The sequence below is a fragment of the Phyllobates terribilis genome, unplaced genomic scaffold, assembly GCF_046119375.1.
Source record: "Phyllobates terribilis strain yellow unplaced genomic scaffold, ASM4611937v1 Scaffold_139__1_contigs__length_4784569, whole genome shotgun sequence".
In the NCBI taxonomy this organism is placed as follows: Eukaryota; Metazoa; Chordata; class Amphibia; order Anura; family Dendrobatidae; genus Phyllobates; species Phyllobates terribilis.
Window position 1 is genome coordinate 2,885,651 of NW_027362899.1, and position 72,089 is coordinate 2,957,739.

Consider the following 72,089-nt stretch of genomic DNA (forward strand, 5'->3'; position numbering starts at 1 on the left):
CATAGCAGCAAAGCACCTCAATTCAACCCTGGTATACCAGTGAAAAGGGAAGACAGCCAGTGATGACTGGGAAGAAATAAGGAGATAAAATACAGAGAAACAGGCACCTGCAAAATGCAAGACTTGACACATGTTGTACAGTTAAAATGGTGTCTGTTTTTGTTAAAAGCACAGTGGGGAAGAAGAAGGACATCCCATCTTGTAGGAGTATATGATAAAAGAGCGCCAAACAGGGCCAAACCTCCTGCAGTGGAACAAGCTGGGGAAGGCTGGCCTCAGAGAAAAGACACTACAACCACCAGCATGTTGGACCAATGGCCAGTGAGGTACTGTCCCAGAGGAGGAGGAGTAAGAGTGAGCTGGAGCTCTTCTGGCCAGAAGAACTCCATTCTGGTCAGGAGTGAAAAGGAGAGGAGAGTGCGAGTCATAGTGCCTGCCAGTATGTCGGAGCTAGGAAGGTGTGCTATGTCCCAGCAGTCTGCAGCAAGAAGAGAAGCAGGGGAGGACGCAGCCCTTCATCACCTCACCCACAACCGCGAGGTACCGGGCAATACCCAGCCAGGCCAGGGCACGGCCGCACTGCCTCATCAGAATCCGGAGGCAGCCCGAAGGCAGGAGTTGGGACCCCGAGGTCTGCCGTCGGACCCTGTGCCCATCCCACCACCAACTGTGGACCGTGAGCCGATGTCCGGAGCCCCGGCTGTCATCCCGCCGCAGGCCACCGCGTAATCCTGCCCAGCACCTGACCCACCTGAAGGACCGCTGCTCGTTCCAGAACGATTCCGACCAGTACCGGACTCACCGGAGGACCTGCTGCCCACAGGTACCCTGACCGTGACCCGGCCCACCGCACTGGAAGCCACCACTGGGGCCGTGACGTCCGCCCCGACCTCCGCTCTCGAGAGAGGGACGGGACTTCTGGTCGGGACCAGCGTGCACAGCGGGACCGGAAGGAAGATGGCGGCGCTCTGTGTTGCTGCCGGTGAGTCACTAGCCCCCGCTCTCCAACTGATACCAGTAGTGATGATCCGCTCGGACCGCCACTCACACAGCGCAAGGGTGAGGGAACCCCCGGCCTCATTCCATACCCATATGATGGTCACCACCAAGCAGGGACCGGTCGTAAAGCCGCCAGCGGAGGAAGAGGAGTTGGATTACTCTCTGTTATCATTACCTGGAGAGCAGTGGATGACCAAACTGCCACCTCCACGGGGTCTATTCTTACCCCCTAGGGCCTACTGTGTGAATCCCAAGTATGGGGGAGTGAGGGGATGGATCCGGGAAATACATGATATAGCCTGGATAGCCAGAGGAGGTGAAAGGATGGGGGCCTGGAGGAAACAGGAGTCATATGCGTTCCCCTTGCCTATCAACACCAGGAAACCAGTACCTACCCTACCACCTACTCCACCGGGGGCACCTATCCCACCACCTGCCGATGTTGTTGCTCAGCCTGGCCAGGCTGAAAGGTCTGTTCCTGTGCCCATCATCTCCAAAGAAGAACAGGAAGAATATGTGGCACCCCAGGGGTCTGGTTTCCACAGTAATAGCAATATTACGTCTGAGAGCAGGTGGGAGGTCTCCTGGTCAGGAATCCTAAGCATGCCACACCTCCTGCCCAGTCCTGGGAGGGGAAGAACTTCCCCTATATAAACTGGGGCTGAGGCAGGGTTAGCGAGGAGAGAAAGAGAAGAAGAGGAGTCCCAGACAGAGACACAGTCTGGTCTGGAGTGAGGCAGCTATAGGGAAAGAGAGATCAGGAGCTCTGTGGGAGCCGTGCTAAAAGAGGTCAGGGGCTGGAAGCTGTAGAGCTCGCCCTGATTGAAGAGTTCTCACCGGACCCGGAGTCCGAGGCTGTGGGGACTAATCCTTACCCAGCAGCAGAAACCGACTGGCAGGGGATTTCAGGTCCTCTGGCCAAGAAACCCGAAGGCACGGTCACACGCAAGGGACCAGCACCGCCGTCGTGAAGCGGAAGTTACCAGAAGGCCCCGAGTCACCGGCCATACGGGTGAGCACCACACGGTACACTCAGGGACGTGGGCTACTTTTACCCGCCTCTAGCAAGGTAGCCAGAAGAGTACAATTAGTTGGGGAGGCCTACAACTCCGCCTGGCCAGGGGAGATCCCATCTGCTCACGGACTGACCAGGCCCCGATCGCTAGCCAGTACTCCGGGAGGGTCTATCTTTGCCACCAGTAAAGACCCTGAATTACACCGCACCGTCTCTGAGTGTTTCATCATCCACGTCCGCTGCCCTGAGGCCATACCCCTCCCGTTGGGGGTTATACCATCCACGCTGCAGCGGCGGTTTCGTAACCGCATTCAATGGGTGGCGTAGTCGAACAATATCACATCTGCCACTAAAAACATCGCCACTTAGTTTGACACCCTGGGCACGGACCGGGTCACCGCCACGAGGACTACTATCCCCAACAGATCCGGCTCCGGGTATTCCCCTAACATGGCCCAGGGGGCGCGTCAACTTTTGGCGTAGTCGGCAGGATCTCGTGCCCGCAACCACCGGGTACTGCGTGCCTGAAAAAGACTGTTAAACTTACCTGTGGTGAAGATTCCCGCCATCCGACGCCATCTTCTGCCTTCTTCCCGCCATCCGTGGAGTTTTCCCGCCATTGGACGCCATCTTGAGGACGCCGCGCGGGAAGAAGAGGGGCGTGGACTCCGAAAGCGCGCGAGAACTGAAGCCCCGCCTCACGTCCGGACATTGCGTAAGGTCCTGGAAGGAGCCGAGCAGACGCCGACGTCACAGGAGCGCGACGGAAGGTCCTCAACCCTGACGATCCACTGCGGAGCCGCGGCCTACGGAAGAGGATCATCGCAAGGTAGGCCACGGTCCACTAGGGGGGAGGAGGATGTCGGATACGGAGGAGAGCTTCACCGCCACAGCCGCCGCCAGCGCCACCGCTGCTGCGGTCATGCCTTTCACCATGCCCTATATCCCGGGGGCAGCCTGGCTACCCCAGTACTCAGGGGAGTCACATACCCTAACTGACTTCAGAGAAAAGCTGGATAGCCTCTTCCAGGTGTACCCCCTCACAGAGGAGCAAAAAGTGAGCATCCTGGTGGCTCAATTAACAGGGGCAGCCCAAAGGGAGGTAAAGTCCTGGCCACTCGGGAGGAGGAGGACTGTCGCAGAGATACTAGCCCGGCTGAAGGACACCTTTGATACCCGTACCTCAGCCGAGATCAAGCTTAGATTCTACGGGTGCAAGCAGCGAGCACATGAGAATATAAGGGACTATGCACTAAACCTACAAGAAGCCCTGAGAGCCATTAAGCAGGCCGACCCTGACGGCCTGGGAAACGAAGACAAGTTGTTGACTGAACAATTTATATAGGGTCTACATTGCAATGCCCACCGAACCCAGTTGCGGGCAATGGCCTTACAGGACCCTCATCTGGACTTTGCACAGTTCAAGGACAGAGCCATCCGGGTGCTCCGAGAACCGGCACCAGGTGGCGCTGTGACCCACAGACGCCCTACTACCACTTACCACCAGGAGACGGCGCCCTTGTCGGCAGGGCCTGTGGGAGCTGATGCGCAGGCTTTAAACAATGACCCGGCTACAGACCTGCACCATCAGGTCCAAGAGCTAACTAAAAGCGTTGCTGCGCTAACCCGAACTGTGCAGTCTTTACAGGTTTCTACTCCAGGGAAGATCCAGCTGGCATCCGGACCGGAGGACATCCCGTGGCGCCGACCAAGGAGGACCCCACCGGCCAGAGGAAGACCCAGCGACCGATACAACGAGGACGGACAACCCATCTGCCGCCACTGCAATCAACCCGGACATATGGCAAGGTACTGTCCTTAAAACTGGCACAACCTGGGGTAGAGGGCCAACCCCTAGGAATAAGATCACCAGGCCCATCGAACTGGCGTGACAAATATGTGGGAGGACGCCCAGTCTTGCCTGTGGTACTGGATGGCATTCCTATGAGTGCCCGACTGGACACCGGGTCACAGGTCACCACCATCCCGTACGTGCTCTTCAAGCAGTACTGGAATGACTCGGATATAACCCGCTACCTTGACGACGACTTGAGTATCATCGCCAGCAATGGTCAGCCCGTGCCACAGATCGGATTTAAAGAGGTGACCATTAAAATCGGTAAAGTCGAACTGGCAGCACAGGGACTGTTCATTGTGGACATTGACAAGCGCGAGAGTCACCCAAAGATAACTCTAGGAACTAATGTGATTGAAAATTGTCTTGCAGAGGTGATTCTCATTTTACAGCAGGTTGCCAAGAACGCCAGCTCCGGTCAGCAGCGAGTGCTCCAAAAAGAGATCCGGGCACTGATGCGACGGCAACAGGTGGAACTCTCCGGTGGTGAGATTGGTAGCGTGAGAATGTGTGACCCTTTCCCTATTGCCATGCCCCCGAAAAGTGAAATGATGATTTGGTGCCGGGCAGCTATTGGTCTGAGAGGTAGAGATTACCAGGCAATGGTAGAACCAGTCTACTCAGATAGTAGGCCCACCATTTTGACGGCACGGGGGGTGGTTGATGTACGCCATGGGAGGGTGCCCGTTCGCATAATAAATATCGGGAAGAGGGAAGTGTACCTGCCCCGGTATGCTACGCTAGCCAAATTGTATACCATCAACCAAAATTCTGTACAGTCCGTGGAACCCTTGCCTCCATCTCATCCAGAGGAAGGTAACGGCTCTAAACAACAAATGGAGGACTGGTGTCAGCAATTGCATTTGGGTACTGACTCCACACCCGCTCACCAAAAGCAGGGAGTCTACCGGGTGATCCAGGAATACGAGAGAGTGTTCAGTAAACACCCGCTAGATTTCGGGCGAGTGGAACATCACATCCCCACGGGAGACCATCCTCCCATAAAGGAGAGGTATCGTCCCGTACCCCCTGCACACTACCAACACGCCAAGGGGATGCTTAGAGACATGAAGGAGGCTGGAGTAATCAGGGATAGCTGTAGCCCCTGGGCAGCTCCACTAGTCTTGGTTAAAAAGAAGGACAACACCATGAGAATGTGTGTAGATTACCGGAAAATCAACCGTATCACACACAAAAATGCGTACCCCTTACCAAGGATAGAGGAGTCTTTGGCTGCTTTAAAATCTGCTAACTTCTTCTCCACTTTGGATCTCACTAGCGGGTACTGGCAGGTTCCTGTAGCAGAGGCGGACCGGGAGAAGACCGCATTCACCACCCCGATGGGACTTAGCGAGTTTACCTGCATGCCGTTTGGACTCTGCAACGCACCAGGAACCTTCCAACGATTGATGGAATGCTGTCTGGGACACCGGAACTTTGAGACGGTCCTGCTGTACCTGGACGATGTTATAGTTTATTCCAAAACCTACGAGGACCACCTGAAACACCTGGCGGAAGTGTTTGAAGCCCTGGCAAACTACGGTCTGAAGGTGAAACCGTCGAAGTGTCACCTGCTAAAACCAAAAGTGCAGTACCTGGGACACGTGGTGAGTGCTGACGGAGTGGCTCCCGACCCTGATAAGATCACCGCGATTAAGGAATGGCCAAGACCCTCCAGCGTAAAGGAAGTGCGGCAGTTCCTCGGGTTGGTAGGCTACTACCGAAGGTTCATTCCCGGTTTCACCAAAAAGGCAGCTCCTATGCAGGACCTCCTGATAGGCCAGTCCAGGAAGGCCAAGAACCAGAAGCCGCCCTTCAGATGGGAGAAGCTGGAAGAAGAGTCCTTCCGCCAGCTGAAGATGGCCCTCACGGGGGATGAAATCCTGGCGTACCCTGATTACAGCCAGCCCTTTATCCTCTACACCGACGCAAATAACATCGGGCTAGGAGCCGTACTGTCCCAGATCCAGCAGGGGAAAGAACGGGTAATTGCTTACGCCAGCCGAAAACTACGACCCACCGAAAGAAACCCTGAGAATTACAGCTCATTCAAGCTAGAGTTCCTGGCAGTGGTGTGGGCAGTCACCGAACGCTTTAGGCACTACCTCGCCTCTTCCCGGTTCACCGTGTACACGGATAACAACCCGTTGACACATCTGGACACTGCAAGACTCGGTGCCCTGGAGCAGAGATGGATGGCCCCTCTGTCCAACTATGAATTTACGATCAAATACCGGGCAGGACGCTCCAATACCAACGCGGATGCCTTGTCCAGAATGCCAAACCTACCGGACGTAGGGGAAGATCCAGAGGAACTGGAAGAAGTTGAACTCCCCGCGTTCCACCGTCATGGGACTATCCAGTATTCCCACCGTGTAAGGGGTAAGCAATCCGCTACGTTTAACCCCTTACCTCATTACAACTGGGCGGAAGCGCAGGACAGTGACCCCGCTGTCCGACTGGTGAAGGAGATGCTGACTCAGCCAGATGCCCGCCTTGACCCAGACGCTCCGGAGGAAACCAAGCAACTGTGGGTTGAGAAGAGTCGACTGTTCCTTTACAGGGGGAAGTTGTGCCGCAGAATGGTTAACTCCCGGACGCATGAACTGATCTGGCAAGTGGTGGTGCCGAGAAGAGACGCGGCTATGGTACTGGAGGCATACCATGATGGAGCTGGGCACTTCGGATGGAAGAAGCTGGAGTTCCTGCTGCGTGGGCGGTTCCACTGGGTAGGCATGAGAGGAACCATCGAGAGGTGGTGCAGAGACTGTGGCCCATGCAACCTCAGAAGGAAGGACCGTGCCAGCCAGAAGACTCCCCTGCAGTCCATCGTCACCAGGCAGCCGTTGGAACTGGTAGCCTTGGACCATGTAAAACTGACCCCCAGCAGAAGTGGCTACGTCTATGCGTTAACCATTGTGGATCACTACTCCCGGTTCTTGGTTGTAGTCCCCGTCAAGGACTTAACGGCTCAAACAGCAGCTAGAGCCTTCCAGCAGCACTTCTGCCGTCCACACGGATACCCAGAGCAGGTGCTGACGGACCAAGGACCTGCCTTTGAAGCGGAAGTCTTCCAGGAGTTCTGCACACTGTATGGCTGCCGGAAGATAAGAACAACACCCTATCATCCGCAAACCAATGGACTCTGCGAGAAGATGAACCAGGTGGTGATAGACCTTCTGAAAACATTGCCCCTGGAAGAACGCAGTCTGTGGCCTGAGAAACTGCCTGATCTGGTGGACCTATACAACCACATCCCTGTAGGTTCTACCAACTGTACCCCGGCTTACCTAATGAGAGCACGACCTGGTAAGCTGCCTGTTGATCTGGATATGGGAGTCCTGACACCCGAGGACACTTCACCAGAAGCAGACTGGGACACAGAGAGGCAGCAGCAGTACCGGAAAGTACAGGAGAGCGTTGAGCGAAGTCTCCATCAAGCAAGAGAAAGACAGGAGAAGACTTACAACCAGTATGCTCCCACTGTTCCCCTGGTACCTGGAGAGCAGGTCTTGAAGAGGAAAAGACGGCTCCACAAGTTGGACGACCAGTGGGAGAAGGACCCGTACACCGTACTGCCCTCAAGCCATGAAAACCCGAAAGTCTGCACAATCAGTAAGGATGGAGGAGAAACCACAGCCATTGTCTCCCGAGATCACCTGAAGAAGTGTCCCGAGAAGCTACGAAACCCTGAAGAAGATCAAGAAAACCCTCGACCCGCAGAGGAAAGGGAAGAGATGGTCAGTACTGTACTCGGAGACTTCCCTCGGTCTTGGACACAAGTAAATGGCGCTGTTGTGGTACCCGTCCTCACCTTCCTCCAGCCAGCATCCCAAGTGCCTACGGAAAAACGGGTAGAGCTGGAAGAGCAGCCGGTCCAGGAGGCAGAAGACCCCACACAAGTAGACCAGAAGAATAGACCCTCTGCTTATAGTGAGCCTGCCGTGCCCCTAGTGAGCCAAAGAGTCCGTAGACAGCTGCCCAGCTTACCTTCAACAGCTCCTACACCCTGTAGCTTAGGACCAGTCAGTCAGCTCCGTAGGTCTACTAGGGCCACTAAAGGCCAGTTGCCCGTACGTTGGAGGATCTAAAGTGTTTAGACTGTTTTATTTGTATGTACCTGTTTATAGTTGTTTGTAAATAATTATGTATTTCTAGTTATTTTATAGGTGTCTTTTATGGATTATCCGGAATCCTTTGTATATATGTTTGGAGCGTAACCCAGGAAAGGACTAAGACTGTTAAAGACTCGGGGTAGGACAGACCCCTACCTGGTTACGGCTCCCTGTTCTTTGGTGAAATGGACACCCTTGTTTTCTTCAAAAACTGCACCCGGTTGCGGACACGCCGTGACCATCCTAATGTGGTTTTCTTTATTGTACTGTTTCTGTTTATAACTTGTTATGTTTAAAAAAAAAAAAAAAATATGTTAGTCCCGGAGTACTAAATTTTACTAGGGGGGAATGTGGCACCCCAGGGGTCTGGTTTCCACAGTAATAGCAATATTACGTCTGAGAGCAGGTGGGAGGTCTCCTGGTCAGGAATCCTAAGCATGCCACACCTCCTGCCCAGTCCTGGGAGGGGAAGAACTTCCCCTATATAAACTGGGGCTGAGGCAGGGTTAGCGAGGAGAGAAAGAGAAGAAGAGGAGTCCCAGACAGAGACACAGTCTGGTCTGGAGTGAGGCAGCTATAGGGAAAGAGAGATCAGGAGCTCTGTGGGAGCCGTGCTAAAAGAGGTCAGGGGCTGGAAGCTGTAGAGCTCGCCCTGATTGAAGAGTTCTCACCGGACCCGGAGTCCGAGGCTGTGGGGACTAATCCTTACCCAGCAGCAGAAACCGACCGGCAGGGGATTTCAGGTCCTCTGGCCAAGAAACCCGAAGGCACGGTCACACGCAAGGGACCAGCACCGCCGTCGTGAAGCGGAAGTTACCAGAAGGCCCCGAGTCACCGGCCATACGGGTGAGCACCACACGGTACACTCAGGGACGTGGGCTACTTTTACCCGCCTCTAGCAAGGTAGCCAGAAGAGTACAATTAGTTGGGGAGGCCTACAACTCCGCCTGGCCAGGGGAGATCCCATCTGCTCACGGACTGACCAGGCCCCGAACGCTAGCCAGTACTCCGGGAGGGTCTATCTTTGCCACCAGTAAAGACCCTGAATTACACCGCACCGCCTCTGAGTGTTTCATCATCTACGTCCGCTGCCCTGAGGCCATACCCCTCCCGTTGGGGGTTATACCATCCACGCTGCAGCGGTGGTTTCGTAACCGCATTCAACGGGTGGCGTAGTCGAACAATATCACATCTGCCACTAAAAACATCGCCACTTAGTTTGACACCCTGGGCACGGACCGGGTCACCGCCACGAGGACTACTATCCCCAACAGATCCGGCTCCGGGTATTCCCCTAACATGGCCCAGGGGGCGCGTCAAATACAACTTCCAACAACGCCTGGCTGCATGGAAAGAAAAGATCATCCAGGAGAAGAGACGGATGGAGGAGTGTGCCCAGGAGTGGAGAAAGTACCCGGGAAGGGACTGCCTGGAGGATAGGATGATCAGAGGTACGGTCATAAATTTTTATCAGCTAAAGGGATTTGGCTTCGCCTGGACATATTTGTTAACAGGAGGTCGGTGGAGAGGGATTATGCCCTAGGACGGACCCGGAGTCTCTGGCCAGGAGACAAGGTCAGATTCTTAAAGATGTGGGGACCTCGGGGCTGGTACGCCATTTCAGTCTCCCGCATAGTTGAAATGGAGTAGTACCACCCCGAGGATTGGGCAGATGCAGAAGAACCAAGAGCTTCGTGTCAAATGAGAGGATTCTTCCCCATCTCTACTGGGCCCCGCTTCAGGAATCGTCCCAACTGGGAGAGCAAACCTGTCCCACAGGCCACAACCAAGGAGGGGGCCACTTCTGCTGGGGTGGCAAGAGAGGAACCCCTCCCAGCATCAGTTCAACTCCCCACTATCAATGCCGCGCAGTGTCCATTTACTGTGGACTGGTGCCAACCAAAGAATAAAAAGGACTAGAACAGTGTTGCTCTCTCTCAAAAAGAAAAAAAATCACCGAGTTGTGTTGGTTGCACGCCGTGTTCCAGTGATAGTTCCTCATCTCTGCCTAGGTAATGTGATGTGTTCTTTCCTTGAAGGCTGGTAAAGCCACCAGAGACTGTGACCACAGTAGAAGGACCGCTACTGCTTCCCTGTTAAGGCCGGATAGGCCTATGGTATATTAAAAACTACGGTAGTAGCTGGACAAGTTGATATTTATTTTTGGATTTGCCTTATTTTTTTTATTTGCACCTGTTGTGTCCTTTTCTGCTGGATATGCGGGCACCTCAAGCGAGTTGGGGAGTCTTCACTCTCAACTTATGGACTGTGCCGTATCCTGTCCAGGAACTGTTTTCCAAATTTCACTTTATGGACTGTGCCTTAGATGTTTACAAGAAACGGACATTGTTTCTGCCCCCGTTTTAAAGGACTGTCTCCCTTGCCTGTTCCAGGGTCCTTACCTAGAAGGACCGAGGACCCCGTGCCTTAAGAAACAAAGGACTGTGTTCTTAAAGTGGCACACTCTCTCAAGAAAATGGGTTGTGTTGAATATATGTGTTCTATTTCATGCCAAATATTTTACAAAGACTATGCTATATTTAACATTTTTGCACTTGAATTTGAAAAATGTTTAGTGGTAGTTAGGGAGAGCCGGTTGAAGACGAGCAAAAAGCTCCAGCTGAAGAATAGTTGTTGGTTAAAATTGTGGTTAAATCTGTGTATTTCTTGCAGGAGACCGATTGACAAGAGATGTAGATAGGGTAAGTGTGCTGTATGTGTAAATTGCTTAAAGGGGTCCATAGTGCCTAACTACCAACTCACCTTTAAGTAAAGAGGCAGTATTGGGGGAACACTATCTGAGGATAGTTAGGGGAGAACTACCACAACTCCAAGAGGCTGGTTAAGGTAACCAGGTAGAAGGCAAACGTCGAGGACGACATTCAAAAAGGAGGGAAGAGTGTGACAGGTAGATATTACATAAGGTGTTGATAAGCGTACCTGTCAGCAGAATTGTGCTTAGTAAACTACATACACTGTCAGGTGGGTGCCAATGATACCTTTGATTATGAAATCCGTCCAGTGGTTCTTTTATAATCTTTAGTTTCAGTTCTGCCATAATGATATGCATGTGCTCTGGTGCTCTACTTCTGTATTCATGTATTCCTATCTCTGGCCTCTGACAAGTCTCTGTGCTTTCAATGACCTGCCTACTATTTTAAATACTGGCTGCGTAATTTCTCTGCCCATGTGAAATCTACATATCCCAAAATGTCCGCCCAACACCCACGCATGCGCTGTAGCAACTTTCGGTTGCCAAGAGATACTACTGCGCACGCACAAGCACCATTTTGCTTTTGGAAAAAGAGCGTGGGTGCAGAAATATGGCGCCGCATGTGCGCAGTAGCATCTCTCGGCAACCGAAAGATGCTACTGCGCGGGCATCGGGCGGCCATTTTGGGATATGTAAATTTCACATGGGCAGGGAAATTACACAGTCAGTATTTAAAATAGTAGGCAGGGCACTGAAAGCACAGTGACCTGTCAGAGGCCAGAGATAGGAATACATGAATACATAATGAGAGCACCAGAGCACATGCATATCATTATGGCAGAACTGAAAATAAAGATTATAAAAGAACCGCTGGACGGATTTCATCATGAAAGGTATCATTTTACTCAGTGTAACGGTGTCCACCTGTCAGTCTATGTAATTTACTAAGCACAATCCTGCTGGCAGGTGCGCTTTAAGCATCCAGCAACTAGGGGGGTTAACAGGGTGCAGCTAAGGGGAGTGGTCAGGACTGCCCCAGTGAGACTGGGTAGTGTCAGTTCTGAGCTGGAGAGCGAGCTTAAAGAAGTTGTCCACTACTTTCACATTGATGCCCTATCCAAAAGATAGGTCATCAATGTATGATCGGCCGTGATGCCGTACCCGGCACCCCTGCTGATCAGCTGTCATCGGTGCCGCCGCCGGCCAGAAGTGCTTACCTGCGGTGCTTGGCCGTCCATCTGTAGTGGCCGCCGCGGGATACTGCACATCCACCTCCCATTGAATTGAATAGAAGGCAGATGTGCAGTAACAAGCACTGGCCACTGTAACTTGATGGCCAGGTAAGCACTTCCTGCCGGCGGCTGCCGCCACCAATAACAGCCAATCGGCAGGGGTGTCGGGTGCAGGACCCCAGACGATCATACATTGATGCCCTATTCTACAGATAAGGCATCAATATGAAAGTAGTGGACAAACCCTTTAAAAGATACAGACCTCTTCACCAGGCTGATGAGGGTTCTGGGACTCTCCCACTGTGACTGCCTTTTAATTGCTAGTGGTATCTACAAGAGAAAGTAGTGGAGAAAGGAGTTAACTGTTGTTTAGCAGAAGCAAGGATTGAACACCACATCTGAGGACTGGACTCATCCTTGCGTTCTAACCATCCCTCGTACCTCACTGCACTAGAGGCTAAAGCCTATGACACAGTGGACCGGGGACTGCTGGTGGGATCATTACTGTTATGGGGCATAGAAGTGTGATGCTAAAGAGACTTGATCTGTGATGTACTGTGCTAGTAAGAAAGACTGTTTGTTAATGTGCCTTTAAGATGAAACTGTTTGTTACTGGAGCCTGTTGCTCAAGTAAATTGCACTGGCCATGTGTGGCACCCCAGGGGTCCGGTTGCCACAGTGGCATTGCCTCCCTCACAAGAGGTGATGCCATGCCTGGAAGTAAGTAGGGGTCCCCTAATCAGGTTTTGCTAAGCACGCAACACGTTCCTGGCTCCAGACCAGCAAGGGGAGCTCCTCCCCTTGGCAACTGGGATCTGGAGGCGGGGTTAGTGAGACTTAGTGTGAGGAGTTGAAGTCAGGACATCGAAGAGAGAGGAGCTGGGGACTGGAGCTGCGCGGCAGCTCACCCCAGAAGGACCGGCACAGAAGAACCGGACACCACAGTCCGAGGCTGTGGGGCACTGAAGGCCCAGCAGCAGAAACCGGAGGGCAGGAGATTGCAGGTCTCCTGGCCCCATCAGACGCCCGGAGGCTCAGCAGCACTACAGGGCCCAGCACCGCCATGTGGGAGCGACGCACCATCAAGGCCCGAGCTGCCTGCCATACGGGTGAGCACAGAACCGTTGCACTCAGGGACGAGGGCCACCGCACAGCTACAAGCAGCAGGGCCATAGAGTTTAGTGGAAAGGGAAGGCCTCCAACTTCACCTGGCAAGGAGGATTCTTTACTTGCTTCCAGGCTGCCCGGACTTCCACTTCTAGCCAGTACCCTAGTCCAGGCTTGTCTACTCACCATCAGTAAAGATAAGAGGAAACCGTCATTAAGTTGTGGACTGATTATTGCTGTGCCATCAACCCCTGCACTACAATGCCCAGCACCACCTATAACATCCTCACTGCCCTGGAGCTAAGCTCTATCCGTGGAGAGCCACACAATCCCTGCTGCACTAACATCAGCTCCAGAGGACCTGCTCCGCAGCGGCGGCTCCCTGTAGCCGCATACCACAGGTGGCGTCACAAACTTTATACAAACACTATAAATCCCCTATAAATAAACCCCTTTTATTGACCACCCTGGGTCACGGACCGGGTCTCCGCCACTGTGACATCCCCCAGCATCTACCGGCCCGGCACCGGGTACCCCAAGGCCCAGTGGGCACGTCACATGTGGCTTCATTAAATGCAACTGTTCAACTGTTCATGAGGACTCGTGTACTGGCCTGTACCCCCAGCTCACTATCAATGTGCCAAAGGAATGTTGCAGGAGATGAAGGAGGCTGGGGTGATCAGAGATAGTTGTAGCCCCTGGGCAGCTCCATTAGTTCTCGTTAGAAAGAAGGATGGTACCATGAGGATGTGTGCTGATTACAGGCAAATTAACCGCATTACACATAATGATGCCTACCCATTACCCAGAATTGAGGAGTCATTAGCTGCACTAAGATCTGCTAATTATTTCTCCACTTTGGATCTCACCAGTGGGTACTGGCAGGTTCCTGTGGCAGAGGCGGACAAAGAAAAGACTGCGTTTACCACGCCAATGGGCCTCAGCGAGTTCAACTGCATGCTATTCGGGCTCTGCAACGCCCCAGGAACCTTCCAGCGGTTAATGGAGTTCTGCCTAGGACACAAGAACTTCGAAACTGTCCTGCTCTACCTGCACGACGTAATTGTCTACTCAAAGACATATGAAGACCACCTGGAGCACCTGGCCGAGGTGTTCGAAGCCCTATCTGGTTTTGGGCTGAAGGTAAAGCCGTCCAAATGCCACCTGTTGAAGCCCAAGGAGCAGTACCTAGGTCATGTGGTAAGCGCCGAAGGTGTAGCGCCAGACCCTGAAAAAGTCACCGTAATCAAGGACTGGCCAAGACCCTCCACTATCAAGGAAGTGCGACAGTTTATCGGGCTGGTAGGCTACTACAGAAGATTTAGCAAGGGTTTCACCAAGATAGCAGCACCCATGCAGGACCTCCTGGTAGGCCAGTCCAAGAAGGCCAAGAACCCGAAACCTCCGTTCAAATGGGATAAACCAGAAGACGAATCTTTCACCCGACTGAAGATGGCTCTGACCGGAGATGAAGTCCTGGCCTACCCCGACTATGGCCAACCCTTTATATTTCATACCGATGCCAGCAACGTGGGATTGGGAGCGGTGCTGTCCCAGGTACAGCAAGGCAGAGAGCGAGTGATTGCATACGCCAGCAGGAAGCTCTGGCCCACGGAAAGGAACCCCGACAACTACAGTTCCTTCAAGTTGGAGTTTCTCACCATAGTCTGGGCTGTAACAGAGCGCTTCAAACACTATCTCGCCTCCTCTAGATTTACAGTCTTCACAGATAACAACCCGCTGACGCACCTGGAGACTGCGAAGCTTGGTGCCCTAGAGCAACGATGGATGGCCCGACTGTCTAACTACGAGTTTACCATCAAGTATCGGGCGGGGCAAAAAAATGCAAATGCTGATGCGATGTCCAGGATGCCCAACTTGCCAGATGGGGGAGAAGACCCAGAAGAGCTGGAGGAGATAGAGATACCCGCTTTCTATCGTCATGGGGTGACCCAGTGCTCCCACTGTGTGAGGGGCAAGCGCCCCGCCAACAGAGAGGCCATGTTCAACCCATTGCCCCACCATGAATGGGCAGAGACGCAGGATAGCGACCCGCTGTCCGCCTAGTCACGGAGTTGCTGATGCAAGCTGACTCGCACCCTGATCCAGATGCTCCACAGGAGACCCAACAGTTGTGGAAGGAGAAGGGCAAACTGTTCATCTACGAAGGAAAGCTGTGTCGAAGAAGCATCAACTCCCAGACACATGAACTGGTCTGGCAGGTGGTAGTCCCGAGGCGGGATGCGTTAATGGTCGTAGAAGCGTACCACGATGGAGCAGGACACTTCGGGTGGAAGAAGTTGGAAGTCCTGCTACGTGAGAGATTCTACTGGGCTGGCATGAGGAAAGGAATTAAGAGATGGTGTCGAGAATGTGGTCCATGCAACCTGAGACGAAAAGACCGTGACAGCAAGAGGGCTCCCCTGCAGCCCATAATCAGCAAACAGCCACTTGAACTGGTAGCCTTGGACCACGTGAAGCTAGCCCCAAGCCGGTCAGGCTATGTCTACGCTTTCACCATAGTAGACCACTACTCCCGGTTCTTGGTAGTAGAGCCAGTGATAGACCAGACGGCTCAGACGGAAGTCAAAGCGTTCCAACAGCACTTTTGTCGCCCGCACGGTTACCCTGAACGGGTACTTACCGACCAAGGTCCAGCCTTTGAAGCAGAAGTGTTCCAGGAATTCTGTAACTTGTATGGCTGCAAGAAAATCAGAACGACGCCGTATCATCCCCAGACTAACGGGTTGTGTAAAAAGATGAACCAGGTGGTGATAGACCTGTTGAAGATGTTGCCCCTTGAAGAACGTAGCCTGTGGCCAGAGAAGTTGCCAGATTTGGTGGACCTATATAATCACATCCCGGTGAACTCCACCAACTGTACATCCGCTTACCTGATGAGAGCAAGACCTGGTAAGCTACCCATCGACTTAGACATGGGAGTCTTAACACCAGAGACGACATCACCAGATGCGGATTGGGATACCGAGTGGCAGCAGCAATATCGCAAGGTGCAAGAGTGTGTTGAGAGAAGTTTGTTCCAGGTGAGACAGAAGCAAGAGAAAACTTATAATCAGCACGCACCTGCCGTTCCCTTGTCACCTGGAGAACAGGTACTTAAGAGAAAGAGATGACTCCACAAATTAGATGACCAGTGGGAGGTAGAGCCATACACAGTCCTACCCTCCAATTACGATAACATCAAAGTGTGCCTCATCAGTAAGGATGGAGGGGAAACTTCAGCGGCAGTCTCAAGAGATCACTTGAAGATATGTCCTGAACAGTTGAAACACACAGAAGAAGATCAAGACAACACTCAGCCCACAGAAGGAGTGGAGGAAGTGGTCCAAACAGTACTCGGAGAACTTCCCCGGTCTTGGATGCAGGTGAACAGTGCAATTATAGTACTGGTCCTTACCTTTCTCCAAGCGGCCTCACCGGAAGCTGCAGAAGTTCCAGAACAGCTGGAAGACCAGTCGGTCCCAGAGACAGAAGTTTCATCATCAGCAGACCAGGAGAATCTACCCTCTGCTAGCAGTGAACCTGTCGTACCCAGGGTGAGCCAAAGAATTCGTAGGAGATTACCCAGCTTACCTGTGTTACCTCAAACTACCCGTAGGGTAGTTCACACAGAACCCACCACAACAGGGGCAGACACTAGGGACCAGGGTAGAGTAGTGACAACTAACGTACTACGTACATCGACCAGAAGTTCAAAAGGTCAGCTCCATGCCCGCTGCAGAAACTAAAGTGTAAGAGAATAAAAGTGTATGTTGTATATAGTTGTACCCGTTAAATAAAATGGAAAAGTATATTTGTTAAATTTATGGACAATTGGACCACAGGACTAGGTGTGGTCAGGACAATGTTGGATATAGTTACTAACAGGCCTAGAAAATAAACCGCAGGCGTGGCTGAATACCAGGCCCAACGAAAGAGTGCCCCGAAGCCATGCCCAGGGACGACACACAAAGTGGGTTGATGCAGTTCCCACCAGCCAAATTACAGTTACCAGGATTGTGGCGTAAAGACTAAGCGCCGTAGTGACTGCTTTCAAATTTTGTTGGGTTTTTGTAATTTTTGACTGTTGTAACCTTTTTAAATTGTTAATTGTTAATTTTAAAGGTATCCTCAGTCCAGGAGTAGTGAAGTTAACTAGGGGGGAATGTGGCACCCCAGGGGTCCGGTTGCCACAGTGGCATTGCCTCCCTCACAAGAGGTTATGCCATGCCTGGAAGTAAGCAGGGGTCCCCTAATCAGGTTTTGCTAAGCATGCAACACTTTCCTGGCTCAAGACCAGCAAGGGGAGTTCCTCCACTTGGCAACTGGGATCTGGAGGCGGGGTTAGTGAGACTTAGTGTGAGGAGTTGAAGTCAGGACGTCGAAGAGAGAGGAGCTGGGGACTGGAGCTGCACGGCAGCTCACCCCAGAAGGACCAGCACAGAAGAACCGGACACCACAGTCCGAGGCTGTGGGGCACTGAAGGCCCAGCAGCAGAAACCGGAGGGCAGGAGATTGTAGGTCTCCTGGCCCCATCAGACGGCCGGAGGCTCAGCAGCACTGCAGGGCCCAGCACCGCCACGTGGGAGCGACGCACCAGCAAGGCCCGAGCTGCCTGCCATACGGGTGAGCACAGAACCGTTGCACTCAGGGACGAGGGCCACCGCACAGCTACAAGTAGCAGGGCCAAAGAGTTTATTGGAAAGGGAAGGCCTCCAACTTCACCTGGCAAGGAGGATTCTTTACTTGCTTCCAGGCTGCCCGGACTTCCACTTTTAGCCAGTACCCTAGTCCCGGCTTGTCTACTCACCAGCAGTAAAGATAAGAGGAAACCGTCATTAATGTTGGAATAATACATATTAATCTGTATGTGTATTGCAACAACTACTGTGTGCTGTTTCATATGTTGTGCATATTGTGAGGTTGTTAACAAAGTTGTGTTTTAAAAAAAAAAAACTCACACAGACAGGATGCCCCCTCCTTCTCTTCCTGTATTGTTGATATATGTTTTGTTTCTCCTCATCTGCAGTAACACCAGACTCCATGCTGTGCCTATGCTGGATATGAATAAACCTACATTCTGTGTTCTAAACTCTGGATGTCACGCGGATTAATACTCTGCTAACAGGTTATGGGCCCAGATGTACCAGATGTACCAGAGTCCCCAGAGTTCCCAGAGTCACAGATCCCCAGAACACAGAGGAAAGAAAAGAAAGAAAGACAGCAAACTGAGAAGAAGCAAAGATGGCCACCAGCAGCAGCTCCATGAAATTTACAGTGCCAAGTCTCACTAACCAGAATTATCAATCCTGGAAATTCAAAGTGAAAATGCTGCTGATAAGAGAAGGTACGTGGAAATACACACAGGAGCCTATACCTGACCCAGTGCCACAGGAGTGGACAGAGATGGATCAGAAAGCACAAAGTACCATATCACTCAGTATAGATGATGACCAGATTGTGCATGTGTGTAAATGTAATACTGCAAAGGAAATGTGGGAGCAGTTGCAAAAGGTACATGAGAGGATAAATTTAAGCAATAAGCTCTATCTCATGAGAAAGCTGTACCAGTCTAAGTTACAGAAAAGCCATGATATGCAGGATTACATAAGAAGTGTTCTGGAAGTTGTAGAACGCCTGAGAGGCATTGGGGAAGATCTAAAGGACTTTCATGTGGCCGCATTACTGCTTAGTGGCCTTCCAGAGAGCTATGATACGCTTGTAACCGCACTAGATGCGCGTCCAGATGATGAGCTTACACTGGAGTATGTCAGGAGGAAGCTCATAGATGAATATAAGCAAAAGGCAGAAGGTATAAACAGTAGGATATGCAGCACAGAATCTGCTTTACAGACACAAAACCTAACTGATAACAGGAAGCACACAAAAGAAACACGTGAATGTTTTGTTTGCAAGAAATCAGTACATTTGAAAGCTGACTGCAGAGTCTGGAAAGCTAGAATGAATCAGCTGAAAAAGCAAAGCAGTCATCAAAGGGTTAAAAGTGCTGTATCTGGAGAAAATGATTCTGTGAATACTGAAACTGCATTTACTGTCAGTGCAAATACATCAAAGCATGCATGGTGTATAGACTCTGGAGCAACTAGTCACATGACTAATAACAGAGACTTCTTTTCTAAGCTTGACCAAAGTAAATCAGAGAAAGTGATTATGGCTAATGGTCAGTACATGACTTCAGAAGGCATAGGAGATGGTTATATTGATTGTCAAATCTCACCAACACAAAGCAGGAAGATCCCAGTAAAGGATGTGCTGTATGTGCCTAGTCTTGAAAGTAATCTACTATCTGTAAAGAAACTCACAAAACAAGGAAATGAAGTTACATTTAAGCATGATAACTGCATCATCTCAAAGGAAGGCCACTCACTAGCAGAGGGAAACATCACAGATGAACTTTATCAGCTGAAATGCAAAGAGTGTGTGTATACAGCGCAACAAGAAGAGCATAAAAACTGTATACATGTGTGGCATAGGCGTCTGGCACACAGAGACCCAGAAGCAATAAGAAAGTTAGTCCAAAAGCAACTAGCTGAGGATATTACAATTGATCTATGTAACCAGACAATGAAGTGTACTAGCTGCATCAAAGGGAAAATGTCTAGGAAAGCTTTTCCTAAGAGAATTAGTACAACAACAGCACAGCCACTAGATTTAATACACACAGATATCTGTGGTCCAATGAGCACTCTGACTCCAGGGAAGAAGAGATATTTTCTCACATTTATTGATGATCATTCAAGATATACAGTTGTCCACCTGCTTCACAGCAAGAAGGAAGTTCCAGAGAAACTTGAAATATACCTAGCTGAAGTATATAATAAATTTGGAAGAATGCCAAAGATTCTACATGCAGATAATGGGACTGAATATACAAGTAATGAGACACAGAGCATTTTCAAGAAAAATGGAATCCTATTTCAGACCACTGTACTGTACAACCCAGAGCAAAATGGTGTCGCGGAAAGAAGGAACCGAACACTATGTGAAAGTGGAAGAAGCATGTTATTTGATGCAAATCTGCCCATAGCATATTGGGGTGAAGCAATCATGACAGCTTGCTATCTTCAGAACAGACTACCAGGTAAAGCTACAGAGAAAACTCCATTTGAGCAATGGAATAGCAGAAAGCCAAAACTACATCACATAAGAATATTCGGAAGTAAAGCATTTGTACATGTTCCCAAAGAAAAGCGAACTAAGTGGGAATCTCACACTAAGGAAGGTATCCTGGTAGGCTACAGCGAAACCCAGAAAGGTTATAGGATTCTACACCCAGAAACAAACAAGGTCACAATAAGTAGAGATGTAGTGATTGATGAAAACTTTGTATCACCTAAGTTTTGTGACATCACGCCAGTAGTCCAGCTGAAGTCACAATTACAAGACAGCAACAAAGAGGATGTAGAGGTCTGGCTGGATTCTTCAACTAATGAAGGAACAACAGAAAAATCAGGTGAATCTGAAATCAGGAGATCGTCAAGATCAAACAAAGGTATACCAGCTAAACGTCTATCCTACATTGTCAAGACACTACCTGAATCAGAGCCGCAGTCATGGGATGAAATGCAAGCACTACCTGTCCATGAAAGAACAAAGTGGATCGATGCCGCTAATGAGGAAATCAAATCGCTTCATCAACTCCAAACTTGGAAACTCACCAAGCTACCACAGGGCAAAAAGGCAATCAAGTGCAAGTGGGTCTTCAAAACCAAATATGACTCTGAAGGTAAAGTCCACAGATTCAAAGCAAGGTTGGTCGCAAAAGGATATTCTCAAAAGTATGGCGAAGATTACGATGCTACATTTGCTCCAGTCGCTAAACAGACCACGTTCAGAGCTTTGTTAGCTGTAGCTGCTGTACAAAAGATGTATGTCAGACATTTGGATATAAAAACTGCCTTTTTAAATGGTGACATTGAGGAGGACTTATACATGACTCAACCTGAAGGTTATGTAAAAGGAGGTGAAGAGAATCTTGTTTGCAAACTACAAAAATCTCTCTATGGTCTTAAGCAATCAGCAAGAGCATGGAACACCAAGATGAATAAAGTCTTGTTGGAAGAAGGATTTAAAAGAGGTCAAGCAGATCCGTGCTTATACACAAAATATACAGATGGAAAGTGGATGTATATTCTCTTATATGTGGACGACGTGATTGTTGTTCATCAAGACGACGCAGAAATTGGAAAAATGACTGAAATTCTGAATCAGCACTTTGAAACAAAAGACCTTGGAAGTGTGACATATTATCTAGGAATCCAAATCCAGAGAGAGGAAGATGGAAGTTTTCTTCTAAACCAAAGTGCAAAAATTAATTTGATTCTGAATCAGTTTAAAATGTCAGAGGCCAAAGGTATATCAACCCCAATGGAACCATCCTACCTGAAGCTGGAAGGAGAAGATGACCTGTTGCCTAACAATGAGAAATATCGTCAGGCAGTGGGGGCACTTCTATACATATCAACTATGACTCGACCGGATATCACAACAACAGTTGGAATCCTTTGCAGATATGTGGAAAAACCGTGCCAAAGAGACTGGAATGCTGTTAAGAGACTTCTCCGATATTTGAAAGAAACGCAAGATGTAAATTTAAAACTATCTGCAGCAGGAGATCTAGAACTTACCGGCTATGTAGATGCGGATTGGGCTGGTGATTCGCGTGATCGTAAATCCACAAGTGGATACTTGTTTAAAGTTGGAGAAAGTTCAATCTCCTGGTCTAGTAGGAAACAAATGTCTGTTGCCTTGTCATCTACAGAAGCGGAGTATGTGTCCGCAGCCTATGCAAGCCAGGAGGTTGTTTGGCTAAGACAATTGATGGACGATCTTGGCAAACCGTCAACTCAGCCGACTGTAATTTATGAGGACAACCAAGGATGCATTAAACTTGCATGCAGTGAAAAGATCAGTGCTAGAACCAAGCACATTGACGTCAGACATCATCAGCTACGTGATTTGATAGATCGTGGCATAATTCAGTTTGTCTATTGTGAAACTGATAAGATGGTAGCTGACATTATGACAAAGCCATTGCCACGAGCTAGGTTCCAAGAATTGAGAACCACAATGGGACTAAGAGGATAAGTAGTTGTTGAGTGGGGGTGTTGGAATAATACATATTAATCTGTATGTGTATTGCAACAACTACTGTGTGCTGTTTCATATGTTGTGCATATTGTGAGGTTGTTAACAAAGTTGTGTTTTAAAAAAAAAACAACTCACACAGACAGGATGCCCCCTCCTTCTCTTCCTGTATTGTTGTTATATGTTTTGTTTCTCCTCATGCTGCAGTAACACCAGACTCCATGCTGTGCCTATGCTGGATATGAATAAGCCTACATTCTGTGTTCTAAACTCTGGATGTCACGCGGATTAATACTCTACTAACAATTAAGTTGTGGACTGATTATTGCTGCGCCATCAATCCCTGCACTACAACGCCCAGCACCACCTATAACATCCACACTGCCCTGGAGCTAGCTCTACCTGTGCAGAGCCACACCATCCCTGCTGCACTAACATCAGCTCCAGAGGACCTGCTCCGCAGCGGCGGCTTCCTGTAGCCGCATACCACAGGTGGCGTCACAAACTTTATACAAACACTATAAATCCCCTATAAATAAACCCCTTTTATTGACCGCCCTGGGTCACGGACCGAGTCACCACCACTGTGACATCCCCCAGCATCTACCGGCCCGGCACCGGGTACCCCAAGGCCCAGGGGGCGCGTCACATGCGGCTTCATTAAATGCAACTGTTTAACTGTTCATGAGGACTCGTGTCAAATGTGTCTGGTCAGCAAGTGAATCCAGTTACATGTCTGTGCCTGAGGGCAAGTACCCCTGTATGACTGAGAGAAGCTGCAGCACATGGTCTATGGTCGCCCTGAATAAACAGTTCCCCAAGGATTCCAAAGAATTCATGAAACCTGTCTCGCCCCTATCTAAACCTAGCGGTGTGCATGTAACAAAATCTTTCTATTTCTCTCTGAGGTCTCTCCAGAATGCAGGGCACAATAAACAGACAGGTTATAAAAGAAGTACAATATACTTATGTTGCACCTCTCCTGTCTCTGCCCAGTCCTCCGCTGGCTCGCTTACTCCCTTTCTCCCATCTGACTTCACTCTTCAGAACCTCCAGTGGTCACTGGGACTTAAATGACGTCCTGTTGAGCATCACCCAGTGATGTCATGATGTCTCTTGATGCCTAATGAGCATTGAATTCCAAAAATCTGGGTTCTGGAAAATCCAATTTTTTGTGAAATTTGAAGCAGAGACAAAAATAAGACAGCCCCCAAAAAGGGAATGGTATTATAGTATCTAGTTTTGCATTTTGCATGAGTTCTTGTAAATACTGCTATCATAAGGCGGTATCTGCAGCCCATTCAGGTTGCACAGGTTGTCCAGTGCCTGTGCCTAAAGGATAACAAAGAGGTTTGCCATGTCTTTTAGCACAGTCTCCAGAGCATGGAGGAGATTCCAGGACACTGTCTGTGGCACATTATTATTATTATTATTTGGCACTTTTCATGTGAAAAAGGGGGTATACATAGCAAACACAATTGCAAAAATCTTGAACAAAAACGCAATGGCAAACTGGTACTGGAGGAGAGAGGACCCTACCTGCGATGTCTCACAATCTTCAAGGGATGGGTGAGGATACAGTAGGTGAGGGTAGAGCTGGTCATGCAGCGGTGTGGTGGAGCAATGATTACTGCAGGTTGTAGGCTTTTCGGAAGAGGTGGGTTTTCAGGTTCCTTTAGAAGGTTTCCTCAGTAGGCAAGAGTCTGATGCTTTGGGGTAGAGAGTTCCAGAGTAGGAGGGATACACGGGAGAAATCTTGTATGCGATTGTGAGAAGAAAAGATAAGAGGGGAGTAGAGAAGGAGATCTTGTGAGGATCGTAGGTTGCGTGTAGGTGTGTACCGGGAGACTAGGTCACAGAAGTATGGAGGAGAAAGGTTGTGGATGGCTTTGTATGCCACGGTTAGGGTTTTGAACTGGAGTCTCTGGGCAATGAGGAGTCAGTGAAGCATTTGACAGAGAGGAGAGGCTGGGGAGTAGGCGGGAGGCAGGTGGATTAGTCGGGCAGCAGAGTTTAGGATAGATTGGAGGGGTACGGGAGTGTTAGCAGGGAGGCCACAGAGCAGGATTTTGTAGTAGTCGAGGCGGGAGATGATGAGGGCGTGCACTAGTGTTTTTGCAGATTCATGGTTGAGGAATATGCGGATCCGGGAGATGTTTTTGAGTTGGAGTCGGCAGGAAGAGGAAAGGGCTTTGATTTGTGGTTTGAAGGAGAGGTTAGAGTCCAGGGTTACCCTGAGGCAGCGAGCTTATGGGACTGGGGAAAGTGTACAGCCATTGATTTTGATGGGTATGACTCGCCCCCAGGGCCATGGGGTACTCGGCAGCCGGGCCTTATGGCTGCTTGCAGGGGGGATATCACGGTGGCTGGCCCGGTTCGTGACCCAGGGCGGTCAGTGCAAAAAGGGGATATAATTGTTAGGGACATTTTGTGACGCTGACTCGCCCCCGGGGGCCTGCAGCTGATCGCCAGGGTTATCACGGTGGCTGGCCCAGGGCGGTCAGTGCTCAAAGGGGTATCAATTATTAGTAGAAGTTCAGAGAGTTCGTGACGCCACCTGTGGTGTCTGGTGAAGGTCCTCTGAGACAGATGTCAAGGCAGCTAAAGATGGTACAGCTCCCCAGAGGCGGAGCGGGCCTCAGGGCAGTGTAAATAGATGAATGGTGCACTGGGCGTTGTAATGCGGTGATGGAAAATGGCGCCGGTGAAGAAACAGACAGAGGCTGTTCGATGCAGTCGTCCAAGGTTTTACTTACAGTTCTTAGGCAATTCACAAGTGCACTTTACAGGTGAAGGCCTCCCGCGTCGCGCTGCGTTCACCAGGCAGGGGTTCAGTCCTTCCTTAAGCAGCTTAGTGCCTGGCAGAACCCCATTTTCTCGTGTTCCTACTTTGACCATCTTTACACTTGGTCCTTCTCACCGCTGCCCTACGCTGCCCCCTCTCAATCCCGCTGGGGTATGCTGAAGTCCTTCCTGTACGTCGGATCCGGGACCAACCTGACCCCCTGGGGATTAGAATGAAGCAAACCGATCCCTCCTGACACCTGGCAGGAGCGGGGCGTACGGGTGCCGTCCTGCACGCGCCGTACCCCCTGGGATCCTTTTTGGAGAATGGAGCCTACTCCCTGCTCCACTCCGGGGCCTCTATCCTGAGCCCTAACTTGCGGAACAGAGTTCTGACTGAGCCTCTGCTCCCAGACAGTCTTCACTAACTGACCTCAACTCCAAATATGGCTTCCTATTATATACTTACTGTATAAGTGCTTCCTGTATCTGCTTCCTCCACCCACACCCACTACTGGTTCCCCCTACCTTTGGATTCCCCCCTACTCCAGCCAGGGTCGGGGCTCAGCAGAAACTACATTGCAACTTGCTCCTCCTGCTGGCCTGGAGTGGTGTAGTGTTGGATGTGGGTGTTTGGGGTTCCGTGCAGCACACCTATCTTACCCGAGAGAAGGAAGACACCACACCTCTGGGTGAGGTGCAGTATCTCTGTGGCGACCGAACCCTCAGGGGCGCCACAATGCCACCTGTGGTACCTGGTGAGGATCACCAGCACTGCAACAGTCCTCTGAGGCAGATGTTAGGGCAGCTAGAGATGGAACGGCTCCCCACAGGTGGAGCAGGCCTCAGGGCAGTGTAAACGATGCAGGTTGCGCTGGGCGTTGTGGTGCAGGGGGAACAATGGCGCAGTAGGAGTAACGGACAGAGACAGGGAATTTGCTTTGTTACCTTTACTCATGCAATTGTTAGGTATGGTCCAGGGTACTCCATAGGATAGGTGCACTTCAGGACTTCGTCCCAGTGAGCGGGTATAAGGCGGCCTCCTGATCCGTGTTTGCCTCTGTGTATGCTCCTGGCCAGCCTGCAACTGGGCCTAGATTATGTGTTACTTCACCTGTTGCTCAGAAGTAGGACCTCCGGTTGGTAACCACTTTCCCTGGACGTCGGGGCCTTCGTGGTTCCTGGTCCTGTGTGTGTCTAGCTTTCAAGTTTTGCCAGGGACTTGTAGTCCTCCTGGGATTCCGGTTGACCGTACTGGGTGTAAAGGGTCCCTGTAGGCACGGACCCGGAGTCCGGTATGTATAACGGGGAGAGCTTACTATGCTCCTCTGCCCCCTTGGTTCCACTCTCCTTTCCTCCTCGCCGTCGGCCATACTCGGGGACGTCACTACTCGGCAGCTGACGTGCTGCATCTTCACCGCTCTCTGAGCATCGGCACGCTCTCAGACTCTCTCTGTCTGACTGCTCTGTTCTGCTCTGAGCACTGACTAAACTCAGACTGACTCTGACTAACTAACTCTGACTAACCAACTGAGCTGCCTGGCTCCACCTTCCCTTTATATGTCCCTATCAGGGCTCCCTCTGCTGGTATGAGGTGGAAGGTGGAGGTGTGTGAATGTAGTGAGGGCCTCTTGTGGAGAAGTCCATCCATGCACCCATATGGGTCTGTGGCACCAAAGTCAGATGGGGGAGCTGAGTGAAATGGGGGAAGGATGATGAATTCTGTTTTATCCATGTTAAGTTTTAGAAATCTAGCAGAGAAGAAGGATGAGATAGCGAACAGACATTGTGGGGTTCTGGTTAGTAAGGAGGTGATACCAGGTCCAGAGAGGTACATCTGTGTGTCGTTAGCATAGAGATGATACTGAAAGCCGTGGGACTCTATGAGCTGTCCCAGGCCGAGGGTGTAGATGGAGAAGAGCAGGGGTCCTATGACTGAACCTTGGGGAACACTGACAGATAGGGTGCAAGATGAGGAGGTGGTGTGTGAGTGAGAAACACTGAAGGTTCTGTCTGTTAAGTATGACTAGATCGAAGATAGGGCCAAGTCTTTGATACCAAGAGATGAGAGAGTCTGTAGTAATAGGGAATGGTCCACTGTGTCAAGGGCAGATGACAGTTCCAGGAGGAGAAGGACAGAATAGTGTCGCTTGGATTTGGCGGTTAGTAGGTCGTTGGTGACTTTAGTCAGGGTAGTTTCAGTAGAATGGTGCGGTTGGAAGCCAGATTGTAAGCGGTCAAAGAGGGAGCAGGAGGAGAGGTGGGAGGACAGTTCAAAATGGACGTGCTGTTCCAGTAGTTTTGAGGCATAGGGGAGAAGTGATATGGGGCGATAGCTAGTCAGAGAGGATGGGTCAAGGGAGGGTTTTTTGAGGATGGGTGTGATGGAGGCATGTTTGAAACATGAGGGGAAGACACCAGTTGTTAGTGACAGGTTGAAGAGGTGGGTTAGAGTTGGGATGAAGACTGTAAGGTTAGGGATGAGGTGGAATGGGATAGGGTCAAGTTCACAGGTGGTGAGGTGTGACTTAGAGAGTAAGGAGGAAAGTTGATCTTCCGAACTGGCGGAGAAGCTGGTTTTGGAGGAGGAAGATTGAGTAGATATGAGGAGGGGCTGTGGGGACTTTAGGAAAAAGCTTTGTCTGATGGTATCAATCTTCTGCTTGAAGAATGAGCCAAAGTCCTCGGCTGAGATGAAAGTAGAGGGAGGAGGCGATGGGGGGCGGAGGAGAGAATTGAAAGTGTTGAATAGCTGTTTAGGGTTGTGTGACAGGGAAGTTATGAGAGATGAGAAGTAGGTTTGTTTTGCTGCAGTGAGTGTGGACTTGAAAGTAGTGAAGGACTGTTTGAATGCGATAGAGTGCTCGTTGGAGTGGGACTTTTCCCATTTCTGCTCAGCAACCCTGGAGGTCAGTCTCAGTTCTTTTCAGGCTGGTGTGCCAGGATTGCCTGTTGATTGTGCGAGCTTTGTTATATGTAAGGGGGGTGACCGAATTTAGAGCTGTAGCTGTTGTGGTGCTATATGAAGCAGCAGCAGCATCTGCATTGTGTAAGGAACTTATGTCTGTAAGAGGGAGAAGGGATTAAGAGAGTGAGTGTAGATCAAGGTGTTTGAGATTTCTGCAAGGGTATGCAAGTTTGTCAAGTGGGGATTGTGCACCGGGAGAGGAGAGGGAAGAGAATGTTAGTAGGTTGTGGTCAGATAGAGGGAGAGGTGAGTTGGAGAGGTTAGATAAGGAACAGAGGCGGATGAAGATGAGGTTCAGTGTGTGGCCATCTTTTTGGGTGGCTGCGGAAGACCATTGAGGAGGAAGGAGGAAGTGAGGGATAGAAGCTTAGAGACAGATGAGTGGGAAGTGTCAATGGGGATGTTGAAGTCACCCATGATGATAGTGGGGATGTCAGCGGAAAGGAAGTGAAGCAGCCAGGTGGTGAAGTGGTCGAAGAAATTGGTGGCTGGCCCTGGAAATGACAGCCAGTTGGAGGTTGGAGGGGGAGTAGATGTGTAAACAGTGCGCCTCGAAAGAGGGGAAAGTAACAGAGGGCGACAGTGGAATTGGGGAGAAGGAGCAGTTATCTGACAGGAGGATACCAATTCCTCCGCCATGCTTGCCGCTGGAGTGTGGGAAAGATGGGATCCACCATAGGAAAGTGCAGCTGGAGAACCTGTGTCAGAGGGGGTGAGCCAGGTTTCTGTGATGCCGAGGAAGGAGAGTTTGTTAGTAATGAAAAGATCATGGATGTAGGAAAGTTTGTAGCAGACAGAGCGAGCGTCCAGAGAGCTCCTGTTAGTGGGACTGGGGAAGCGGGGGCTGGGCGGATGGGTATAAGGTTAGAGAGGTTATGGAAATTTGTGGTAGGTTGTGGGTAGGAGGTAGAAGTGACTGTGGGGATGTGGTGAGGAAAGCCAGGATTTGGAGAGATATCGCCAGCAGTGAAGAGGAGAAGAGAAAATGTTAGTAGGTGGGAGCATGAGAGAGCATGAAGTGGCTGTCTGTGTTTGGAGACAGAGGATTGAATATTAAAGAAGAATTCTGAAGAGGAGGTGAATTGAAGGGGTAGGATGGGGGGAGAGATGAACAGTTCATTACGAGGTGTAGGTATTAGAGGGGTTAGTAGAAAGTAGAGGACTATAGGGGAGAGAGTGAAAACACATAGAAACATTGCTTATTGTGAATGTGTACTATCTTTCAGTGCATAGTTAAAGAGGGTATAAAGTGTGGTTACCTGACTCCTGCAATGACTAACTGCCAAATGTAATAACTGCCCACACTTGGCGCCGATGACATTCAGCGCAAGACACGTGCATGTGACGCGCCCCCTGGGTCGTGGGGTACCCGGTGCCGGGCCGGTAGATGCTGGGGGAATATCTCAGTGGCGGTGACCCGGTCCGTGACCCAGAGCGGTCAATAAAAGGGGTTATGTATAGGGGATTTATAGAGTTTTCATAGAGTTCATGATGCCACCTGTGGAATGCGTCTAACGGGAGCCGCCGCTGCAGAGCAGTCCTCTGAAGCTGATGTTACTGCAGCAGGAATGGTGTGGCTCTCCACAGGAAGAGCTAGCTCCAGGGCAGTGTAGATGATGTTGCAGGTTGTGCTGGGCGTTGAAGTGCAGGGGTTGATGGCGCAGCAAGAAACACAGAGACAAGATAGTGCAGTCCCAGGGTCTTTACTCACAGTTGTTGCAGTCCAGATTACAGGCGCCAAAGCAATCTCCCTCATCGTGCTGCGCTTACTCAGTGAGGGACTCAGTCCACCCTCAGATAGCTCCGGAGTACACAGCAGGACCCCCTTCTGTGTCTTCTCTCTGGCTGTCTCCCTGAACCTCATACCAAGTGTTCCAGTCTAGTACCTGCGGGCCTTGGCGGGCAACGTCTGCTCCGTCCCCTGGGTCCTATATAGCTACCTTCCTGGTGAGACTGGTATGGGATGTTGGCTACATGACATAATGTTCTGCAGCCTCCGGTTTCTAGCTGAGACGTTCAATCTTCTACTAGTTGAGGGACCGGTTCCCTGTGTGCAGCCTGACCCCTCCACCTCCCGGTAGATTCGGGCGCACGGGTGGCTTCTCGCATTGCCCGTACCCCTGGGCTCCTCTCTTCTGTTCCTGGAGCCTTTCTGCTCCATCTACTCTCTTCTCTCCTTCTCTTCAACCTTGGGCCTCACTGATTAGGCCCGTCTCTGGAGCAGAGCTCCTACAGAGCCCCTGCACCTTCCACTCTCCTCCTCTGACTGAACTGACTTTCTAAGATGGCTTCACTATTTTATATCTTTCTTCTATGTGCTCCCCTTTACTACGTCCTCCACCCACACCCACTACATGGTTCCCCCTTACTAGGCCCCCCCCCCCCACTCCAGCCAGGGTCCAGGGATTGTGCTCTCCTGTAGGAGCAATCTCGCCCTGCCCTCTGAAGTGTGGTGTAATGAATGCAGGTGTTAGGGTCCTGAGCTGTACTCCTTCCTTGCCTGAGGGTGAGATACCACACTTCTGGGTGAGATGCAGTACCTCTGTGGCGACCGAACCCTCAGGGGCGCTACACATGCACCCCACACGCGTGCACCCCTTAAGCAGCTTCTAAATTTATGGAGCAGAACTGTAGAAGAGCATCAACTGAACATCAGGACCAATATCTGCTCCTTTGTGTAAGTATGAACAGGAGGACTGCAAAGGCCCTACAACATAACCAGAAGCACGTTACACCCAAAATTGTCAGAAACACACTCCATGAGGGCGGTATGAGGGCCCGACGTCCTGTAATAGGACCTTACTCACAGCTCAGCACCTTGCAACTCAATTGGCATACACCTGAGAACACCAGAATTGTCAGGTCCTACGTTCTCTGTACAGGTGATAGCAGGTTCACATTGAGCAAGTGATAGATGTGAAAGTCTGGAGACGCCGTGGTGAATGTTATTCAGTCTGCACCGTCACCCAGCATGATGGGCACCATGTGATAGCCAACGGCAACCTGACTGCTGTTAGGTACACGGATGAAATCCTTAGAGCCAATGTCAGACCTTACTGTGGTGCAGTGGACCGTTGGTTCCTCCTAGTGCAGGACAATACCCTTCCTCATGTGCCATACTGGGAAGGCAGCTCCTGGATGATGAAAACATTGATGAGCTCACTTTCCCCAGACCCAGGTGCAAACCTGGTACAACTTGTGTAGCTACACAGGGGTCCAAAAGGTAAGAGGGGCCACTACCACTCCCAAAACAGGTGGAATTGTCTGTGTCCACTCATGCCCAGACCTGAATCCAATTGTGAATCTTTAAATCATTATGTATCAATGCATCCAATGCCGGGGTCTGGGAGGCTGTGGTTGGTGTGACCGAAAAGGATGATTGCAACAGACTCCATGGATGGGCGGCTTATGACTGGTAGTGAACAGAAGGGCGGCTATATTAAAGGGGCCAGAGCCATACTTATAAGCAGAGGCCCACATGACGGTGATTGGGCCAGGAGAGAAAAATAAAGTTTGAATGGGGTCTATGGGATTGGATCAATAGGGAGTGGGAGGGGATAGTAAAAGGGAGTATAAAAGGAAAAGTGTGGGAAAAGGGGCCATTCCTGTGGGGACAGCAATGGGAAAAGTCTCACCTGCACACCCTCTTTTTTCAGGGAATTTAGAGATATCTAATGGAAATATATAGTACAGACCAAAAGTTTGGACACACCTTCTCATTTAAAGATTTTACTGTATTTTCATGACGATGAAAATTGTACATTCACAGTGAAGACATCAAAACTATGAAATAACACATGTGGAATTATATACTTAACAAAAAAGTGTGAAACAACTGAAAATATGTCTTATATTCTAGGTTCTTCAAAGTAGCCACCTTTTGCTTTGATGATTGCTTTGCATACTCTTGGCATTCTCTTGATGAGCTTCAAGAGGTAGTCATTGAAAATGGTTTTCACTTCACAGATGTCCCCTGTCAGGTTTAATAAGTGGGATTTCTTGCCTTATAAATGGGGTTGGGACCATCAGTTGTGTTGTGCAGAAGTCAGGTGGAGACACAGCTGATAGTCCTACTGAATAGACTGTAAGAATTTGTATTATGGCAAGAAAAAAGCAGCTAAGTAAAGAAAAACGAGTGGCCATCATTACTTTAAAAAATGAAGGTCAGTCAGTGCGAAAAATTGGGAAAACTTAGAAAGTGTCCCCAAGTGCAGTTGCAGTAACCATCAAGCGCTACAAAGAAACTGGCTCACATGAGGACCGCCCCAGGAAAGGAAGACCAAGAGTCACCTCTGCTTCTGAGGATAAGTTTATCCGAGTCACCAGCCTCAGAAATCTCCGGTTAACAGCAGCTCAGATTAGAGACCAGGTCAATGCCATACAGAGTTCTAGCAGCAGACACATCTCTACAACAACTGTTAAGAGGAGACTTTGTACAGCAGGCCTTCATGGTAAAATAGCTGCTAGGAAACCACTGCTAAGGACAGGCAACAAGCAGAAGAGACTTGTTTGGGCTAAAGAACACAAGTAATGGACATTAGACCAGTGGAAAGGTGAACGGATGGACTCTACATGCCTGGTTCCCACCGTGAAGCATGGAGGAGGAGGTGTGATGTGTGGGGGTGCTTTGTTGGTGACACTGTTGGGGATTTATTCAAAATTGAAGGCATACTGAACCAGCATGGCTACCACAGCGTCTTGCAGCGGCATGCTATTCCATCCGGTTTGCGTTTAGTTGGACCATCATTTATTTTTTAACAGGACAATGACCCCAAACACACCTCCAGGCTGTGTAAGGGCTATTTGACCAAGAAGGAGAGTGATGGGGTGATACGCCAGATGACCTGGCCTCCGCAGTCACCAGACCTGTACCCAATCGAGATGATATGGGGTGAGCTGGACCGCAGAGTGAAGGCAAAAGGGCCAACAAGTGCTAAGTGTAGCGTCGGCGTCCCTGCCGCCTGCTAGGCAGGGACGCTGTTCCCCTCACCTCTCCGCTCCGTGCCCGGCGTCCTCCTCCCGCTCTGCTGGCAGCGCGCGCTGCTTCCAGGCAACTGTGCTTAGGGCGCGCGCGCTCCCCCTCTCTTAAAGGGGCCGCGCGCACCGTCCTAAGGAGTCCCCGGCCAATGGCCGGAGGACCTCACCATATATAAGGCACCGCCTCCAAAATGGAGGTGCCCGAGCAATGTTGTTGCAAAGCCTTCACTCTGCTTCAGCCCTCAGGTCCCGTTACCAGTTACCTGCCAGTCACCTGCCAGATTCCTGCTTGATACCTGCCTGATATCCGCTTACCTGCTTGCAAGCCTGCGGTCCGACGGTCTGCCTTCCGACACCTGTCAGTCTGTCTATGGACCAGCCTGCCCGCTCACCAGGGAGCGCTCACCTGCTACCTGCCTGCTAGCCTACCTGGAGGCTCTGCCGTCACTTACCGTGACCACCTGCCAGTCCAGAGACTCTTGCCCGCTCACCTGGGAGCGCTCACCTGCTACCTGCCTGCTAGCCTTCCTGGAGGCTCTGCCGTCACTTGCCGTGACCACCTGCCAGTCCAGAGACTCTTGCCCGCTCACCTGGGAGCGCTCACCTGCTACCTGCCTGCTAGCCTACCTGGAGGTTCTGCCGTCACTTGATGTGACCACCTGCCCGTCCAGAGATTCTTGCCCGCTCACTTGGGAGCGTCCACCTGCTACCTGTCTGCTAGTCTACCCTGAGACTGTCCCTGTCACTTGCTGTGACTACCTGCCCTTCTACCCAGAGACTATCCCTGTCACTTGCCGTGACTACCTGCCCTTCTACCCAGAGACTGTCACTGCCACTTGCCGTGACTACCTGCCCGTCTTCCCTGGGAGCCACCCGCTTCCTTACAAGGACCGCCCCCTTGTATAGTTGCTCAGGGGTTCCGCCTCCCAGACCCGTTACACTAAGCATCTCTGGGAACTCCTTCAAGATTGTTGGAAGACTATTTCCGGTGACTACCTCTTGAAGCTCATCAAGAGAATGCCAAGAGTGTGCAAAGCAGTCATCAAAGCAAAAGGTGGCTACTTTGAAGAACCTAGAATATAAGATATATTTTCAGTTGTTCCACACTTTTTTGTTAACTATTTAATTCCACATGTGTTAATTCATAGTTTTGATGCCTTCAGTGTGAATGTACAATTTTCACAGTCATGAAAATACAGAAAAATCTTTAAATGAGAAGGTGTGTCCAAACTTTTGGTCTGTACTGTATATTGTTATGTTTTATGGCTCGGGCTTATGATGAAGGTTATAAATTTTTACTGTGAGTCACAGTGGCTGGGGCAGTAGGGGGGGTCTTTGGGGTTGGTGGAATTTTTTATGGGTGGGAATTTACAGAGATGGTTCCCTTCAGGATGGAATTACTAATTGGCTGATCTGGCACTTAGTGGGGCTCTGGACAGGGGTGTACTCTTGGAGCCAGTGGTGGTGTTTCCTTTACCACTGATTGTGGTGTGGTGCCCTTGAGCTTGGGGTTACGGCTGAGAGTAAAATAATTCTATGGAAAAATGCCTTGTTCTACATGTGCCGGATCTTGTAGCCCCAAGGACCTCCGCCAATTCTTTCATTGGTTATTGTTGTTTGTTAATAAATGGCCGATATGGCAAATTATATCCAAAAAAAAAGTCTCCTGTGTATCATTTATTATAAGTTAAGTGGTATGAGACACTGCTTGGGGAGAAAGAAAATAATTAATATGAGGGATGGTTTCAGGAGAACGATTTGTGCCATACACCGTCATGATCACAGATATATTTTTTTAAATGTCAGAAATGTATTTTTTAACATTTTGATTTCTTTGATTAACAGTTCTGCACACAGAGATATTCCCCTAAGGCCACATTCACACATTCAGTATTTGGTCAGTATTTTACATCAGTATTTGTAAGTTAAAACCAGGAGTGGGTGATAAATACAGAAGTAGTCACGTGTTTCTATTATACTTTAACTCTGATTCTTCCACTCCTGGTTTTGGCTTACAGATACTGATGCAAAATACTGACCAAATACCGAATGTGTGAATGTGGCCTAAGAAAGACAAAACCTCACTTCTATTTTTGTAAATATTCAGGTTTCGGATTTTATTAACCTTTATGATTAACCAGCAGCACTGTAGTTGTTCAATACTAAAATGAATCATTAAAAATACAAATTGTGCACTCTGTGTATATCTGTATATTGTATGTATACATCTGCAAAAGTTTGGTTCCCCATCCTTCAAATTTGATATCTATCTATCTATCATTGTGACATTAGAATAAAAATGATGTCACAAGTGATGTGATGACATCACCACATTCTATATCCCAGTGTTCCGTCCTAAGGGAAACCACTGCCTTACAGACTCCCAAGGGTGAGGCAGCCCCTTTTGTTTTTTGTGACAAACGAAGCAAAAATTGATTTTAAAATGGATAATTACAGAAGAGCCCAAAGAGATCGGGTTCTCAGAGAGAAGAGAGGAATAAATGAAGAGCAGGTACTATTGTTCGCTTTAGGGCGAAAAGACTTTATACTACCGGACATTGACACTGACGCCTCAAAAATGGCGTCCAAACGTCAAATTCTAGACAAAATGAGAAAGACCAAAAGACATGAGATCGTTACAGAGAGAAGGAAAATGGAGACCCTCACGGAGTCTCACTCTGCAGCCTCCGCTGAGCTTCAGAAGGCCATTCTTATCTCCTTGAGAAAACTCAGAGATCTGGTCCCTGAAATACGGAGGAGAAACAAAGAAGCCATCCTCAATAAGAGGAGAAACATCAGCGCAGAGTTAGAGCTGGAAGAGGTTCTCCAAGAGACACCGAGACAAGTGACATCCTCCAGATCTGAAAGTCTGGAGGCACCGAAACTACAAAGAGCGGCAGCCCAGAAGAGGATCAGGAACAGCAGAGACTGGGTTGTCCAATGTAGAAGACGTCTCATCTACGCTAAACCCATTATAAATGGGAATGGTGCATTACGGAGGTCGAGGTCATCAGCTGAAAACATCTCCATCCCAGAGAACAAACAGCTGAATGTTTCTCCACCAAACACATCACTGGATACAGATGGACCAGGTAAGATGGATCTGCTCAGTGTAATAAGACTGGGGGTGAGGAGGATTATACTCCTAATATTATGTACTGGCATCAATTATCAAAAGTGCAGAAAAACTGTCCTTGTTGCCCATAGCAACCAATCACAATGCAGCTTTCATTGTTCCATAGAATGTTAAGAGATGGAATCTATGCTGTGATTCGTTGCTATGGACAACAGGGACATTTTTATTATTGGACAGTTTTGATAAATGAGAGCCCAAATATTAGACATTTCCTGCTCATTTACATAATTCTATTTAAAATTATAATATTTTCTTTTAGCTATATTTGTTAACCCCTTCTTGACCGGGTAACCTTTCGTTGTTTTTTCCTTCCTCCTTCGAAAACCCATAACTATTTATTTTTTAATTTGTCTCCCAATGTAGCTGTATGCGGACTTGATTTTTTAGTGGACGAGCTGTAGTTTTGAACATTATTTAATTTACTATTCAATGTTCTGGAAAATGGGGAAAAAGATTCAAAATGTGGTAAAATTGTGGAAAAAAAGTGATTCCGCCATTGTTTTTTTTCTAGATGTTCATTGAGTGGTAAAAATGACCTGACAGAATGATTTTCCATGTCAGTTACAACTATGATAATGCTGAACAGGCATAGGGGTTATAATTCACTGAACTGGTAGAAGAAAATTAGGAATTTTATAAAAAATAAATTGGTTTGTGTCCCTATATTCTGAGACATTATATCTTTTGGATTTTGATAGCTGGATGGAGCTGTGCGAGGACTTGATTTGTTTTTTTTGCGTGACAAGTTGTAGCTTTTATAGATAACTTTCTCGGGTAGACAAGACATTGTGATATCTTTTATTACAATTTATTAGATGTATACTGCGCCCTCACAAAAACACTATTCTGGTCTTTACATTTATTTTCTCATTTCAGTGTTTACTGTTTTGGTTAATTAATGTTCCAGATGTGGTTATACTAGATATTCAAATTATTACTATTATTATTATTATTATTATTATTATTAATGGGGAAGTATTTTTTTTACATTTTATTATTTTTTTTACTTTTTTTTGTTACTTCTTTTCTTTAGTCTCCTTTGGGGACTTGAACCTGCGATTTTCTGATCGCTTCTACTAGATACTGTGATAGAACTGTATATAGCGAAATTAAAAATCTCATATGAAAGCCAGGCTGGTCTTAACAGGAAGAGGAAAAGACAGGGGCTTTCAGCAGGCTGAGGTAGTCATTTCCAATAATGTGTTCACTAAGGGGTTCAAATTTTTTATATCATCTCAGCAGATGGAATCGATAAGACGCCCTACGACACAACGGACATACCGGCACAAAGCCTTGATGATGCCAGTTTACAGATTTCTGACCCAAGAGAACTGGTCCACACAGACCAACCTATAGACTTTTCCAATCTCGAGTTCTGGAAAGTTCTTGGAAAAGGAAACTATGGAAAAGTAAGTGTCAATTTATATTGTCCGTGTTCCCCAATGTTTCCTGCACCAGATACACAGGAGAGATGTACATATTCATTACAGGATGCTCATATGTAATGATAATTGGGATTAACTAGTGAACTACTACACAGTAATGGATGAGAGTTTGGTCTGATCTGTTGTGATTTTTCTCCAGGTCGTCTTGGCATCAGATCCAGTCAGTGAAGGACTGCTGGCCATCAAAATCATGGACAAAAGTTCTTGTGAGGACTTAATCTCTACAGAGCTAGAAGTCCTGAGAATGGCTGCCGGGTGCCCCTACCTAATGACTATGCGGGCGTTTAGGGAAACACCTACGGAGTATGAAATAGCCATGGACTATATAGTCGGAGGAGACCTGTTTGGCCACATGAAAGATTCAATGATGTTTAACACAAAGACAATAAGGTAAATGTCCGGTACTGAATGTGAATAATCCGCTGCCGGCACATTGTAGTCTTAGATCAATGGACAACGACAACTGGAGAAACTAATGATGTGAAAAGGACACGTGTGTGATCTCCTCATGTTCTCTGTATGATTGTGCATGTAACCACTGATCCATCCTTTCTACTCCACAGACTCTTTGCGGCAGAGATGGTGTGCGGACTCCAGTTCCTGCATGAACGCGGCGTCATACATAGGTAATCATTTCACCTTCATAAATCTGTCACCTGTGACTCTCTGTTGTCTCCTTACATATCTATTGTAGAAAGTTCTTTCCATGAATTGTCCTCACAATCAGTGTCTGCTCCTTCTCCCTGCAGTGACCTGAAGCCAGAGAACATCCTCCTTCAAGACACCGGACACATCAAAATCTCAGACTTTGGCCTAGCAGCCATGAATGTATTTGAGGGTGACATAGTGGAATATACTGCTGGCACTAAGGGTTACATAGCGCCCGAGGTAAGGAACATCTCTGTGTGATTGATGTCGATAGTAGGATTGAGGGATAATCTGATCCCAATGTATTCTGCTCATATCTAATCACAGACCGGTCCTCATAGTCTCTGTGTGTAAATCCCCTTCCCGGTATATTCAGATTGTCTCCAATCTCATGTTCCCATAGGTAATGGACGGTGAAGGATACAACCATCTGGCAGACTCCTTTTCCTTTGGCGTCATCTTATATATGATGACTGTAGGTGACTGGCCATTCTATACCAGAGGCACAATGGACGAATACCACCAGTCTCTGTATGACGACATCCCTTCTTTTCCACCTGGGATCTGCTGTCATACCATGGATATCATAAAACGGGTGAGTAAGATCAGATGGACAATGATAATGGGGGATTACAAGAAGATATAGAAGATAAGATATGGACAGTCCATAGACATTGTGTAATAATTTATCAGTAATAATACATAATATAATGACTAATGCTTTGTTTTCATTTTCTAGCTCCTCTGCAAAACTCCATCTGCCCGATCTGCCATTACATCATCCATCAGATCGCATCCGTTTTTCTATTCTATAGACTGGAGCGATGTGGAGTCCGGCAGAGCCGACCCACCATTCCCATATTACTATGTAAGTACAGCACATACAGACATCCAAAGTGTTATCACTACCCAGTAACACACTTACCCACTATACACCTTATCGCTATATCCCCCTAGTACTGTATATACTGTATGTGAGGGGCTGATTCTCAGACGTGTATATTTCTCTTCTTCCAGCAGGAGTATTAGGCTAATAAAAATCAGGCCCATTCCAGTAACATCCAGGAATGAAGATTTACATTAATCGGATGAGACAATTACACTGGACTTTCTTATTTACCGGACTGTGACCAACCTACCGAGCTTCCACCACATAACATCCAAGTAGATTTGAGCACCAAACATCCAGGGATTTATTCTGATCGCCATATTTGGGGTCAGGAAGGAATTTTTTTCCCTTGATATGAGGATGATCCAACAACGAGTCCTCAGGGTTATTTTTCGCCTTCCTCTGGATCAACATAGCAAGTAATTAAAGGCTGAAATTGAAGGACTTCTTTCAGCCATACTTGTTATGTCACCATCTGGATGACTCATCTACAATGTGGTGGTAAGGAGACGACTACAAGATATGGACATAAAGAAGGAAGCGGCTGCTCCTTCTCCTACTTGGCCATGTACAGACAGAAGGAAGCGGCTGCTCCTTCCTCTACCAGGCCATGGTCAGACAGAAGGAAGCGGCTGCTCCTTCTCCTACTTGGCCATGTACAGACAAAGGAAGCGGCTGCTCCTTCCTCTACCAGGCCATGGTCAGACAGAAGGAAGCGGCTGCTCCTTCCTCTACCAGGCCATAGTCAGACAGAAGGAAGCGGCTGCTCCTTCCTCTACCAGGCCATGGTCAGACAGAAGGAAGCGGCTGCTCCTTCACCTTCCTGACCATGGTCAGACAGAAGGCCATTTGGCTGATCGCGATGCTGAAGGAATCCAGGAAAACTCCAACTACACAGATCACAAGTCACACATTCCTGCTCTTCTCCTCTCTCATGTGTGATCCAGACCTGGATGTCCAAAAGCGATAGAAGTGGCCGAGGCCTGAGGAGCGGAATCATCATCATCTGCTCCTTTCCACAGAAAGTGACTATATCTACACACTTTCTTTTTATATATTTGCATAATATTAACAACTTTTATGCATAAAAATAAATATATAAAACATCTATGTTGCTTTTGGTTATATTACTGACATGCTTTTTGGTATTTTTATTAATATCATGATAAGGTATTTTGCTGCCTTAGGCAGATGACGCAAATGGCTCCCCCCCAAGAAAAGGAATAGGTGAGACTCTATGGTAACTGGACCTCTAACTTCCTCGTCTGATCCATCAGGTAACAAGCTCTGATGAGCACTTCCTTTACAATGTCAGACCCAAGAATAGTCATGGAAACTAATATAGCTTAATTATAATGGGGGCCGTTTGGTTTCAATTAATGAGATACAATAGATGCAGCTTGTAACAAAACCGATGGTTGTTCTACTGCCGTATTCCTGTGTGGCGCCATCCTCTAACAGGGGGCAGACTGTCCATACCCTGCGTATTGCGGGAATTACCGCCAGAGCATCAACCTGATTACAGCTCCTCTGCTCCTGTCCTGGGGGCAGCGTTCACATTGTCTTAAAGACACAAATGCATTTCAATGCAGAGAGGGAATGAGAATCGGGGCGCAGGCATTGAGCGGTGTTAGTGACCCACTGACTCCGCTCACCTTTGTTCCTGTGTACCGGCTGTCAGCATGCTGAATGTTTCCTGCAGGAGGAAGGTGCCAGTTGACTGCAGGCGTTCAATAATGTCAATTTTTTTTCTTAAACTGCTCCCCCCTCAGAGAGGTAGCGTCCTAGGCGGGTGCCTACCCCTTGTCCCGGGCCTGCACTGGTGGTTCAGTTTGGATCCTCTTGCAGGAATAGTGCCATACACTATTGCAGTCAGTACAATGGAAATCATTGACTTGTCAAATTTAAAGGCTTTTTTGCGAAGAAGAGAAAAATGAAGACTGTTTACTGGGTTTTTTCAACCATAGCTGTGATTAAAGCAATGCTCCTTTGCTCATAGGGGAAATCAGTTTTATCAATCGCTTTGTTGGGGAGCTGTCCACTCCATTCTGGTCTTTCGGTCGTCCCACGTTACTTCTGACTCTCAGAATCCTACAGGATCTTATACGCGATGTGGAAGACAATTTCTCTATATAATGAGCCTTAATGTGACTCTCACAGGAATGCAAAGTGAGATTCATTCACCTCTACATCACTAGTCAGAGCTGTAGACACCAGGTTAATTTAATGAAATATCAGACCACCACTTTCAGGCCATATTCACACGTTCAGTATTTGGTCAGTATTTTACCTCAGTATTTCTAAGCCCAAACCAGGTGAGGAACAATCAGAGGAAAAGTATAATAGAAACACGTCACCATTTCTGCAGTTATCACCCACTCCTGGTTTTGCCTTACACATAGTGATGTAAAATACTGACCAAATACTGAATGTGTGAACGTGGCATGACATTTATTGCACTAGTCCATGTGCCGTCTGTTTTTTAATAACAGTTCCGTGTGTCTAATCCGTGAGACTCAGAGCAGGTTCTATTCTCATTCATTTTGCAGATCAGACTCAGCCATTAAAGTCTAAGGAAATCCATGTACAACGGATGAAGCACTGAAGACTTTTCTTTTCCTTTAGTGCTCCATCAGTGTTTCATCCATTTTTAATAGATCCATTAATAGTCAATGGATAAATAAAAGTTCAGACTGTCTACCTGCTTCAGTTTTTACAAATGTATGAGGAAAAAATATATCTATACAACACGGATATAAAATGGAGACAATGCGGAGACACATGGGAGAAAAAGGTTCTGTTTTACAAGGATATAGAAATAGACAAGGATTTGTGAATGTAGCGTCCTCTGAAGAATAGGTAAAATCCATCAAGCTAAAGACAAGACAGACTGATAACTCAGTGAGGAATACAATAGAAGCTGCCTATTGAAGTCTATGGAGAGGCTCCGGACATCACTAGGTAGGCTTCATTTCTACACATGAGCTTGATGCATCATCCATTACTTTTTCTGTACATTTATTAGCATTTGTTATGTTTGTAGCATGGTATTCTACAGTTAGCATTACTAGTCGTATATGCCTTTATATATGACGCGCCCCCTGGGCCGTGTGTGTGGGAATACCCGGAGCCGGGTCTCTGTGTGATGTCAGGGGTTGTAGTCTCCGTGGCGGCGACCCGGTCCCGTGGCTCAGGGTGGTCAAACCAGTGGCGGATCTGTTTACTTGGTTTTTAATGTTGAAATGTCCGACTACGCCACCCGTGGATTGCGGTCACTGAGAACCGCCGCTGCGGGGCAGACCGCTGAGGCTGATGTTGTGTGCGCAGCAGGGGGTAGTATAACTCCCCACGGGAGGAGTATAGCCTCAGGGCAGCATGTGTAGATGGTGAGGGTTGTGGTGCATAGGCGCAGCAGAAATGACTCAAAGTCCGTGCAGTGCAGTTCAGGGTCTTTACTGTTGGTGATGAAGGAGACCCTGCTGGGAGTACTGGCTAACATTAGAGGTCTGGTCAGTCTGTGAGCGAATAAGAATCCCCCTGGCCAGGTGGAGGTGTAGGCTTTCCCATCTGACTGCACTCTTCCTGGCTACCTTGCTGTAGTCGTGTAGTAGCCCACATCCCTGAGTGTACCGTGTGGTGCTCACCCGTATGGCTGGTGACTTGCGGCCTTTGGTTCCTTCCGCTCCTCGATGGCGGTGTCGGTCCCTTGCGTGTGACTGAGCCTCCGGGCTTTCTATGGCCAGAGGACCTGAAATCCCCTGCCAGGTGGTTACTGCTGCTGGATGTGAATATCCTCACAGCCTCGGACTCCGGTGTCAGGTTCTCTGCGTCTTCTGCCAGGACGAGCTCTGCTGCTCCAGTCCCTGGCTCTCAGCTCCTGTCTCCTACAGGGCTCCTTGCTGCTCTATCCCTCTCTCTGGAACTAACTAACTAACCTCGCCCCAGATCCAGTTTATAAAGGGCAGGTTCCTCCCCTCCCTGGACTGGGGCAGGAGGCGTTGCATGCAAATGTGCTCCTGACCAGGAAAACCCATGATCGCTCTCAGACATGGTATTTCTACCACTGTGGCAACCAGACCCCCTGGGGTGCCACATTCCCCCCTAGTAAACTTTAGTACTCCGGGACTAAACACCTTTTTTTTTTTAAAACACACATAACAGGGTATAAACAATAACACAACAATATATGTACAAGGAGTTCAGTCTTGATAGGTCACGGCGCTTCCGTAACCAGGTGTCCATGTCACCCAAGATGCATTTTGAGGGACCCGTCCCAAACCCTCCACGTAGGCCCTGGGGTGGCTACAGGGCATCGATGATCCGGTGTTGGACCACGTCTTCAGCCACCTCCACGGGTTTTTGTTCTGTGGTCTGGCACAAAAGGGGCACTTAACAGGTGCAACTATTTACAAGGTACAGTTCCGGTTATTCATTGTCCATAACCTGTCCGTCCATAGACCCTGTCGGGTAACTTGAGAAACATAATCAGTATTCAGGTAACAAACATAAAACATTACAACATTTGCAATATACAGGTATATATCATTTCTCCTAGATTCTCCAGCGAGCTGGCTTCTGACCTCTAGTGCTCCTTGTGGACCTACGTAACACACTATCTGGTGGTGTTCTTTCTGGGTCCCCTGTTTCCACCCCTTATGTAGTGGGCTCGCTAGTGTCTGCAGTACAGGTGTTTGGAGATGTTAGTGACGCGCCCCTGGGCCTGTGTCGCGCTGCGTTGCGCACGCGGGAGCTTACCCAGAGCCGGATCTCTTGAGGGTTGTAGTCTCGTGGCGGTGACCCGGTCCGTGCCCAGGGAGTCAAACTGAGCGGCGAGGTAACAGCGGTAGATGCAGGACGACTACGCCACCCGTTGAATGCAGCTATGGAGCTGCCGCTGCAGGACAGTCCGCTGAGGCCGGTGGATGGATGGTGCAGCGTAGATGGTATAACCCCCAACGGGAGGGGTATGGCCTCAGGGCAGCAGATGTGGATGATGGGGGTAGCAGGAACCACTCAGAGACGGTGCGGTGTAATTCAGGGTCTTTACTGGTAACAACGATAGACCCTCCCGGAGTACTTGCTAGTGAACGGGGCCTGGTCAGTCCTTGAGCAGATGGGATCTCCCCTGGCCAGGCGGAGTTGTAGGCCTCCCAAACTGACTGTACTCTTCTGGCTACCTTGCTAGAAGCGGATATAAGTAGCCCACGTCCCTGAGTGTACCGTGTGGTGCTCACCCGGCTTCCGCTCCACGATGGCGGTGCTGGTCCCACGCGTGTGACCGTGCCTTCGGGTTTCTGGGCCTGAGGACCTGAAATCCCCTGCCGGTCGGCTTCTGCTGCTGGGTAAGAGTTAGTCCCCACAGCCTCGGACGCCGGGTCCGGTAAGAAAGCTTCTCAGTCAGGGCGAGCTCTGCAGCTGCCAGCCCCTGACTCGTAGTAGTATTGCTCCCACTGAGCTTCTGCTGTTTCTTCCTGTGACTGTTTCTTGTCTCTACTCTCCTTGACTGACTAACCCTGCCTCAGCCCAGGGTTTATACAGGGGAAGTTCTTCCCCTCCCAAGACTGGGCAGGAGGTGTGGCATGCACAGGATCCCTGACCAAAGGACCTCCCACCTGCTCTCAGACATAACATTACATTACTGTGGAAAACCAGACCCCTGGGGTGCCACATTCCCCCCTAGTGAAATTTAGTACTCCGGGACTAAACATATTTTAGAAAAAACATAACAAGATATAACAACAATAATAGTACAATAAGAAGAATCACATAAAGGTGGTCACGGCATGTCCGTAACCGGGTGCAGTCTTTGAAGAAAAGCAAGGTGTCCATTTCACCAAAACAGGGAGACGTAACCAGGTAGGGGTCTGTCCTACCCCGAGTCCTTAACAGTCTCTAGTCCATCCTGGGTTACGCTCCAACTATGTACAAGGATTCCCGGTAAATCCACCAAGGATTCCTAAAAATAACTGGAAACACAAAATTATACACAAGCAACAATACACAGATAAACATAAATAAAACAATTTATACACTTCAAATCCTCCAGCGTGCGGGTAACTGGCCTCTAGTGGCCCTAGTGGACCTACGGAGCTGACTGTCTGGCCCTGAACTACAGGGTGTAGGAGCTGTCAAGAGTAAACTGGGCAGCTGTCTACCGGCTCTTTGTCTCACTAGGGGTACGGCAGGCTCACTATAAGCAGAGGGTTGATCCTCCTGTTCTGCTTGTGTGGAGTCTTCTGCCTCCTGGACCGGCTGTTCTTCCAGCTCTACCTGTTGCTCCGTAGGTGCTTGGGATGCTGGTTGGAGGAAGGTGAGTACGGGTACCACAACTGCACCATTGACTTGAGTCCAAGACCGAGGGAAGTCCCCGAGCACAGTACTAACCATATCTTCCCTTTCCTCTACGGGTCGATGGTCTTCTTGTTCCTCTTCAGGGTTCCTCAGTTGTTCGGGACACTTCTTCAGGTGGTCCCGGGATACAATGGCTGTGGTTTCCCCTCCGTCTTTACTGATGGTACAAACCTTCGGGTTCTCGTGGCTTGAGGGCAGTACGGTGTACGGGTCCTTCTCCCACTGGTCATCCAACTTGTGGAGCCGTCTCTTCCTCTTCAAGACCTGCTCTCCGGGTACCAGGGGAACAGCGGGAGCATACTGGTTGTAAGTTTTCTCTTGTCTTTCCCTAGCCTGACAGAGACTTCGCTCCACGCTCTCCTGTACTCTCCGGTACTGCTGCTGCCTCTCTGTGTCCCAGTCTGTTTCTGGTGAAGTGTCCTCGGGTGTCAGGACTCCCATTTCCAGGTCAACAGGTAACTTACCAGGTCTTGCCCTCATTAGGTAAGACGGGGTACAGTTGGTGGAACCTACCGGGATGTGGTTGTATAGGTCCACCAGATCGGGCAACTTCTCAGGCCACAGACTGCGTTCTTCCAGGGGCAACGTTTTTAGAAGATCCATTACCACCTGGTTCATTTTCTCACAAAGTCCATTAGTTTGCGGATGGTAGGGTGTCGTCCTTATCTTCCGGCAGCCATACAGATTGCAGAATTCCTGGAAGACCTCCGCTTCAAAGGCAGGTCCCTGGTCCGTCAGCACTTGGCCCGGGTACCCGTGTGGACGGCAAAAGTGCTGCTGGAAGGCTCTAGCTGCTGTTTGAGCCGTTAAGTCCTTGACGGGGACGACAACCAGAAACCGGGAGTAATGATCCACGATGGTTAACGCGTAGACGTAGCCACTTCTGCTTGGGGTCAGTTTTACATGATCCAAGGCTACCAGTTCCAACGGTTGCCGGGTGACGATGGACTGCAGGGGAGTCTTCTGGCTGGCACGGTCCTTCCTTCTCAGGCTGCACGGGCCACAGTCTCTGCACCACTTCTCGATGGTTCCCCTCATGCCTACCCAGTGGAACCGCTCGCGCAGCAGGAACTCCAGCTTCTTCCACCCGAAGTGTCCAGCTCCGTCGTGGTATGCCTCCATCACCATGGCTGCGTCTCTTCGTGGCACCACTACTTGCCAGAGTAATTCATGCGTCCGGGAGTTAACCATTCTGCGGCACAACTTCCCTTTGTAAAGGAACAGTCGACTCTTCTCTGCCCATAGTTGTTTGGCTTCCTCCGGAGCGTCTGGTTCAAGGCGAGCCTCCGGCCGAGTCAGCATCTCCTTCACCAGTCGGACGGCAGGGTCGCTGTCTTGCGTTTCCGCCCAGTTGTAGTGGGGTAAGGGGTTCAACGTAGCAGTCTGCTTACTCCTTACCCGGTGGGAATACTGGATAGTCCCATGACGGTGGAATGCAGGGAGTTCAACTTCTTCCAGTCCCTCCGGATCTTCTCCTCCGTCCGGCAGGTTGGGCATCCTGGACAGGGCGTCCGCGTTGGTATTGGAGCGTCCTGCCCGGTATTTGATTGTGAACTCGTAGTTGGACAGACGGGCCATCCACCTCTGCTCCAGGGCACCGAGTCTTGCCGTGTCCAGGTGTGTCAACGGGTTGTTATCCGTGTACACGGTGAACCGGGAAGAAGCGAGGTAATGCTTAAAGCGCTCTGTGACTGCCCATACTACGGCCAGGAACTCTAACTTAAATGAGCTGTAATTCTCGGGGTTCCTTTCGGTGGGTCGCAGTTTTCGGCTGGCGTAGGCAATTACTCGTTCCTTCCCCTGCTGGATCTGGGACAGTACGGCTCCTAGCCCGATGTTACTGGCGTCGGTGTAGAGGATAAAGGGCTGGCTATAATCCGGGTACGCCAGGATTTCGTCCCCCGTGAGGGCCATCTTCAGCTGGCGGAAGGACTCTTCTTCCAGCTCCTCCCATTTGAAGGGCGACTTCTGGTTCTTGGCCTTCCGGGACTGGCCTATCAGGAGGTCCTGCATAGGTGCTGCCTTTTTGGTGAAACCGGGAATAAACCTTCGGTAGTAGCCTACCAACCCGAGGAACTGCCGCACTTCTTTTACGCTGGAGGGGCTTGGCCATTCCTTAATTGCGGTGATCTTATCAGGGTCGGGAGCCACTCCGTCAGCGCTCACCACGTGTCCCAGGTACTGCACCTTTGGTTTCAGGAGGTGACACTTGGAGGGTTTCACCTTTAGGCCGTAACTTGCCAGAGCTTCGAACACTTCCGCCAGGTGTTTCAGGTGGTCCTCATACGTCTTGGAATATACGATGACATCGTCCAGATACAACAGGACCGTCTCAAAGTTTCTGTGGCCCAGACAACACTCCATTAGTCGTTGGAAGGTTCCCGGTGCGTTGCAGAGTCCGAACGGCATGCAGGTGAACTCGCTAAGTCCCATCGGGGTGGTGAATGCGGTCTTCTCCCGGTCCGCCTCTGCTACAGGAACCTGCCAGTACCCGCTAGTGAGATCCAAGGTAGAGAAGAAGTTAGCAGATCTTAAAGCAGCCAATGACTCCTCTATCCTTGGTAAGGGGTACGCATCCTTGTGTGTGATACGATTGATTTTCCGGTAATCTACACACATCCTCATGGTGTTGTCTTTCTTTCGGACTAAGACTAGTGGAGCTGCCCAGGGGCTACAGCTATCCCTGATCACCCCAGCCTCCTTCATGTCTCTAAGCATCCCCTTGGCGTGTTGGTAGTGGGCAGGGGGTACGGGTCGATACCTCTCTTTTATAGGAGGATGGTCTCCCGTGGGGATGTGGTGTTCTACCCCCTTGACTCGCCCGAAGTCTAACGGGTGTTTACTGAACACTCTCTCGTACTCCTGAACCACCCGATAGACTCCTTGTTTCTGGTGTGCGGGAGTGGAGTCAGTACCCAGATGTAGTTGCTGACACCAGTCCTCCATGTTTTTCTTAGAGCCGTTACCTTCCTCCGGGTGAGATGGAGGCAAGGGTTCCACAGATTGTATAGAATTTTGGTTAATGGTATATAATTTGGCTAGCGTGGCATACCGGGGCAGGTACACTTCCCTCTCCCCGATATTTATTATGCGAACGGGCACCCTCCCATGGCGTACATCAACCACCCCCCGTGCTGTCAAAATGGTGGGCCTACTGTCCGAGTAAACTGGTTCTACCATTGCCTGGTAATCTCTACCTCTCAGACCAATAGCTGCCCGGCACCAAATCATCATTTCACTTTTTGGGGGCATGGCAATAGGAAAAGGGTCACACATTCTTACGCTACCAATCTCACCGCCGGAGAGTTCCACCTGTTGCCGTCGCATCAGTGCCCGGATCTCTTTCTGGAGCACCCGCTGCTCGCCGGAGCTGGCGTTCTTGGCAACCTGCTGTAAAAGGAAAATCACCTCTGCAAGACAATTTTCAATTACATTAGTTCCTAGAGTTATTTTTGGGTGACTCTCATGTTTGTCAATATCTACAATGATCAGTCCCTGTGCTGCCAGTTCGACTCTACCGATTTTGATGGTCACCTCTTTAAATCCGATCTGTGGCACGGGCTGGCCATTGCTGGCGATGATACTCAAGTCGTCGTCAGGGTAGCGGGTAATATCCGAGTCATTCCAGTACTGCTTAAAGAGCACGTACGGGATGGTGGTGACCTGTGACCCGGTGTCCAGTAGGGCACTCATGGGAATGCCATCCAGTACCACAGGCAAGACTGGACGTCCTCCCACATATCTGTCGCGCCAGTTCGATGGGCCTGGTGATCTTTTTCCTGGGGGTTGGCCCTCTACCCCAGGTTGTGCCCGTTTAAAGAACAGTACCTTGCCATATGTCCAGGTTGATTGCAGCGGCGGCAGATGGGTCGCCCGTCCTCGCTGTATCGGTCACTGGGTCTTCCTCTGGCCGGTGGGGTCCTCCTTGGTCGACGCCACGGGATGTCCTCCGGTCCGGATGCCAGCTGGATCTTCCCTGGGGTGGAAGCCTGTAAAGACTGCACAGTTCGGGTTAGCGCAGCAACGCTCTTAGCTAGCTCTTGGACCTGATGGTGTAGGTCTGGAGCAGGGTCATTGTCCAAAGCCTGCGCATCAGCTCCCACAGGCCCTGCCGACAAGGGCGCCGCCTCCTGGTGGTAAGTGATAGCAGGGCGCTTGTGGGTCACAACGCCACCCGGTGCCGGTTCTCGGAGCACCCGGATGGCTCTGTCCTTGAACTGTGCAAAGCCCAGATGGGGATCCTGTAAGGCCATTGCCCGCAACTGGGTTCGGTGGGTATTACAATACAGTCCCTCTATAAACTGTTCGGTCAACAGCCTGTCCTCGTTTCCCACTCCATCAGGGTCGGTCTGCTTAATGGCCCTCAGGGCCTCTTGTAGGTTTAGTGCATAGTCCCTTATACTCTCATGCGCTCGCTGCTTGCACCCGTAGAATCTAAGCTTAATCTCGGCTGAGGTGCGGGTATCAAAGGTGTCCTTCAGCCGGGTTAGTATCCCTGCGACAGTCTTCCTCCCAGGTGGCCAGGATTTTACTTCCCTTTTGGCTGCCCCGGTTAGTTGGGCCACCAGGATGCTCACTTTTTGCTCTTCTGTGAGGGGGTACACCTGGAAGAGGCTATCCAGCTTTTCTCTAAAGTCATGCAGGGTATGTGACTCCCCTGAGTACTGGGGTAGCCAAGCTGCTCCCGGGATATAGGGCATGGTGAAGGGCATAACTGCAGCAGCGGTAGCGCTGGCGGGGGTTGAGGCAGTGAAGCTCTCCTCCGTATCCGAAATCTTCCTCCCCCCTAGTGGACCGTGGCCTACCTTGCGATGATCCTGTTCCATAGGCCGCGGCTCCGCAATGGATCGTCAGGGTTGAGGACCTTCCGTCGCGCTCCTGTGACGTCGGCGTCTGCTGGGCTCCTTCCAGGACCTTACGCAACGTCCGGACGTGAGGCGGGGCTTCAGTTCTCGCGCGCTTTCGGAGTCCACGCCCCTCTTCTTCCCGCGCGGCGTCCTCAAGATGGCGTCCAATGGCGGGAAAACTCCACGGATGGCGGGAAGAAGGCAGAAGATGGCGCCGGATGGCGGGAAACTTCACCGATGGCGGGAAGAAGGCTGAAGATGGCGCCGGATGGCGGGAATCTTCACCACAGGTAAGTTTGAAAAGTCTCTTTTTCAGGCACGCAGTACCCGGTGGTTGCGGGCACGAAATCCTGCCGACTACGCCAAAGTTGACGCGCCCCTGGGCCTGTGTCGCGCTGCGTTGCGCACGCGGGAGCTTACCCGGAGCCGGATCTCTTGAGGGTTGTAGTCTCGTGGCGGTGACCCGGTCCGTGCCCAGGGAGTCAAACTGAGCGGCGAGGTAACAGCGGTAGATGCAGGACGACTACGCCACCCGTTGAATGCAGCTATGGAGCTGCCGCTGCAGGACAGTCCGCTGAGGCCGGTGGATGGATGGTGCAGCGTAGATGGTATAACCCCCAACGGGAGGGGTATGGCCTCAGGGCAGCAGATGTGGATGATGGGGGTAGCAGGAACCACTCAGAGACGGTGCGGTGTAATTCAGGGTCTTTACTGGTAACAACGATAGACCCTCCCGGAGTACTTGCTAGTGAACGGGGCCTGGTCAGTCCTTGAGCAGATGGGATCTCCCCTGGCCAGGCGGAGTTGTAGGCCTCCCAAACTGACTGTACTCTTCTGGCTACCTTGCTAGAAGCGGATATAAGTAGCCCACGTCCCTGAGTGTACCGTGTGGTGCTCACCCGGCTTCCGCTCCACGATGGCGGTGCTGGTCCCACGCGTGTGACCGTGCCTTCGGGTTTCTGGGCCTGAGGACCTGAAATCCCCTGCCGGTCGGCTTCTGCTGCTGGGTAAGAGTTAGTCCCCACAGCCTCGGACGCCGGGTCCGGTAAGAAAGCTTCTCAGTCAGGGCGAGCTCTGCAGCTGCCAGCCCCTGACTCGTAGTAGTATTGCTCCCACTGAGCTTCTGCTGTTTCTTCCTGTGACTGTTTCTTGTCTCTACTCTCCTTGACTGACTAACCCTGCCTCAGCCCAGGGTTTATACAGGGGAAGTTCTTCCCCTCCCAAGACTGGGCAGGAGGTGTGGCATGCACAGGATCCCTGACCAAAGGACCTCCCACCTGCTCTCAGACATAACATTACATTACTGTGGAAAACCAGACCCCTGGGGTGCCACATTAGGGTCGGTTGGGCAGCTTTCTGCGTACTCTTTGGCTTACCACGGGCACGGCAGGCTCACTACTAGCAGAGGGTTGATTCTCCTGGGCTGCTGGTATGGAATCCTCTGCCTCCGGGGCCGGTTGCTCTTCCAACACTACTTGCTCTTCTGTAGGCCCTTGAGGGGCTGGCTGGAGAAAGGTAAGGACGGGTACCACAATAGCGTTGTTAATTTGTGTCCAGTACCGGGGAAATTCTCCGAGTACTGTACTGACCATTTCTTCCCTTTCCTCTGCGGGTTGAGGGCTATCTTAGTCTTATTCAGTGCTTTGCAGCTGCTCGGGACACTTCTTCAGGTGGTCTCTAGAGACAGTGGCTGTGTTCTCTCCTCCATCCTTACTGATAACGCATACTTTCGGGTTTTCATGACTTGAGGGCAGTACTGTGTACGGGTCTTTCTCCCACTGGTCATCCAACTTATGGAGCCGCCTCTTCCTCTTCAAGACCTGCTCTCCAGGTGCCAGGGGAACAGAGGGAGCATGCTGGTTGTAAGTCCTCTCTTGCCTTTCTCTTGCTTGAGACAAACTTCTCTCAACACTCTCCTGCACTTTCCGGTACTGCTGCTGCCATTCTGTATCCCAGTCTGCCTCTGGCGAGGTGTCCTCGGGTCTCAGAACTCCCATATCCAGGTCAATAGGCAGCTTACCAGGTCTTGCTCTCATTAGGTAAGCCGGGGTGCAGTTGGTGGAATTTACTGGGATGTGGTTATACAAGTCCACCAGATCAGGCAGTTTTTCAGGCCACAGACTGCGTTCTTCCAGGGGCAACATTTTCAGCAAGTCTATCACCACCTGGTTCATCTTCTCGCACAATTCGTTGGTTTGGGGGTGATAGGGCATTGTCCTTATCTTCTTGCAGCCATAGAGGTTGCAGAACTCCTGGAAGACCTCCGCTTCGAAGGCTGGACCTTGGTCAGTCAACACTTGCTCCGGATACCCGTGTGGATGGCAGAAGTGCTGCTGGAAGGCTCTAGCTGCTGTCTGAGCTGTTAAGTCCTTGACAGGGACCACCACCAGGAACTGGGAGTAGTGGTCTACGATGGTGAGGGCGTAGATGTACCCGGACCTACTTGGAGCCAGCTTCACATGGTCCAGGGCTACCAGTTCTAGTGGCTGCTTGGTGATGATGGGCTGCAGGGGAGTCTTCTGGCTGGCACGGTCCTTTCTTCTCAGGTTGCACGGGCCGCAGTCTCTGCACCATCTCTCAATGGCCCCTCTCATGCCTACCCAGAAGAACCGTTCACGCAACAGGAACTCCAACTTCTTCCATCCAAAGTGCCCTGCTCCGTCGTGGTATGCCTTCAGGACCATAGCCGCGTCTCGTCTCGGGACCCCTACCTGCCAGGTCAGCTCATGTGTCTGGGAGTTAACAATTCTCCGGCACAGCTTCCCCTTGTTGAGAAACAGTTTACTCTTCTCCTTCCACAGCTGTTTGGTCTCTTCCGGAGCGTCTGGGTCAAGGCGGGCATCAGCCTGTGTCAGCATCTCTTTTACCAGGCGGACGGCTGGGTCACTGTCTTGCGTCTCCGCCCAGCTGTAGTGGGGTAAGGGATTGAACAGAGTGCTTGTCCCTTACACAGTGGGAACACTGGGTAATCTCGTGACGGTGGAACGCAGGGAGTTCAATCTCTTCCAGTTCTTCTGGATCTTCCCCTCCGTCCGGCAAGTTCGGCATCCTGGACAGGGTGTCTGCGTTGGCATTTGTGCGTCCCGCCTGGTATTTGATGGTAAATTCATAGTTGGATAGGCGGGCCATCCATCTCTGCTCCAGGGCACCAAGTTTCGCAGTATCCAGGTGTGTCAACGGGTTGTTGTCGGTGTACACGGTGAACTTGGAAGAGGCAAGGTAATGTTTAAAGCGTTCTGTAACTGCCCACACCACTGCCAGGAACTCTAGCTTGAAGGAGCTATAATTTTCGGGGTTTCTCTCTGTTGGCCGGAGTTTCCTGCTGGCATAAGCGATTACCCGTTCTCTGCCCTGTTGGATCTGGGACAGCACCGCCCCTAGCCCGATGTTGCTCGTGTCCGTGTGGAGGATGAAAGGCTGGCCGTAATCAGGGTAAGCCAGGACCTCATCCCCCGTGAGGGCCATCTTCAGCTGGCGGAAAGACTCATCCTCCAGCTTGTCCCATTTGAAGGGTGGCTTCTGATTCTTGGTCTTTGACTGACCCAACAGGAGGTTTTGCATAGGGGCTGCCATTTTGGTGAACCCGGGGATGAATCTTCGGTAGTAGCCTACCAACCCGAGGAACTGCCGCACTTCCTTTATGCTGGAGGGTCTTGGCCAGTCCTTAATCACTGTAATTTTATCAGGGTCTGGAGCTACTCCGTCAGCACTCACCACGTGTCCCAGGTACTGTACTTTTGGTTTCAGTAGATGACACATGGAGGGTTTCACCTTTAGGCCGTAGCCTGCCAGGGCGTCAAACACCTCTGCCAGGTGTTTCAGATGGTCCTCATATGTTTTGGAATACACGATGACATCGTCCAGGTATAGCAGGACCGTCTCGAAATTCCTGTGCCCCAGGCAGCACTCCATCAACCGCTGGAAGGTTCCTGGTGCGTTGCAGAGCCCGAACGGCATACAGTTGAATTCGCTGAGAACCATCGGGGTGGTGAACGCGGTCTTCTCCTTGTCTGCCTCTGCTACAAGAACCTGCCAGTACCCGCTAGTAAGATCCAAAGTGGAGAAGAAGTTAGCAGACTTTAATGCAGCTAAAGATTCCTCTATCCTAGGTAACGGGTACGCATCTTTGTGTGTGATACGGTTGAACTTTCTGTAATCTACACAAATTCTCATGGTGCCATCTTTCTTTTTCACAAGAACTAGTGGAGCTGCCCAGGGGCTACAGCTGTCCCTGATTACCCCAGCCTCCTTCATGTCTCGCAACATCCCCTTGGCATTCTGATAGTGTGCAGGGGGTACAGGTCGGTATCTTTCCTTTATGGGTGGATGGTCTCCTGTGGGGATGTGGTGTTCTACCCCCCTTTACTTGCCCAAAGTCTAGCGGGTGTTTGCTAAAGACTCTTTCGTACTCCTGCACCACCCGGTAGACTCCCTGTTTTTGGTGTGAGGGAGTGGAGTCGGTGCCCACATGCAGCTTCTGACACCAGTCCTCCATTCGTTTCTTGGAGCCGTTACCCTCCTCTAGTTGAGATGGAGGCAAGGGTTTCACGGCCTTTATGGAGTTTTGGTTAATGGTGAACAATTTGGCTAGAGTGGCATACCGGGGCAAGTATACTTCTCTTTCCCCAATGTTTAGGATGCGGATGGGTACCCTCCCATGGCGTACATCGACCACCCCCCGTGCCGTCAAAATGGTGGGCCTACTGTCTGAGTAGACGGGTTCTACCATGGCTTGGTAGTCCCTTCCTCTTAACCCGATTGCAGTCCGGCACCAGATCATCATCTCACTCTTTGGGGGCATGGCGATAGGGAACAGGTCACTCATCCTTACACTACCAATCTCACCACCAGACAGTTCTACCTGCTGCCTTTTCATCAGGGCTCTGATCTCTTTTTGTGGGACACGCTACTGGCTGGAGCTGGCGTTCACCGCAACCTGCTGTAATATGAGAATTATCTCTGCAAGACAATTTTCAATAACATTAGTACCCAAGGTTATCTTAGGGTGGCTTTCACGACGGTCAATGTCCACAATAATCAGTCCTTGCGCTGGCAGTTCAACTTTACCAATCTTTATGGTCACCTCCTTGAATCCCACCTGCGGCACGGGCTGACCATGGCTTGCGATGATGCTCAAATCGTCATCTGGGTAGCGGGTAATATCTGAGTCATTCCAGTACCGCTTAAAGAGCACATAGGGGATGGTGGTTACCTGTGACCCGGTGTCCAGTAGTGCACTCATAGGAATGCCATCCAGCACCACAGGCAAGACCCCCCTATGTACTTATCATGCCAGCTCGATGGGCCTGATGATCTTATGCCTGGGGGTCAGCCCTCTGCCCCAGGTCGGGCCCATTTAAATGACAGTACCTTGCCATATGTCCTGGTTGGTTGCAGTGGCGGCAGATGGGTTGTCAGTCCTGGTCATAGCGGTCGCTGGGCCTTCCTCTGGACGATGGGATCCTCCTCCGTTGGCTCCAAGGGACGTCCTCCGGACTGGAAGCCAGCTGGATCTTTCCTGGGGAAGACACCTGTAAAGACTGCACAGTTCTGGTTAGCGCGGCAACGCTTTTGGTCAGTTCTTGGACCTAATGGTGCAGGTCTACAGCCGGGGCTTTGTCCAAAGCCTGTGCATCAGCTCCCACAGGCTCTGCAGGCAAGGGCGCCGCCTCCTGGTGATAGGTGATAGCAGGGCGCCTGTGGGTTACAGCGCAAAGTCCAAATCAAGGTTCTGCAAGGCCATTACACGCAACTGGGTTCGGTGGGCGCTGGACAGTAGACCCTCAATGAACTGTTCAGTCAACAGCTTATCCTCATTGCGCACGCTGTCAGGGTCTGCCTACTTAATAGCTCTCAGGGCCTCCTGCAAATTCATAGCATAGTCCCGTATACTGTCTTGTGCCCGCTGTTTGCATCCATAAAATTTTAGCTTGATCTCTGCTGAGGTGCGGGTATCAAAAGTGTCCTTTAGACGGGCCAGTATTTCCTTTACAGTCCCCTTTTCCCTGGCTGACCAGGACTTCACTTCTCTTTGGGCTGCTCCAATTAACTGACCTATCAGGATGCTCACTTTATGTTCCTCGGACAGGGGGGTATACTTTGAATAGGCTATACAGTCTTTCTTTAAAGTTGCTCAGGGTATGCGACTCCCCTGAGTACTGGGGTAACCATGACGCTCCAGGGATATACGGCATCGTGAACGGCATCACTGCGGCAGCAGCCGCGCTGGCGGTGGGAGCTCCCTCCATTCCTGGTGTCTTCCTCCCCCCTAGTTAACCGTGGCCTACCTTCCATTGCTTCTTCTCATAGGCCGCGGCTCCGCAGGCGATCGTCGGGGTCGAGGACCTTGCGTCGCGCGTTGGTGACGTCGGCGTCCGCTGGGCTCCTTCCAGGACCTTGCGCAGTGTCAGGACGTAAGGCGGGGCTTCAGCTCTTTCGCGCTTTTGGCGTCCACGCCCCTCTTCTTCCCACGCGGCGTCCCAAAAATGGCGCCCAATAGCGGGAAAATGGCTGCGGATGGCGGGAAAACATCTGCGGATGGCGGGAAACTTCACCACGGTAAGTATCACAGTCTTTCTTCAGGCACGCAGTACCCGGTGGTTGCGGGCACGAGATCCTGCCGACTACGCCAAAGTTGATGCGCCCCCTGGGCCGTGTGTGTGGGAATACCCAGAGCCGGGTTTCTGTGTGATGTCAGGGGTTGTAGTCTCCATGGCGGCGAGCCGGTACCGTGGCTCAGGGTGGTCAAACCAGTGGTGGATCTGTTTACTTGGTTTTTAATGTTGAAATGTCCGACTACGCCACCCGTGGATTGCGGTCACTGAGAACCGCCGCTGCGGGGCAGACCGCTGAGGCTGATGTTGTGTGCGCAGCACGGGGTAGAATAACTCCCCACGGGAGGAGTATAGCCTCAGGGCAGCGTGTGTAGATGGTGAGGGTTGTGGTGCATAGGCGCAGCAGAAATGACTCAAAGTCCGTGCAGTGTAGTTCAGGGTCTTTACTGTTGGTGATGAAGGAGACCCTGCTGGGAGTACTGGCTAACATTAGAGGCCTGGTCAGTCTGTGAGCGAACAAGAATCCCCCTGGCCAGTTGGAGGTGTAGGCCTTCCCATCTGACTGCACTCTTCCTGGCTACCTTGCTGTAGTCGTGTAGTAGCCCACGTCCCTGAGTGTACCGTGTGGTGCTCACCCGTATGGCTGGTGACTTGGGGCCTTTGGTTTCTTCCGCTCCTCGATGGCGGTGCCGGTCCCTTGCGTGTGACTGAGCCTCCGGACTTTCTACGGCCAGAGGACCTGAAATCCCCTGCCAGGTGATTTCTGCTGCTGGATGTGAATATCCTCACAGCCTCGGACTCCGGTGTCCGGTTCTCTGCGTCTTCTGCCAGGACGAGCTCTGCTGTTCCAGTCCCTGGCTCTCAGCTCCTGTCCCTCTCTCTGGAACTAACTAACTAACCCCGCCCCAGTTCCAGTTTATAAATGGCAGGTTCCTCCCCTCCCTGGACTGGGGCAGGAAGCGTTGCATGCAAATGTGCTCCTGACCAGGAAAACCCATGCTCGCTCTCAGATATGGTATTTCCACTGTAGTAACCAGACCCCCTGGGGTGCCACATATACATATATTTTCACACTTTTTGAATGGGCTATGTATGGACTAGCTTTGGTTGTACTCAGGGCCTGTTTTAGAGATAGTGGGGCCCCAAATGCTAACATATTGCACCATCACACAGAAATATTTTGGTTGTATTTACATGCGCTGAGTTCAGGCCATTAAACGTCCGCGATCGACAATATTGAAGTCATTCGACGCTTGTTTCCCGGCTTCTTTACACCGGCTGAGGAAGAATGATGGGGACAAAACAGTCACTAGTAGATTAATCTGTCCCCCTACAGCAGGGGTCTCAAACTCGGCTGGGTATATGGGCCGCACATGGAAAAAATTTGAATTTGGGGGGCCGCATTCTTTGTTCAATGTGACATTTTTAGTGATACCATTTTTTTTGTATACACCTTTTGAACATTTTTGCCGTGTTTATTTTTTTATGGCTTGGGTCGTTATGGATGTGGCGATAATAAACGTGCACTTTTTTGTGTTTACTTTAGTTTACATATAAAATAGCATTTTTAGTGCCCAATATTTTTTCATGCTTTATTTTATTTTTTATTTTTTTACAATTTTATTTCCCCCAATTGGCCACATACAGTAATATTGTCTTACAATTAGCATCATATAGTAATAATGGAAAACATCTTGTAGTAATGTTCCCCATCCAAGTCCCCATCTTGTACTAATGTGCCCCATCCAGGTCCCCATCCTGTGGCTATGTGCCCCATCCAGGTCCCCATCCTGTGGCAACGTTCCCCATCCTGGCGCCCATCTTGTACTAATGTGCCTCATCCAGGTCCCCATCTTGGGGCTATGTGCCCCATCCAGGTCCCCATCCTGTGGCAATGTTCCCCATCCAGGTCCCCATCTTGTGGCTCTGGTCCCCATCTTGTGGCTCTGTGCCCCATCCAGGTCCCCATCTTGTGGCTCTGTGCCCCATCCAGGTCCCCATCTTGTGGCTATGTGCCCCATCCAGGTCCCCATCCTGTGGCAACGTTCCCCATCCTGGCGCCCATCTTGTACTAATGTGCCTCATCCAGGTCCCCATCTTGGGGCTATGTGCCCCATCCAGGTCCCCATCCTGTGGCTATGTGCCCCATCCAGGTCCCCATCCTGTGGCAACGTTCCCCATCCTGGCGCCCATCTTGTACTAATGTGCCTCATCCAGGTCCCCATCTTAGGCCTATGTGCCCCATCCAGGTCCCCATCCTGTGGCAATGTTCCCCATCCAGGTCCCCATCTTGTGGCTCTGGTCCCCATCTTGTGGCTCTGTGCCCCATCCAGGTCCCCATCTTGTGGCTCTGTGCCCCATCCAGGTCCCCATCTTGTGGCTATGTGCCCCATCCAGGTCCCCATCCTGTGGCAACGTTCCCCATCCTGGCGCCCATCTTGTACTAATGTGCCTCATCCAGGTCCCCATCTTGGGGCTATGTGCCCCATCCAGGTCCCCATCCTGTGGCAATGTTCCCCATCCAGGTCCCCATCTTGTGGCTCTGGTCCCCATCTTGTGGCTCTGGTCCCCATCTTGTGGCTCTGTGCCCCATCCAGGTCCCCATTATGTGCCCCATCCAGGTCCACATCTTGAGGCTATGTGCCCCATCCAGGTCCCCATCCTGTGGCTATGTGCCCCATCCAGGTCCCCTCTTGTGGCTATGTGCCCCACCCAGGTCCCCTCTTGTGGCTCTGTGCCCCATCCCGGTCCCCATGTTGTGGCTCTGTGCCCCCTGTGCTGTTCTTCACACATATAAAATAGAAAAAAAAAAAGATGATTCTCACCTGTCCTCCGTTCCCTCGGCGGCCTTCCTGCAGATGTGGCCCGCAGGCACCACAGAGTCCGACCCCTTGACGATCCCGACCTGGTCCAGGAGGAGCCGCCGACAGCAGCGCTGCATTGCCGCACAGAGACTGTCTCCCAGCACAGCATTTTCAATGTCAGCCGCCGGCCAATCAGAGGCCAGCAGCTGACATCTGCATATGGCAATGACATCATACTCGCTGCGCCGACACGCAGATATCAGCTGCTGGCCTCTGATTGGCCAGCGGCTGGCATTGGAAATGCAGTGCTGGGAAACAGTCTCTGTGTGGCAATTCAGCGCTGCTGTCGGCGGCTCCTCCTGGACCAGGTCGGGATCATCAAGGGGTCTGTGCCTGCGGGCCGCATAAAGCAGCCTCAGGGGCCGCATGCGGCCCGCGGGCCGCGTGTTTGAGACCCCTGCCCTACAGTATCATTTTATTAGCAGTACATCTGCAGTTTTCACTGGGCGATGTGCTGCTGAGAACAATGAGCTTTGTTTTGGCATAAACAATCCAATCACTCGATGAATAGGCAGCATTGTGCTCCTTAAGTACAATATGCCCCATAGTCCTCCATATAGTATAATGTGCCCCATAATCCTCCATAGAGTATAATGTACTCTCCATAGTTCTCAATACTGTATAATGCAGCCCTCATATAGTACAATGCACTCCCCATAGTCCTCAATACAGTACAATGCAGCCCCCATAGAGTATAATGCTGCCCCATAGAGTACATATACTATAATGCACCCCCCATAGCCCTCCAGCCTTGTGACCACCATGTTCTCAATGATGTAAAAAAATAAATACAATACTCACCTCTCCCCGTTCCCCCACTGCTCCGCTCTGTGCAGCATGTCTGCTTGGCCTCAGCAGCTCCACTGCCTGGCACACAATTAAGTGACATAAATGACGCGCCCCCTGGGCCGTGGGGAGACCCGGAGCCGGGCCTGTAGATGCTGGGGGTTGTAGTCACTGTGGCAGCGACCCGGTCCGTGACCCAGGGCGGTCAAACCAGGGTAGTCTATGTGTCTCAGTTATTGATAGTCTGACTATGCCACCTGTGGATTGCGGTTATTGGTAACTGCCGCTGCAGGGCAGTCCGCTGAAGCTGGTGGTATGCGCAGCAAGGTAGTGTAACTCCTCACAGGAAGAGTGTAGCTTCAGGGCAGCGTGTATGGATGATGGTGGTAATAGTGCCTGGATCAGTAATAATAACACGGAGTCTTTGCAGTGCAGTCCTAGGGTCTTTACTGGTGGTAATTATATAGGCCCCAACGGGAGTACTTGCTAGGGATGAGGGCCTGGTCAGTCTGGGAGCAATCCTAGAATCCCCTGGCCAGGTGGAGTTGTAGGCCTGCCGTTCCGACTGTACTCTTTTGGCTATCCCGCTTATAGTCGTGTTGTAGCCCACGTCCCTGAGTGTAACGTGCTGCTCACCCGTATGGCTGGCGACTCGGATCCCGTGTATTCCTTGCTCCTCTGTGGCGGTACTGGTCCTTTCGTGTGGCTGAGCCTCCGGGCTTCTGTGAGCCAGGAGACCTGCAATCTCCTGCCTTGCGGTTTCTGCTGCTGGATATACAATCCTCACAGCCTCGGACTCCGGTGTCAGGTCTTCTGTATCCACTGGCCAGGACGAGCTCTGCACAGCTCCAGTCCTCAGCTCCTTGCTCCTTAGTCCTAACTGACTCCTGACACTGAACTAGACTCTCACTAGACTGACTAACTCCGCCTCCAGATCCAGTTATATAGGGCAGGATCCTCCCCTTTTCTGGTCTGGAGCAGGAGGTGTTGCTTGTAGTGTGTTCCCTGACCAGGAAATTCCTGTTTTGATCCCAGACATGGTATTACTACCACTGTGGCAACCAGACCCTCTGGGGTGCCACATTCCACCCTAGTAAATTTCAGTACTCCGGGACTGAACATATTTTGCAAAAATACAACAAGTAACAATACATTAACATATTTACAACCATTAGAGTCTTTAAAGGTCACGGTATCATCCGCAACCAGGTGTCCATTTCACTGAAACAAGGTGCAATCTGAGGGACCCGTCCCAAACCCTCAACGTAGGCCCTAGGGTGGCTACAGGGCATTGATGATCCGGAGTTGGACCACATCTTCAGCCACCTCCACGGGTTTTTGTTCTGTGGTCTGGCACAAAAGGGGCACTTTACAGGTGCAACTATTTACAGGCAGAGTTTTTGGTTATTCATTGTCCATAACCTGAAAGTCTTTTTGGACCCTGTAGGGTAACTGGAAAAACATATTCATTACACACACAAAACAATTCAACATTACAGTTATAGTTATAGTTACATTTAAATTTTCCAACGAGCAGGAATTTGACCTCTGGTGATTCTGGTGGACCTGCGTAACACACTGTCTGTCTGTGTTCCACTCTGGTCCCCTTTCCCTACCCCTGGTGTGGTGGGCACTGTTTGACCTGCACTACTGGTATTTTGAGGTGTCACTGGTAGGTTGGGCAGCTTCCTACGGATCCTTTGGCTTACTGTGGGTACGACAGGCTCGCTACTAGCAGAGGGTAGATTCTCCTGGTCTGCTGATGAGGAATCTTCTGTCTCCGGGGCCAATGGTTCTTCCAACTCTACTGAGACTTCTGTAGGTGCTTGAGGGGCTGGTTGGAGAAATGTAAGGACAGGCACAACAATGGCATTATTCACTTGTGTCCATGACCGGGGAAATTCTCCGAGTACCGTGCTGACCAATTCTTCCACTTCCTCTGCAGGTTGAGGGATATCTTGGCCTTCTTCGGTGTGCTGTAGCTGCTCGGGACATTTCTTCAGGTGGTCTCTGGAAACTGTTGCTGTTGTCTCACCTCCGTCCTTACTTATGAGGCACACCTTGGTGTTATCATGACTTGATGGTAGAATGGTGTACGGCTCTTTTTCCCACTGGTCATCCAACTTGTGGAGTCGCCTCTTCCTCTTTAGGAATTGCTCTCCAGGTGACAAGGGGGCAACAGGTGCATGTTGATTGTAAGTCCTCTCTTGCCTTTCTCTTGCTTGGAACAGACTTCTTTCAACACTTTCCTGTACCTTGCGGTATTGCTGTTGCCGCTCAGTGTCCCAATCTGTGTCTGGTGAGGCGTCCTCTGGTGTCAGAACTCCCATATCCAGATCGATGGGCAGCTTACCAGGTCTCGCTCTCATCAGGTAAGCTGGTGTGCAGTTGGTGGAATTCACTGGGATATGATTGTAGAGGTCCACTAGGTCTGGCAACTTTTCTGGCCACAGACTGCGTTCCTCCAGGGGAAATGTCTTCAGTAGGTCTATCACCACCTGGTTCATCTTTTCACACATCCTGTTGGTCTGGGGGTGATAAGGCGTTGTCCTGATCTTCTTGCCGTACAGGTTGCAGAACTCCTGGAATACCTCCGCTTCGAAGGCCGGACCTTGGTCAGTTAGCACACGTTCTGGGTAACCATGCGGGTGGCAGAAGTGCTGTTGGAAAGCTCTGGCTGCTGTCTGAGCTGTTTGGTCCTTGACTGGCACTACTACCAGAAACCGGGAGTAGTGGTCTACGATGGTGAGAGCGTAGACATAGCCTGACCTGCTTGGGGACAGCTTCACATGGTCTAGGGCTACCAGTTTGAGCGGCTGCTTGGTGATAATGGGCTGCAGGGGAGCCCTCTGGCTGTCACGGTCTTTCCTTCTCAGGTTGCACGGTCCGCAGTCTCGACACCACCTCTCCATTGCTCCTCTCATGCCGACCCAATAGAACCGTTCAAGCAGCAGGACTTCCAGCTTTTTCCATCCGAAGTGTCCTGCTCCATCGTGTTACGCTTCCAAGACCATAGACGCGTCCCGCCTCGGGACTACCACCTACCAGACCAGCACATGCGTCCGGGAGTTGACAGTTCTTCGACACAGCTTCCCTTCATAGATGAACAGCTTACTCTTCTCTTTCCACAGCTGTTTGGTCTCCTCTGGAGCATCTGGGTCAGGGTATGAGTCAGCTCGTGTCAGCAACTCTTTGACTAGGTGGACGGCCGGGTCACTGTCTTGTGTTTCTGCCCAGCCTTGGTGGGGCAAGGGATTGAACGTGGCCTATTTGGTGGAAGAGTACCTGTCTTTCACACAGTGGGAGCACTGAGTTATCCCATGACGGTGGAAAGCGGGGATTTCTATCTCTTCCAGTTCTTCTGGGTCTTCTCCCCCATCTGGCAAGTTAGGCATCCTGGACAGTACATCTGCATTGGCATTCTTGCGCCCAGCCCGGTACTTGATGGTGAACTCATAATTGGAGAGTCGGGCCATCCATCTCTGCTCCAGGGCACCAAGTTTCGCAGTCTCCAGGTGTGTCAGAATGTTTTTGTCTGTGAATACAGTGAACTTGAAGAGGCGAGGTAATGTTTAAAGCGCTTTGTCACTGCCCATACCACTGCGAGGAACTCTAGCTTGAAGGAGCTGTAATTTTCAGGGTTCCTTTCTGTGGGCCGGAGCTTCCTGCTGGCATAAGCGATTACCCGTTCTCTGCCCTGCTGGATCTGGGACAGCACCGCTCCCAGTCCCACGTTGCCCGTGTCCGTGTGGAGGATGAAGGGCTGGCCATAATCAGGGTAAGCCAGGATCTCGTCCCCCGTGAGGGCCATTTTCAGCTGGTGGAAGGACTCATCTTCCAGCTTGTCCCATTTGAATGGCGGCTTCTGGTTTTTGGCCTTCCTGGACTGGCCTATCAGGAGGTCCAGCATGGGTGCCGCCATCTTGGTGAGGCCTGGAATAAATCTTCGGTAGTAGCCTACCAACCCGAGGAACTGCCGCACTTCCTTTACGGTGGAGGGTCTTGGCCAGTCCTTGATTACTGTGATTTTATCGGGATCTGGAGCTACACCGTCAGCGCTCACCCCGTGCCTCAGGTACTGTACCTTGGGCTTCAGCAGATGACATTTTGAGGGCTTCACCTTTAGACCAAAGCCAGCCAGGGAGTCAAACACTTCCGCCAGGTGCTTCAGATGGTCCTCATACGTCTGGGAGTATACAATGACGTCATCCAGGTACAGCAGGACTGTCTCGAAATTCTTATGTCCCAGACAGCACTCCATCAACCGCTGGAAGGTTCCTGGGGCGTTGCAGAGCCAAAATGGCATGCAGTTGAACTCGCTGAGGCCCATCAGGGAGGTGAATGCGGTCTTTTCCTTATCCGCCTCTGCTACAGGAACCTGCCAATACCCACTAGTAAGATCCAAAGTGGAGAAATAGTTAGCAGACTTTAATGCAGCTAGTGATTCCTCTATTCTGGGTAACGGGTATGCATCTTTGTGTATTATGCGGTTGATTTTACTGTAGTCTACACACATTCTCATAGTGCCATCCTTTTTCTTTACAAGAACTAATGGAGCTGCCCAGGGGCTACAACTGTCTCTTATTACCCCAGCCTCCTTCATTTCTCGCAACATCCCTTTGGCATTTTGGTAGTGTGCAGGGGGTACAGGCCAGTACCTTTCTTTAATGGATGGATGGTCTCCCGTGGGGATATGGTGTTGAACCCCTTTTACCTGCCCGAAGTCAAGTGGATGTTTACTGAAGACCCTTTCGTATTCCAGTACCACCCGGTACACTCCTTGTTTTCGGTGTGGAGAGTTGGAGTCAGTGCCCACATGCAGCTTCTGGCACCAGTCCTCCATTTGTTCCTTGGAGCCGTTATCCTCTGCCTGTTGGGATGGAGACAAGGGTTCCACTGTCTTTATAGAATTCTGGTTGACAGTGAACTGTTTGGCTAGAGTGGCATACCGGGGCAAATGGACTTCTCTCTCCCCAATGTTTAGGATGCGGACGGGTACCCTCCCATGGCGGACATCAACCACCCTCTGGGCTGTCAAAATGGTGGGCCTACTGTCAGAGTAGACGGGCTCTACCATGGCCTGGTAATCTCTACCCCTTAGACCAATAGCTGCCCGGCACCATATCATAATTTCACTTCTTGGGGGCATGGCAATAGGAAATGGGTCACTCATCCTGACACTGCCAATTTCACCACCAGACAGTTCTACCTGTTGTCTTTTCATCAGGGCTCTGATCTCTCTTTGTAGAACCGGCTGCTGGCTGGATCTGGCGGTCTCCGCAACCTGCTGTAACAAGACAATTATCTCTGCAAGACAATTTTCAATGACATTAGTGCCCAAGGTTATCATGGGATGACTTTCTCAGCGATCAATGTCGACAATAATCAGTCCTTGTGCTGGCAGTTCCACTTTGCCAACTTTATGGTCACTTCTTTGAACCCCACCTGAGGTACTGGTTGACCATTGCTGGCATAAATACTCAAATGTTCATCTGGATGGCGGGTAATATCAGAGTCAGTCCAGTACCGTTTGAAAAGAATGTAGGGGATGGTGGTCACTTGGGATCCAGTGTACAGCAACGCGCTCATTGGAAAGCCGTCCAGCACGACAGGTAGGACCGGTCGTCCTCCCACATATTTGTCTCGCCAGCTTGATGGGCCTGGTGGTCTTATGCCTGGGGGTTGGCCCTCTGCCCCAGGTTTTGCTCGTTTAAATGACAGTACCTTGCATAATGTCCTGGCTGATTGCAGCGGCGGCAGATGGGTTGTCCGTCCTGGTCGTAGCGATCGCTGTTCCTCCCTCTGGATGGTGGAATCCTCTTCTGTTGGCGCCACGGGATGTCCTCCGGACTGGAAGCCAGCTGGATCTTTCCTTTGGGATACACCTGCAAGGACTGTACAGTTTTGGTTAGTGCTGCTACACTTTTAGTTAGCTCTTGGACCTGATGGTGCAGGTCTGTTGACGGGGCACTGTCCAGAGTTTGCGCATCGGCTCCTACAGGCTTCGGGGAAAAGGGTGCCACCTCCTGGTGGTAGGTGATATCTGGGCAGCGGTGAGCTGTAGCGCCACCTGGTGCTGGTTCTCGTAGCACCCGGATGGCCCTGTCCTTAAACTTAGCAAAGTCTAAGTCAGGGTTTTGCAGAGCCACTATGCGCAGCTGGGTTCGGTGGGCGCTGGACAGTAAACCCTCAATAAACTGCTCAGTTAACAGTCTGTTTTCATCACGCACACTGTCAGGGTCTACCTGTTTGATGGCCCTCAGCGCCTCCTGCAGGTTTAAAGCATAGTTCCGTACACTGTCCTGTGCCCGTTGTCAGACCATGCCCCGTTGAGATGGTTGAGGGAAAAGAGGGGTAACAATGCCAGGGTAACTAGATGGTTCCTAGCTCTTCAGGACTTCAACTTTCACGTAGAGCATAGGCCTGGGAAGTTACATGGGAACGCTGATGCCCTTTCCCGTTTTAGGTCAATTAGGATTACCATAATTTTTAATATCTGCCAAATGCCAGAATAAGGAGAGAGAGAATGTATTAAGGCATTTAAAAAAACGGGAAAGGTTTATTCTGATTTCATGTCAGATATTGAGAAAAACATGCATATGTGTCTTTTTATATAGTGTATGTAAACTTCTGGTTTCAACTGTACATCTTGGGCCTCTTCCTTGTATAATGTGCTCTATTCTGTGCCCTTTCCTGGTATTACAGTTATATGAAAAAGTTTGGGCACCCCTATTAATCTTAAGCTTAATGTTTTCTTAAAATTGGTGTTTTTGCAACAGCTATTTCAGTTTGATATATGTAATAACTGTTGGACACAGTAATGTTTCTGCCTTGAAATGAGGTTTATTGTACCAACAGAAAATGTGCAATCTGCATTCAAACAAAATTTGACAGGTGCATAAGTATGGGACCCTTATCATTTTCTTGTTTTAAATACTCCTATCTACTTTTTACTGACTTACTAAAGCACTTTTTTTGGTTTTGTAACCTCATTGAGCTTTGAACTTCATAGCCAGGTGTATGCAATCATGAGAAAAGCTACTTAAAGTGGCCACTTGCAAGTTGTTCTCCTGTTTGAATCTCCTCTGAAGAGTGGCATCATGGGCTCCTCAAAACCACTGTCAAATGATCTGAAAACAAAGATTATTCAACATAGTTGTTCAGGGGAAGGATACAAAAAGCTGTCTCAGAGATTTAACCTGTCAGTTTCCACTGTGAGGAACATAGTAAGGAAATGGAAGAACACAGGGACAGTTCTTGTTAAGGCCAGAAGTGGCAGGCCAGAAAGGCAGAGAAGAAGAATGGTTAGATCAGTCAAGGACAATCCTCAGACCACCTCCAGAGAGCTGCAGCATCAACTTGCTGCAGATGGTGACACTGTGCATCGGTCAACTATACAACGCACTTTGCACAAGGAGAAGCTGTATGGGAGAGTGATGCGAAAGAAGCCGTTTCTGCAAGCACGCCACAAACAGAGTCAGCTGAGGTATGCAAAAGCACATTTGGAGAAGCCAATTTCTTTTTGGAAGAAGGTCTTGTGGACTGAGGAAACCAAGATTGAGTTGTTTGGTCATACAAAAAGGCGTTATGCATGGCGGCAAAAAAACACAGCATTCCAAGAAAAACACTTGCTACCCACAGTAAAATTTGGTGGAGGTTCCATCTTGCTTTGGGGCTGTGTGGCCAATGCCGGCACCGGGAATCTTGTTAAAGTTGAGGGACGCATGGATTCCACTCAGTATCAGCAGATTCTTGACAATAATGTTCAAGAATCAGTGATAAAGTTGAAGTTACGCAGGGGATGGATCTTTCAGCAAGACAATGATCCTAAACACCGCTCCAAATCCACTCAGGCATTCATGCAGAGGAACAATTACAATGTTCTGGAATGGCCATCCCAGTCCCCAGACCTGAATATCATTGAACATCTGTGGGATCATTTGAAGAGGGCTGTCCATGCTCGGCGACCATCAAACTTAACTGAACTGGAAATGTTTTGTAAAGAGGAATGGTCAAAAATACCTTCATCCAGGATCCAGGAACTCATTAAAAGCTACAGGAAGCGACTAGAGGCTGTTATTTTTGCAAAAGGAGGATCTACTAAATATTAATGTCACTTTTCTGGTGAGGTGCCCATACTTATGCACCTGTCAAATTTTGTTTGAATGCAGATTGCACATTTTCTGTTAGTACAATAAACCTAATTTCAAGGCAGAAACATTACTGTGTCCAACAGTTATTACATATATCAAACTGAAATAGCTGTTGCAAAAACACCAATTTTAAGAAAACATTAAGCTTAAGATTAATAGGGGTTCCCCAAACTTTTTCATATAACTGTATGTTCCCCATCCTGAGCACCTTCCTGGTATAATACACTACATCCTGAGCACCTTCCTGGTATAATGCACTACATCCTGGGCATCATCCTGGTATAATGTACCCCATTCTGAGCACATTCCTGGTATATTGTACCCCATTCTGAGCACATTCCTGGTATAATGTCCCCCATCCTGAGCACATTCCTGGTATAATGTCCCTCATCCTGAGCCCTTTCCTGGTATAATGCACTCCATCCTGGGCATCATCCTGGTATAATGTACCCCATTCTGAGCACATTCCTGGTATATTGTACCCCATTCTGAGCACATTCCTGGTATAATGTCCCCCATCCTGAGCACATTCCTGGTATAATGTCCCTCATCCTGAGCCCTTTCCTGGTATAATGCACTCCATCCTGGGCATCATCCTGGTATAATGTACCCCATTCTGAGCACATTCCTGGTATAATGTACCCCATTCTGAGCACATTCCTGGTATAATGTCCCTCATCCTGAGCCCTTTCCTGGTATAATGTTCCCCATCCTGGGACCCTTCTTGGTATAATGCACTCCATCCTGGGACCCTTCCTGGTATAATGCACTCCATCCTGGGACCCTTCCTGGTATAAGTACCCATCAGCCCAAGGGTGCTTTTAATTAGTGTTGGTTTCTACCTGCCCACTTAAATTTGTAGGTTTCTATCCCAAGAGAGGCATGTTTGCCCATTTATATTGTAGCCTTATAGCCCAAGAGCGGCATGTTTAAGAGGTTAGTTAACCATCATGCGGAGGCTACCTTGTCGTGGTTGATGGGCATACATGAATTGGCCAATTTGTGCGCTAAGAGCCTTCATTTTTTGTAAGTACATTTTATTTAGCAATAATGCAGTTTAGCTCTTATGTTCTCAGTGTCTCCATATGTATTGGCCCTTGCAGTGTGTTGCTGTGCTTTCTTATTGTACCCTTCCTGGTATAATGTCCCCCATCCTGTGCCCCTTCCATTAATAATGTTTGCTGTTCTTCTCCAATACATTTAAAAATAAATAAATTATTCTTCTTCCCTTCCTCCACTCCCACAACTTGCAGCATATTCTTCTATAGCACTTGAAGGAACTGGCATCTAACTTCGTCTTGCTGGCATGGTGCATGACGTCACGGTCATGTGCCGCCTGTGACTGGCACACCAACGTCAACAGCCGGCCTCTGATTGGCTGGCAGGGTGTATTGCGGTGCAGGGACACAGATGGTCTCTGCGTCTCAATACATTTCAGCTGAATGTGTGTCCTTGCATGCACCTCTAACTGAAATAGGTGCTGGTGGCGGCCGACCCCCCTCCTGCACGGGCCCGGTCGCACCCTCTGTGACCGATGTCGTTCCGCTCCTGGAAGGGATATGCTGATGTTTACTATTGGATTCTATCATGTATGCGAGAATAAAAGGCTTCTTGAGATTGATGACACTGCCATATCTAGCAGCCAAGACTTCTCAATAATAGCGGACAATTGAGGCTGCTGGGATCTAGATCAATCACACAACGACACGTGTACAATGCAATAGTGTTTTTATTAGCAAAATCATAAGAATCATTAACCTGAATTACATCGTGATTTACCAATAAAGAAGGTCAGCTCCAGATTTTACATAATGATCAGTAATGGCGCCATCATCCCATTCTCTCACACATTTACACTGCTGCACTGCCATCTAGTGATGAAAAATAAAAAGTACAATACCAACACAGTTTATTGTCAAATTGGCCATACAGAGTCACTATTGGTGGGATCATATTATTAACACGGCTCATTATAGACTGCAGGTTATTAACAAGTTAATGACACGGTGGTTGGAACCAAAGATCTCAAATTTCGACTCATCAGACCAAAGCACAGATTTCCACTGGTCTAATGTCCATTCCTTGTGTTCTTTAGCCCAAACAAGTTTCTTCTGCTTGTTGCCTGTCCTTAGCAGTGGTTTCCTAGCAGCTATTTTACCATGAAGGCCTGCTGCACAAAGTCTCCTCATAACAGTTGTTGAAGAGATGTGTCTGCTGCTAGAACTCTGTGTGGCATTGACCTGGTCTCTAATCTGAGTTGATGTTAACCTGCGATTTCTGGGGCTGGTGACTCGGATAAACTTATCCTCAGAAGCAGAGGTGACTCTTGGTCTTCCTTTCCTGGGGCGGTCCTCATGTGAGCCAGTTTCTTTGTAGCGCTTGATGGTTTTTGCAACTGCACTTGGGGACACTTTCAAAGTTTTCCCAATTTTTCGGACTGACTGACCTTCATTTCTTAAAGTAATGATGGCCACTCGTTTTTCTTTACTTAGCTGCTTTTTTCTTGCCATAATACAAATTCTAACAGCCTATTCAGTAGGACTATCAGCTATGTATCCACCAGACTTCTGCACAACACAACTGATGGTCCCAACCCCATTTATAAGGCAAGAAATCCCACTTATTAAACCTGACAGGGCACACCTGTGAAGTGAAAACCATTTCCGGTGACTACCTCTTGAAGCTCATCAAGAGAATGCCAAGAGTGTGCAAAGCAGTCATCAAAGCAAAAGGTGGTTACTTTGAAAAACCTATAATATAAGACATAATTTCAGTTGTTTCACACTTTTTTGTTAAGTATATAATTCCACATGTGTTAATTCATAGTTTTGATGCCTTCAGTGTGAATGTACAATTTTCATAGTCATGAAAATACAGAAAAATCTTTAAATGAGAAGGTCTGTCCAAACTTTTGGTCTGTACTGTGTATGTATATATATATATATATATATATACACATACGCGGCTGCTGATGTTCTCGGCTGTCCCCATCAGTCCCATAGACACTGAATGGAGTGTGGCAGTGCGCATGCCTGGCAACGGCTCCATACTATTTCCTCCATAAGAGAGGATAGGGATCCCCACTCTAGTGATTGGTGGGGTTCCCAGTAACTACCATCACCGATCCTGCAGATCCTTTCTCCTGTCAATAGGTTTTTTATGTTTTACATGGTCCAATAGAGAGATCAGAGGTGCGATATAGTGAACTAACACATGCAAAGCCTAAATTATATAAAATGTGAAACCACCAGACTGTTACCGTAGCCAAACATCTTCTAACCTTCCTTACAATTCCTAAAATTGTTGACCAATGTTTTTCTTTAAAGGGGTTCTCCAACCATAGACACTTATGACATATATACTTCGAAAACTCTTACCAACACTTATCAACCATTTGCAGTCCAAAAAGACCCACAGTGGCCAAGAAAGTAAGGAGAAAGTTTGGCCAGTTTTAATGGCCTGTCTCCAATAGGTGGATGTCCCCAGGTAAATATCATTACTGGCAGATAAACCCTTTTACCACTTTGAAAATCTAACACTCAG